The following is a 72,089-nucleotide window of genomic DNA, read 5'->3' as shown; positions in this document are numbered from 1 at the left end:
GTCTTGTGTTTTAGTAGTTTATTATAGTATATGTTTACGCTTCCATTGTTGCTCCACTTTTGACAGAAATAACGGCCTACATTGTTGACCAATGAACATGAAGAAAGATAAGCAACACACTCAATATGCCATTGCTAATATCTTATGAGATAGTGGTCATGATGAGCCACCGATTAGTTTTGACAAGATCCTTAATGTATTTTCAATGAATGTCTCTTGGCAATGTTGAACCCTATCAGTATGCTTTTTGAATCAAATCCTAAATAAATTAATAATATATTTTGGAATTAGACATTTACCATGCCAATGCATGTGTTAAGGCCTTTCCAAACACTTACTGTGTGGGATACTTAGCTTGAATTTTTATCGAAAAAGATTTTTACTTTTCTTTTATGATTCTATTAGAGGCCATATTTGAGGGGGGATTATAACCACTTACCACATGACCTTTGAGTTAATCCTAAAAGCAATATCCACGTATTTGCATCTCATCATGTGTATAGTATCATAAGGATGTGAAATGTTGAGATGCTTTAATCCCGATAACATTTGATTAATTATTAATCAAATGTGTAAGGTTGTTTAGTACATACGATACAAACTAGAGGCTATCGAGAAAGTGAAGGAATGGGTAAAAGAGGTCCAAGAGCACCTAAAAGATACTGAGCCATGGTAGTTATTTCATGGTAACAGGTCAAGGACCTTGAGGATGCAGTGGGTTTCAAAGGCAAAAGTTATAATAAGTTATGTTTGACAAGTACTAGGTGGTACTTGGTGTCAGATTTGGGCCTAGAGAGGCCAGCCAATCAATGTCAAATTTGGGGCTAAATTTGTTTTTCAAGGAGTAGGGTGAAGGCCAATTCCCAAGCAAATCAAGGGGCAAATTGATTTGGAGACTTGCTGGTTTGTTTTGACAATAAGAGGCTCCTAGATTTGCAGAGGTCAAAAGATCTTTGTTGTACTCCTTTCATTTGTAATAAAAGTTACACAAATATTGTGAGAGGCGTCGATTTTGGGGCCAATGGGGTGTCCAATGTCCAAGATTGTTATGGTAAAGTATGCATTTCAGTTTTATGAATTTATTAATTGTTGTAACTAAGTGCTTAATAAGGTTTGACCACCCTCTTTGAGAAGGAAGGTTGGTTTCATGGTTCCATTGTTGGGATACTATTAATTCTCTCAAATTCGTGGGCTTGAGGCACTTGATTGAAGGTCAAAAGCTTTGCTCTAGTGTTGAAATTGTATTTAGTTGAGCATTATAGCAAGAATGTTTTCGGATAGTGAGATGGGATGAAGCAGGGCTGATGCCTCTCAATTTGAAAATTCACAAAGTGTTCAGGAAAATGCAATGCTTGATCTTGGACAAGGCATACAACATGGATAGTAAGCTAATAATGTTGGTGTAGACCAAAATGTAGGTGCTTCTAGGCCTTTAGAAGCTGATGATTAGCAAGAGGAAGAGGAATTTAATGACCAATTTAAAGATCAGCCAAGGACAGCAACTGAAATGTTTATGCAATTGGCAAATGATTCTCAGTTCATGTGCTTTTTGAACCTCTTAAAGGAGAGCAGCAAAGGCAATAAGAGAAAATCGTCTTTGAAAAGTTCGAGACAGCAAGATGCATGGAAGGAAGAGCCAATACAATAGCTTGATGTTCCAAACATGGACAGTGAGCATAAGCAAATGATGCTAGTGGGGCAATTGACACATAGCAAGGTCAACTTGGAAGTGCCAATCCAATGCTTTTTGGACAGCAAGGGATGAATGCAATGATCAAGCACCCATGATACTTTGGTGGTGATACTAGTTTCCATACTATGGTGCGTTAGGGACCACATATATGGATGTATGACACAACTTCTTATTATATGCAGCAACCAATGCATGGTGTGTAAGGTCCAATGTATTCGAGTATGGTTGGTAATATGCATAATCCCATGTATAACAATGTTGGCATGATGTTGGGGTACAAAGTGACAAGTTTGGCAATGCATATATGAAGCCCATTGTATTTGGGACTCATGGTATTAATGTTGGTTATACAAATGCTCCGTCTAGTGTTGGTCATGAGAAAAAATGCAACTAGTAATGCATGCAATGTATGGGAAAATGTATCTTAGTATGGTTGATAGTATGCAAATTTCTACGCACAATCAGATTGCAATGGTCCAAAGTATATAAACAAAAATGTTTCTTAATGCATCTGGTGCTCCTAGCATGTCAGGTACACCTGAGGGGCTAGTCAAGTGGATGCAATGTTACATATTAGTTAAGTTGGAATTGCAACAATGTGAAAGTATAAAGCATTGCAATGCTTAAGGGGAAAAACGACCTACAACCTAGTGGAGGTTTTGAGGCAAGTAAAGTTAGAGGTAAAGTTTTCATATGCTTCTTGGTGAAGCTTCATGATTGTTTCACTAATAGATGTAAAGTGGATGGAAGAGGATGACTTGACAAACCATCCTCTATTATTGCAACTTTATCGAGATGCCTTTTAGTTAGAGCTATCTTTCGTTCGAGCTCAGTCAAGTTCAATAGAGCAAGGGTCCGTACTATTGTGTGATGCTCAAGGGGGAGGTAGTACTTCCACTCCGCCAGTTGTGGACAACTCTTGTTTGTAGTGGATCTCAGATGTATTTAGTATGCATCCAAGGTACCATGCTGACAGTATGTTTGCCATGAGATCAGAACTTAGTGTACTAGTCACTGTGAGATGTATGCGGATGAGTATGAGTTTCACTTGGCCATTAAAACTATACTTTTGCATTAGTTTATGATTAGTTTGGCATGAGTTTTTGCCTTAGTTTTGAAACAAAAATTCTCATAAGTTTCAACTCAGTTTTTGATTAGTTTGAGAACTGTTTATGGTCACTTTTGAAATCAGTTTTTGCAATCGGTTTATGATCAGTTTGGGGTCATGTTTGCAGTAGTTTGTGATTAGTTCTCACATCAACAAATGATCAGTTTATAATTAGATATGCTTAGTTTTCAATGGTTTACAGCTAGTTCCATGGACTGTAGCATGTTAGTAAATGCCATTGATAGTTTTAGCCATGGTTTATTATGAGAATATGCTTTACTATGGTTCTGAAGTCGGAATAGTTGAGAAACATATGTTATGGATGCGTCCAATGAGTTTCTAGCAACAATTTTGGATTGATTTTCAATTTTATGTTATATATATGCTGGCTGGAATTTTCAGTAGGTTTGGGGCATGTAGCATGGTTGGACAACAATGGCCAATGTTGTGACTGTGATGCCTCGTGGAAATTCTAGTGTAATATGCTTTTTCTTTGGCACAATGCAATGCAATTGAGGACAATTGTAGGGATTTCAATGGGGAGGCTTATCACGAGGATATGAAATTTTGAGATGTTTTAATCTTGCGGATAATATTTGATTATATTGTTAATCAAATGTGCAAGGTTGTTTAGCACATGTGATGCATATGACAGTTATTTCATGGTAATAGGCCAAGGACTTCGAGGATACAATGGGTTACAAAGGCAAAAGCTCTTTGATAAAAGTTGTAATAAGTTATGCGTAATAGATACTAGGTGGTACTCAGTGTCAAATTTGGGCCTAGACAAATTTATTGGCCACTAATGTTAGTGGTGATATTAGAGCTAGACATTACTTAATTAATTAATGGTGGTCTAAGAGCTAATAATTGCTCAAGATACTTAGAAAATAAATTGGTCTAGCCAATTTAATTATTGGCTGGTGAAATTAATTTTTTGAGCACTAGAATAATTATTAAATTAATTTTTAAAATTAATATTCTAAGAATTAATTTAATAAGTTGGATAATACTGAAAAATGAAATTAGAAGGTTGCTACTTGGCAGAACTTGCTTGTGCAAATGGGTAAAACGTTTTTAGGGATTAGTAGAGTGTATTTTAGCCATTGTGTGAGAGAAGGAGGCTGTTAGAGAGTAAGAAAAGGTTATTGATGTGATTTGCAGCCACCAAGGATTAGTCTTATAGCAAGTGATAATAGTTTGGAGCCCTTCAGGAGCAGGTGACAGTAGCCCAAGGTCCTTTTGATGCAAATGATAACATATAGAAGGGGCCAACAGTCTTTTTGGTGGTCCTAAGTTGTAGATGATAGCTTCCATGGCTGTTTGAGCAGGGCAATAGCAAGTTTTCTGTGTTTCTCGCACTGAAACTCTGAAATTTCTTTATGCAGCATTCTCTCTCATTCCCCAGCTATCTCTCAAGTTATCTCAGCATTTTCCAGCACTTTGAGTTATCAGAGGAATAGATTTCAGTTAATCTTTGCTATAAACCCTAATTTACAGCAGAAAGCAAGGTTTTGATAGCCACCTAAGGATGCATGCTCAAAATTGAGGGCCTAGGACTTGAACTTCAGCAGCTGAAATTGAGGAATTTTAGGGAGATTCGAGAGGCTGGTCAACCAGCCAATATCAGATTTGGGGCTAACTTTGTCCTTCAAGGAGCAAGGTGAAGGCCAATCCCCCAGCAAACCAAGAGGCAAATTGGTTTGGAGGCTTGCTGGCCAGTTTTGAAATTAAGAGGCAGTTGGATTGGCGAAGGAGGCCAGAAGATCTTTGTTGTACTCTATCCATTTGCAATAATAGTTAAAGAAATACCGCAAGGGCACCGGTTTTGGGGCCAATAGGGTGTCCGATGTCTGTCTGATATCCAAGGTTGTTATGGTAAAGTGTGCATTTCAGTTTTGTGAATTTGTTAATTGCTGTAATTAAGTGCTTAATCAGGTCTCACCACCCCCTTTGAGAAGGAAGGCTGGTTTTAGCACAGTGCCTCTGAGCCACATTGGTTGTTGATCAACCTTTGAGCCAAGTATTACTTACTTTGGATCCTTGAACTTTTTGGTAGACCATGTCATGATCTTTGTCATGGTGTATCTCTCTCACGTATATATCTCCTTTCAGAATCATTGTACGGGATCATCCATGACCTGAAGGGGGGATTTATTTATCCCCGTGGGTGTTTAGATGTGAGTGCCTTTTATACCACTTATCATTTAATAAGGGTCAAAGGTATAGGTGGATTCTTGAGCCTATATAGGCCCTATCTCTTGTACTTTCATCAACATCTATCACATCAATCTATTTAGCTTGTTGTGTCTTGCAGGAGTTCTCTCTCTCTCTCTCTCTCTCTCTCTCTCTCTCTCTCTCCACCATGGAGCTTCACCCTCCATAGCTTGCTGGTCCATCCATCTTCATCACCTATACCCAACAGGTTAATGAGTATGCTTGGACTATCTTGGGCAGTCAGATTCATGCCTTGAACCGACATGTTGTTGGGTGGTAAGTGAGCTTGCTCTGTTTTTGCATGGAAGTCCACTAGAAAGAAAGATTCCATATGCAATAACTCCATGATTTTTTAAATGTAGGCTGAAGATTGGCGAATTAGTAGGCTTGCAAACTAGGGAGTATCCAGGTCCAGATTAGTGCGCAATGATGAAAGCACCCGTTTTGTATGAGCTAGACTTGTGTGCATGTGTGTTGTTGTGTCTATCAATTGCATTTTAGAGTAGGCACATGCTGAATAGTCTCTAGCAAAATTCTTTATTTCCCTCCAAATGGATCTGTGATGCATAGCAAGTCATGCATTCAACATGCTTGTAGAAAAGAAAGCACCCATGATCATTAACAGTATTTGTAATGCCAAATTTCAAAAGACTAAAAGCTTTGACAGGTTCCAAAACTACCAAAGGTTCTTCAAAAACTCCACTCTGATGTATGCTTTCCATGCACATAGAATTTCCTTGTTACGACGTGCTACCAGACAGACCATTGAATGTGGGAAAGTACCCTTTTCCAAATGTATCAAACAAGTAGATATGCACATTGTACAAAACTTGCCTTCAAGTGTATCCATAACCATTTCCTAAGGACTTTGCCTTTGTATTTATGTTTACAGGCATGGAAGCGAATATAACTGTTTAAGTTTTGTTTGAAGAAAACAGTTAGCAAAGTGGCCTTCCTTGCCAACACATGACAGTGAATATTCAATATATAAAGATCCCCATGCATCTTTGGAGTGTAGCCCAAGTCTACCTTCAGTAGTCACAAAGCTTTTCTACATGTATGAGTCTTGCATAAAAGCTTCATTGCTTAAACAGATCTACATCTTATTTGGTTCCCCTGTCTCCCCAACAAACCCTCGTACATACGTGTGGCTGTACATGTGCACGCGAGAGAGAGAGAGAGAGAGAGAGAGAGAGAGAGAGAGAGAGTGAGTGTGTGTGTGTGTGATTGTGAGTCAACTTTTGCAGGCTCACCCTTGGCATATGACAAAAGTATGAACCTTCGCAACATTTTATGGCTAGCTCCACTGCCAAACTGTACAGAGGATCACAGTGCAAGCAATTGGCTTGCAACTGGTATGAGTCAATAGTCATGCTTGTGAACTAAGGTAAAAAGGTATACTATTGTGCTGAATGGTCTCTTTGAAGTGTAGGAACTTTGTTAGTTCTTGATGCTCATCCAGATGGCATAATATTCAAGGATCTTGTACCAGAATATGTCGACGATGTACGCACAATATATGAAGGTAAAGGGCAGTGGTGGAAGTTTCTGTTGAGCTCTCTGTATTGTTAATTCAATATCATGTGCTCACACTTGTCTAACCAAACAATGTGTGGACTTATGCAGATGAATTTGGAGTTGTAGTGGTGGATGTCAACTATTTCAATTCTTTGAACAGCAGGCCAGAGGACCGCATTTTCATTTGCTAACACTCATGCCCAAGACAACCTAATGTGTATCTGTATATTGATTCATAAAATGTAACATAGTGATTGCTTTGAGATTAGCTGTTTGGAGGCTTCTGAATCTCTAAAGAGGAAGCCCTACTTCTGGAAAAAGATTCATTCAAAGACATCTTAGAACTGATATTTGTGTAATCAGTTTCAAGTTCTGTACAGTCCAGATATTCTGGATCATGTGCAATGGCTTCTAGAGTTGGCTTCAATATGATTTCATCTGCGGAACATCCTTACTACCCTCTGGACTACAAGACATGACCCAATGCTAGAGGTACAATGGAGATAGGCCTACAGGAAACAAAGAACAGTGATCATAAATCTAATGTGCAAAGCACTTAAAACCAAGTCATGAAATCAGCAGTGAAATAATTAACACATTTACTATAGGGGGGAGCTAAAATGTTCTTATTCAAAGACAAAACACGGATTGGTCCGAAGGCCTGGTGTTTTACTAAAGAGAAAACATGTTTCTTTTGGCGAACTGTGCTACAAGTGAGGAGAGAGACTGCTGGTGATAAATGCAAACGGCCACAATTGTCTGTCCATCCTAACTTGCCATGATCAAGTATCACAATTTACTTGAAGGGCCATATTTTTATAGCCCTTTTCTTGGACAGTGTCCATGATAAGAATGTTGAAAAACTTCATGTGCCCACAATAATCAAACATGTGTATGTTCCATGCCAAAATTGACACCCCTACAGTTTTAAAAGTACCAAGTATAGAATCATTGTAAAATGATGCAAAGATAAGCATCTACATGTAGGGTGCATGCATCCCATAGAGGATTCATATCAAGTATATGTGTATGTTCCATGTCAAAATTTCCACCCCTACATTTGTTAAGCATCAACATGTAGAATCATTGTAAAATGATCCAAAGTTTGCAAGTAAGTATTTACATGGAGGGGTTCATCGTTTGACAACAAACAAACATCCTACCTACCCAAAGCTCCTTTCCTTTTCTTTTTCTAGCATAGTTAATAATGTTGGCTTACGTGGGTGCTTATGTGAGTATCAACATGAATTCTCAAATGAGCTAGGTCAAAGTCAATAATCCTAACTTCATTTGATGAGATATTCTATAGCACAACAAAGGTGTAACAAAGGCAAATGTTGTCGAGCTGTGGGCAATATAGTTGTCCATTCAGCTTGCTCTGTTTTGGCAAATCATGTAATTCTCATGGATCATGTGCTTGTACAATTCCAATCTTTCTCAACATATTATATAATACCTAACAGTGAAATAGATATTCATGTCTCTCTTCCCCTACTCATCTCTTATTTGTATTGCTACAATGAGATGGTCGAGCTTTGTGATTGTCAACATGGATCCATCGTGAGGGAAGGCCTTGTAAGTGGTTCCAAATTTCCATGATTTCATTATCTCCTATTTAGTGATATTATTAGTACGATGATAAGGTTAGAAAACTTTGGCCTCACCAAGGGCTCCACCAATAATGAGATAGTAATTCACCAATTAAATCTTATGATAGATTTGGCCTTAATTCAACTATTGGTGAAGCTAAAGCAATTTGTACTTGCTACACAAATGCATCCATAAGTATTCTAAAACCACAATAAATGTACCCAACATTATCCTTAATTGCATATACTAATATGAATTTGATAAAGAAAAAAACAATTCTCTACTCAATTGAATAGAAGCCTAGAATGTCCAAAAACCATGTATCATTGTTAAAGTGTGAGTTTTTAAAAATGAAAATTTGAAGGGAATGACAATATGCTCACATAACATGGACTACCTTTGTTTTATGTATTTAGGTTTTCAATTTACAAGAAGCAAATTTTATAGCACAATTTTGATTGTATTATAGTATAGCTCGCATAGCCTTTTCCATCATGACATTGTGGTAACCTAGTGTTGTGCGAGCATTTTCCTAGCATCCCATAGTATAATTTTAACAAGACATAACATCTTGACATTTGATAGTGTATTAGTGGCACTCTAAAAGAGCTCATGGCACTCTCAAAGAGCTCATGTATCCTTCGGAAGTGGTTATGCTACATGTCAAACTACAAGTGCACCTAACAACACACTACAAGAAGCCTTGTCTCTTAAAATTAGCAAAGAGAATCCATTCCACATTTGTGAATTGCAACACCTATTTTTTAATCAAATTCACAATATGAACATTCCAACATTACTACAAACCTTTTGGGAAATATTGCATCTTAAGTGTAACACTTGGAATCTTTTTCAAGAAAATGCAAAAGATAAATTTGATGGTGAAAAGATACTTGTTTTTGAGCAATGGTTTTTGGAGAATGACCTTAAAAACTTTCATTTTTAAAGAATGAAAGCTTTGAGCAGTTCTAAAATGAATCTAGTCTCAAGGTTTTTTAGTATTTGTGTTTCAAGAGAACTTTTACTTGTAGAAGTATGGTTTTAATTCTAGTTACATCTACAAATTCATATATGAATTTCCTCTTCTTGAGTGCTTAATCTACTCCCTTTTCGATATTTTTATGTAAATTTGTAATTTAGTCCATTTATATCATCCATAAATTCTCTTGAATCTAAGGAATCAAAATTCCTCATAAAAATATATGTGTCACCATCTATTGAATTAATAATGTTGATAACATATTCTCACTACTTGAGTCACACACACACACACACACACACACACACACACACACACACACACACTCTCTCTCTCTCTCTCTCTCTCTCTCTCTCTCTCTCTCTCTCTCTCTCTCTCTCTCTCTCTCTCTCTCTCTCTCTCTCTCTATGTCAACTAGCTTACTTGGACATTTATAGGCATGTATTACATATACACCCATTGTAAAATCTATCTCCTTCATGTATGGAGCATCAATTTCCACATTAGAAATGACTCTAAAGTTTAGTTTATACTAGGTGATTTGCACCTATTTTTGATTATCTAAAAATTTTCTCTTTAATGAAATTATTAGTAGGGTGATAAGTCAAGACATGAATCAATATCCATGTAATATATAAATGCATGTGCTTGACAAAGATGCAAAATATATAACATGTGACTCAAGCCATTCTTGTGGATTTGGCTCTCTCACTAGAACAATATCTAATAATACTACTCATGAGGAATCACTATTGAATTCTTTATGATAAAGACTTGGATCCATCCAACCAAAAGCCCATGAAATATTTTCCCAAAGTTTCCATAAGTCTCAACAATTGGGAACCTTTAGGGATCCAGATAGACCCAATCCCAAACATGTGGAATGGGAGAAGGTGATGGGAAGAGGGGAATGCATTGAGGACACACCAAGGCTAAAACCACTTAAAGTGGAGGAGGGGAATCACAAAGGCTATTGGATGCCCATAGAGTGTGACAACATTACAAATACATGCACCCTACATGTTATGTGGCATAAGAGAGGGATATCAGTAATCTCATTGTGGTGCCTAAAACCTAAACTAGCTGTGTACTTTGCTACTAAATCAAACCTTTGTGGCATCCTTTTATTGATGAAGGAAAAATGAAGTTGGGAAAGGCTACTCTCATGCCTGTCTTTTATCCACATTGATGTCCTATACAGTTTTATGTTAGAATTTGCATTGTTCTCCAATTCCCTTTGGTGATGTGATAACTCTATCTTCCAATCCACAATCATAACTTGGTATGTTTTAAATGGTTAGAAATATCCAAGTTGAACATTAAATTTGCATGTGTAAATAAATCTATGAAAGGAGGAGGACACTTTTGTGACTAGTCATCTATTCTATGGGCAAGGTCTTTGTATGGTTAACCAACTATGTGGGAAATATGGGATCTTTACTGTTGGTGAGAAAAAAATGGGCAAAACTCACATTAGCATGCAATCATATGGGTGACCTTCATTTGGTGCTCTAAATCTCGAAGGAATAAGCTTTAAAAGGGCCCTAGATAGAACTAACTATGACCAAAGTACTTCTTGCAGCATCATGTCAAGTGTCAAAAATACATGATTTCACCACACCAATTAGTTGTACATTATTGTAAGTTTTTAAAGGTGTTTGGTCAATCATCAACAACATATGAATAGATAATGTGATGATAGTGCAAAGGGTATTGATGAAGTGGACCAATATATGAATGATCATGTTCCCACTCATCATGCTATAATTATTCAATGAGACTCTTCAATCTAGAAGGCATCACCATCATAGCAATGCCAATAGGGGAGAAGTGATTGCAACGGATGGGAATAGATTGGCTATAAAATATGTGAAAACCTCTCACATTCTACACACATCCTATATATTGATCTTGTGCACATAGAATATGTTGAGCCAATACTATTTTGGGGGATAGAGAGAGATTGCTCATTCAAATTGCATGCCAATTGCAAATTAATTTTTTGATTCAAGTTGGCACCAATTGCATTATGCCATTTTGGCAAGTTTTTTTTTTCTTTGAATACCTTCTACACTATTGGTTCGAATTGCAGGGGCCGAATGCCCGATTCGGCCCGTCCGAATGGTCAAGGGCCGAATGTAACTGGGCCGAATGTCAAATTTGGCCAGTCCAAATGTGGTTATCTGAGGGTCGAATGGTAACTAGTTTGAGTGGGGTTGGGCCGAGTGGACTAAGGGCTAAGTGGCCGAGTCAAGTGGACCGAGTATCAAGTGGTTCGAGTGCTCCACTCAGACAGGCCGAGTGAAAGACGCCTGAGTGGGTCGAATGGGAAAGGGTCAAATGGATTGAGTGGTTCGAGGGCCGAATGGCCGAGTGGTCCGAGGGCCGATTCTAGGACTCGGCCCAGAATCACTGATACTCAGACAGGCCGAATGCGATACTTTTTTTCGCCGAACTTCCAATAATTCGTCGCGTTGAGTGATCGAGGCATTCCTACCTGTTGAGCACCTCCAGATCCAAGTTACTCATGTAGGGGAAGGTGTGGAATTACCTGGGCTGCTGCGGAAATAACTCCTAGATGACCAGATCGAAGCAGGTCCACACAATGAAGCTCTCTCCCTCTCTCTAGGTCTCATGAAACCATGCAATGTAAAATGTGGCATTTCTTGCCACTCCTGGCCCCTTATCACCTTGCCCAGGCTTGTACTCAACTTAGTCTTGCTTCCCTTTTTAACATTTAACCAAAAATTTCATTTTTACCATTCTTTTCCCTGTTTCAGCCTGTTATAAAACCCTACTATCTGCTCCAATGTTTTGCTCCTATCCTTCCTAAATGTAAGAAAAATAATAAGGGATCCCAAGTCCAAAAACCAAAATCCTACTTGCTAAGGAGATCAAATACCTCTTCAACTCCCTCGCTTCCTACCTATCTACCTCAAGCACCGGTTCGGGGAAAACCCTTACTTTGATACTCGATTTGAAGCACACAAGTGCTCAAGGCTTGAATCTGTTGGTCCCGGCAACGGAATCAAAATGTGGGAGCTCTTGCTCAACCACCAAGACCCATGGACCGCTTATTGCTTCAAGCGTTCCAAGTGAGCTCTAGTGGCTATCTCTCACCTAGCCGACACGTAGTCGATCCTCTCGGGGCGTAGTGAGCTTACCTTGATTTCGAAATAAGTTGGCTCCCATCTCACACATGCTGGTAGCTCCACGATCCTAGATGCTAGATCAAGCATCCTCAAGCCTCTTCCATTTCCAAGCTCCATCCAACATAGCTGCGCGCGTGAGAGAAGAGAAGAGAAGTGAAGAGAGAAGAGGGGATGGTGAAGAGCTCCACCCTCTTGATCCTTCACTCCCACACACTCACTCCCTCACACTCTCACACTTCCTTTCTCAAGAGCACACACAAAGGCAAGGAGAAGAAAAGAGAAGAGAGGAGAGGACTCTTGTTAGCCACACACCAAAGAATGAGCTTCCATTCACTTTGTGAACTTTATATATACAAACCCTAAAATCCCATGGGCACCCATCCCTTTTTACATGACCGGCCATTGTGGCAAGGTCCCTTTTTCTAATTCCCTCTTTTTGCTTTATGCCCTAAACCTATACCCGTCTATTCTTTTACAAATGGCACAGGAGGGAGCCTGACGCTCTTTTACACGAGTTTTTAGAGTTTTTTGAGGCACCTTTCCTTTAAAATTGCGCTTTTTGCCCTAGCTTAGCTTTAGGGGCCGCCTCTATGCCTTTGCTCTTTTCCATCATTTTTTCACTTTTTCCTTCATTTTTTTGCCATCTCGAATTGGGATTAACAAGAAGGTTGAGGCAATAGCCCAAAGATCGTACAAAGAAGGATACAAGAGGAGATGCATTTGGTGTGATAGTTTATAGTATGAAAAGCGAGACTGTACAGCCTACCCTGAAGCAGAAGCAAAAAGGTTAGTCTTTTGGAAAGATAGCAAAATACATGCAACAAAATCTAGTCTTCTAATAGAGTCAAAATTAGGAAATGGTGGCATCTAGAAGAGGTTGGAAGATATGGATGCAAGGACAATATTTGTTGCCATAGATGTAGCCACATATGGGTTCAGAATTGAAAGGACCGAAGAAGCTCATAAAGGAGGCATGACTAAAGCACAATCTTGAATTTGGATGCAAGTATTAGATTGCATGGAAAAGGGCAAAATAACAAAGTTTGAATTGGCTGATGCAAGTCAGAGTATACAAGGGAGAACAGGATGGAGTGCACTAGTGGATTCATTTTTAGTCTATGATTATCTGGCTGAGGTTCATAATCAAGAGGCTCTTGTGGAAGAAAAGAGAAGAAGAGATGATGACACTATTGGTCCTTCCTCTTCAGGCCCATCTAAACGCATAACACGAAGTAAAATGGAGAAGTAGAAAGAGGATGAAAAAGCCATACCTGAGCATGTTATAGAGGATACATCTCAAGAGAAGAAGCAAGAAGGGAAGAAAAGGGGCAAGTAGCTTGGTTATAGGCTACAATCGGATCTTGAGATTTCCACAAACCTTAAAAAGGTCTTGGAAGATCACATACTTGGAAGTAGATTGGAATTTACACTTGGCAAAGTTCTTGGAATCATAAAGCATGAATTTCATGATGCAATCATTGATATGCTAAAATGAAAAAGACAATTTGATGGTGAAGTTTTGCAAGCATTGATACAAGTTGACAAAGACATAGAGAAATAACTTCACGGAAATATGATGATGCATATAATGGTGATTTGGAGTAGAAAGCTGATGTTGAAAATGGGTTAAATGGGAGTGTAGACGGCAAGCTTGTGGCTGAAATTGATCTTATGGGTAGCAATAAGCATAGAGAGAAGGATATATATAATGGGGATGTCCATCAACAAGCACATGAAGAAGAAAATGCTCATTTTATTCCAAGCAGTCATTATTCACGAACGCATTGGGCTCGTGCTACAATAGAGACAATTGTTAAAGTGGGAGAAAGAGAGATGCCTTGCTTAGCTCTCTTGGATCATGGTTCCGAAATCAATGTATAGCATATAGTTTGTATGAGAATGGAGGTTGGCCAATTGATGTAGATCCCGGATGGTGCATGTGGGCAGCAAACAATTCATTAAGGAATCTTTATGTGGCTTGTCCAAATGTACTCGTGACTATTGGAGATATTAGGGATGAATATCATTTTTTTCTACAGGATTCATGTAGTTATTCGGTGATTTTGGGGCAACCTTATATTTCTGAATCAAGGCTAGAAACAAAATCCTTGGATAATGGTTCTTCATAGTAAAGACAATACAAAGGCGGTATAGTTTATCACTGTTTGTGTGAATCATTCGAGCAATCGGGATAGGCTACGGGATAATCCCATGCTACCTAATGCACGAGAGTTTAAGGGTTTTTAGACAGCACTACTGTAAGGGGAGGCTATGGCAGTGCCTCTAGGAAGATAATTATGCCTCCAAGAAAGGGGGAAACTGTGTTTGTGTCTGGATTGCAGGAATGGATAGCATGTAGTTTTGGCAGTTTTAAGAATATTTCAGCCATGTGTAGGGCTGAAAAGAAATATGTAGGATGGACTGAAAAAGAGCTAAAGACATATAGTTTGATGGCTGCAAATGAAGGTATTTCAGGGTTTTTAAGGGCTGGTTGATGTTGATACAATGACTGAAATTTTTGCAGCAATTAATGCTGAAAACAGGGAAAAAAAAGATGTTATTTATGTTGACACTTTAGAGATGTATGAAGTCATTCAAGAGTTTGATGAGCATGAATGTTATGGATTGCAATTTGAAGTGCAAAACAAGACTGAACCAAGGGTGCATACAAAGTACAAAACCGTTGCAAAGAAGGTTAAGCATGTGGCTTTGCCCTTACCACGTGAAAGTGATAGGTTGACTGAAAAAGTATCTCAACAGCCTAGTTTGCGGGATCCACATGGAGTAGGACATATATTTACAGTTGAAACTTTACAAAAGCTAAAAATTGGTGATACAAGCTTTCTTTTGCATATAGAAAGTGTTTGTTTCTTGTAGATGTTGTCAAGGCATGGGAAAGCCTTTGCATTTTAGCCATATGAAATTGGATGTGTTGATCTGACCATAGTTGCACCTATGGTGATCTTTACAGTACCTCATGTGCCATGGAATTTAAAGCCTATTCTAGTACCTCAGGCATATTTTCCTAAGCTATTAGAGCTTTTGAACGAGAAGATCAAGATGCGGATTTTGGAGCACTCTTTAGCTGCATATTCAAATAGGTGGTTTATTGTTCCAAAGAAGAATGGTTCTTTGAGTTTTATACATGATTTACAACCAGTTAATAAGGTCACCATAAGGAATGTTGGATCATGCCAGATAGTGGATGAATTTGCAGAAACATTTGCAGGCAAGGCAATTTACTCTATGGGAGATTTATATTCAGGATATGATCAGTCCAGCTTGAATTAGAAAGCTGGGATATCACTACCATGAAGACACCACTTGTATTGGTTAGGATGTGTACACTTCCATAGAGAGCAACCAATTTAGTGGCGCATATGATGAATGCTATGCATAAAGTTTTGAGGGAGTATATCTCTCAGTTGACCTTACCCTTTCTTGATGATGTGCCAATAAAAGGGTGTGATTTCCATGAGAAGAATGAAGAGATGAATGAGCAAGGATGTAGAACATTTGTGGCTGATCATATTGTTGATTGTTTGCTCAACTCCTGATATTGCCATGTTACGGTGGATTGTATATATAAAGTCACTTAACCCCGATTTTTAGCATCTTGTAGGTCGAGAAAACCCCATGGCTGACATGCTTTCATGAGCAAGGTTTGAAGATGAAGAGGAACTAATGGGTGTGCTTTTCTTTGATGATAAATTGGTTTTCAGTAAGGATGAGAATGAGCATTGTGAACATCTATCTTCGGTTTTCAAATTGTTGAAAGAGAATCAATTGTATGCTAACCTTGACAAGAGCGAATTTTTCCAAACCTAGATTGAATACTTAGGTCACATTGTTTCTTCTGATAGTATTCGCATTGATCCTAAAAAGATAGAGGCAACTGTGAATTTTCCAATCCCTAAAAATGTGCATGAGTTATGTTCTTTCTAAGGCCTTGCCAGCTTTTATAGAAAATTTGTGAGAAAATTTTCATTGCTTGCATTGCCTTTGACGAAATTATTAAAGAAAGGTGTTGTGTATCATTGGTTTGACAACTAGCAAAAGTCTTTTGATTTGTTGAAACATGCTTTAACATATGCACCTATCTTGCAATTACCTAATTTTAATCGACCATTCTTTCTAGTAGTCACTGATGTTAGTGGATCATGAATAGGAGCTATCCTTATGCAAGATTCACATCCCATAGCCTATTTTAGTTGTAAACTTAAACCTTCTGAGTTGAAATATTCCACCTATGATAAAGAATTGTTAGTTGTAGTTCAAGCCTTATGTCAATGGAAACACTATTTGATGGGATCCGAATTTATGATTAAAACTAACCAGCAAAGTATCAAACATCTCCTTAGCCAGCCACAAATTTTTGACCATCATATTAAATGGGTTGCTTTCATTCAAAGTTTTCATCTACTTATCCAATATCAACCAGGAAGAGAAAATGCTGTTGCCGATGATGCATTGAGTAGAAGACCAAGTATCCATAATATTTCCATTCTATCTTTTGATTTCTTTATTTCTATGAAGAATACCTATGACCATGACCCCAGTTTTCAAGCTGATTGAAACAAATTAGTTGCTAATAACTGGATTCCAATTGATTCTTTATCTTATTCTGATGGATCTATGTTTTATGAGAAAAGATTGTGTGTCACTGTTCAATTTAGATCATTTGTGTTACACGAAGTTGATTGTCCCCCATATCAAGGACATAGAGGTATTATTTCCACTTTAAGAACATTGGTTGAAGATTTTTACTGGCTGCAAATGGAATCTAATGTTTCTAACTTTGTTTCTGAGTGTTTAATTTGCCAAAGACTCAAGCGATACCATGGTAAGCAATATGGTTTGTTAATGCATTCACCAATTCCTGACCGTCCATGGGAACATATTTCAATGAATTTTCTAACTGGTTTTTCTAATATATAAGCTAATCATGATATGATTTGTACTTTAGTAGATCGATTTAGTAAACAAGCATATTTTCTACCATGCAAAAAAACATTAACTGTATCTCAAGCTAAACAATTGTTTTTAAAAACTATTTTCACTATTCATGGTTTGCCAAAAGTTATTATTTCTGATCATGATTCTCGATTTTGTAACAATTTTTGGACTTTGTTTGCTAATTTGGATACTAAGATTGATTTGTCATCTACATTCCATCTTGAAACCAATGGGCAAACATAAACTACTAATATTATACACACGAATTTATATACCAAAAACAAGTAAAAGAGAGAGAAAACTCCCTCTCCCTCTCCCTCTCTTTCTCTCTCATTTCCTGTCCCTCTCTCAATACACACGGATTATACCAAAAACAAGTAAAAGAGAGAGAGAAAACTCCCTCTCCCTCTCTCATTTTCTCTTCCTTCCCCTCTCCCTCTCCCTCTCTTTCTCTCTCCCTCCCTCTCCCTCTCCCTCTCTCATTTCCTCTCCCTCCCTCTCCCTCTCCCTCTCTTTCTCTCTCATTTTTTTTCTCTCTCTCTCTCAATATACACAAATTATATAAAAAACAAGTAAAAGAGAGAAAGAAAACACAAAAGCAAAGCAATAATGGACAATGCACTCACCGTAAAGACTCGAAGAAGGGTTTGGCAGCTCCTCTTCGTGACGGCAGGTCCTCTTCGCCCTCTGTACCACATGTTTCATACGTCCAGAATGGCGAGCTTGACAATGTGGCATGCACAGAATAGGTCCACAGATGGAGCTCAACGAATATCAGTGGATTCACGTGCATGGAGCCACATTGACTCTACCTTCCCACGCTTTTCCCGAGAGCCAAGGAATCTTCAGCTCGGCTTGCAATGGATGGCATGAACCCATTCGATCTGCGCTCAACTTCTTATAGCATGTGGCCTATAGTCCTTGTCAACTACAATATCCCTCCATGGCTCTCTACGAAGAAATGACATCTCATCCTTAGCTTACTCGTCCTCGGCTGCTATAAAGTCAAAAATATGGATGTGTATCTTCATCCATTAGTCGATGAGCTTAAGATTTTGTGGGAGGAGGGGGTCATCGTGCAAGATATGAGCAAGCACGATGGTCGACGGTCCGTCAATATTCGAGCCATTCTCATGTGGATGATGCATGAATTTCTGGGATTCGGAGAGTGCTCACGTAAATAGGCTTCTATTCTCGTTGGTAATATCTATATTTTATCTCGTACAAGTTTGTATTCACTGGATAGAGGTGTTGGAACAGGTCTGGTTACCTCAGGTTATCATGCATGTCCATTGTGCAGGCCATAGTTAGAATCCCGAAGGTCACAAACCACGAAGAAGATGGTAAATCAAGGACACGTCGCTTTCTTACCAGAGGGTCATGAACTCAGGGAAGGTTTTCTTGGACGACCTCCAACATGTATGAATGCCGCAAGCTGGTACAAGCTAAAAATGGTCCACGCGGAGTCACATCCAAATGGAATGCGATGGTTCTAAGTTTTCTACGAGTTGCTATATTGGACCCACTTATAGATCAACCACTTGTTGGATCCCATGCATATTTTTAAGAATGTGGGCAGCTTGCTATGGGACCACATCATAGGAAAGAGAGACACTATAGAGGCACGAATGGATTTGAAGGAGGTAGGCAAGATGGAGGTGCTTTGGCCATAGTCGAGTGCTGATGGTCGTATGAAGCTACCTCGTGCTCCTTGGGTTTTGTCCACTAAAGAAGAGTGCATTGTGAAGCAAGCAGTCAAGTCTATCTGCACTCCGATGGGTATGATGCGTTCTCTCAGGTCTGCATTTTCTAAAGGCGACCAATTATCAGGGCTAAAGTCCCATGACTGGCATAAGATATGTCAGGTTTTATTACGAATGGATTGTAATTGGCGTGCACATTTTACTATTTGGAGTGTAGCCATTGTTCATAATGCTTTCTCATTTGTGGCAGTTTGTACTACCGATCGTGATCGCAGGATGCCTTACTCCAGAAATACGCGGGGCCATTTACAAGCTGTCAACTTTGGTGTAATGGATCTCACAGAAGGAGATTAAGACGTCCTCTATTGAATCCACGAGGTGGGGAGTAGTGGAGATGGTTTGTCTCTTTGAGAAATACCTGCCTACCAACATGCTCATGATACAAATCCACCTTCTTGTGTATCTTGTAGATGAAGTGGAGATTGCTGGACCTGTCCATATGTGATGGATGTTCTTCTTGGAGTGCTTTATGAAAAACTTGAAAGGCTTTATGCGATGGTTGCATAGAGCTTTGACCGCAGCGTCTCACGAAGGGGCAGAGCTCTCAATGGAGGAGTGGGAATTCTCGAGGGGATGTAGTCTAAAGGTGATGATGTGTTTAGGATTTGTCGTATCTATATTTTATATGTGACAACTAATTTAAGTGTTTCAATGTACAATAAAAAATATATAGTGTAGCATGGTTGCGCAGACGATATTTTTGCATGGAGCATATTGACAAGATGGGCTCCACAATGGATTGTGGTATCATGGCAAGCTTCAAGCAGGAGAGCTGACGATGAGTAATGGATCCAAACACGGTTATAGATGAGATGGAGTATTTTGGAAACTTGTAAAGTATTGTTACGGTGGATTACTGTAGCTTCTCCATGATACTATTCGATATTGTGCAATGGTTCAAGGTAGTACTTGAAAGAGTTGGAGCAACAGTTCGACGAGGTCCATCTGGATTTCTCGAAATAGATTCCGAAAAAAAATAGACAAATTTGTGCGACACCTTTGTGTTGCTGGCCCATTGTGAACAAGTGCATGAAATCATTTGTTTATTAATTGTATTACGACATGATACATGTCACAATAGTTTAATCTCTCTTGTACGTGTTTCTGAATAGGTAATCTTCTATCCAAACCCTCGACAACCTCGATGGTGGTATGTTATACCTTCAGCTCCCCGAAGTGCGAGAGTATATGATCAAAGCGATGTTCCGAGCATAGATGAGGACAATATGCAAATAGAGGGATTGATATTGCAAGCGGTGAAGGCCACTGAAAGCTTGGAGCATGTAGAGGAGTTAACATCAGCTAACAATGATGAAAATATAGGATTCCAAGAATTCTTTGAGAATGAGATGGACTCATCATTTTGTGGTGACATGTCTATCGACCTTCCAATGTATATGGAGTTGTGTTAGGAGATTGACATGGGACCATAGGATACTTCATACTTGGAGCATCCACTTACTCAATTCGTTGACTAATCGCTTATAAGGGTACATAAGATATGTATTTTAAGTGAGATCATTTTTTAAGGATTTATATTACCGTGCTTTGTATGATTTAAATTGATTATGCTAACACCATTTTTTGTCTGTGTAGGTGAACTTTTCAGGATGAGTCGAGGGATGAGCGATGAGGAGTTGCAAGATATCTTTGCGCACATGTCTCGAGATTAAATGGTGAGATTCAGAGACATGGCAGACCAGGAGCTGTCTCGAACATCGTTAGGCCGCTCTACTAGATCTACTTCAGTGCGATCAGATACTTCGGTTTTGAGCAAATGAGGTCGACGCTCCAGACTTGGGCCAGAGGGAGGGAGTGCTTCAAGGTTAGGGGGATGCTGTAGAGATATGAAGGCAGTGAGCCTACGATTGGCATAGGATACAGGTGCGACTCCTCACTCTCATGGCGGTTCTAGGGAGTGTGGCTCAGGTGGATACTGTGGAGGCACAGACGTCGTGTCTCTGTCTCATCGTTCTGCTGCAGTTACATCACCTCCAGGATTTGTCACACCTGTGGGGACATCTACTCCAATAACTCCAACTTTTGCTTAGTCGTATGTAGGTGGTACCCCTATGGGTACTACTTTGATAGATACTACCTCGGTTAATACACCGGATGTACAGGGATCTCCTAGATATGCCCAGGAGCAGGGACACAGGTGGGAGAGGACCCATATTAGACATATCCCAGAGGGATATGCCTATCTTGTCGATGATAGGTCAAGATCCATCATCATGAATGATGAGGGGAGGAGGGTGATGGCTTGCATGAAAGAGTTATGCTAACAAGTTTTTCGGCACAACGTCTTAGATCATTAGAAAAACATACCAGAGGGGAGCAAGGACTACATAGTAGCATTCTTGCATGAGGATTTTCTAGTTCCAACCACAACAGATAGATTTTCTACGGGCTGGATGATGGACTGCATGCGTGTCTATATGTCACATAGACGATCGGACGCACGCAAGGCACTCAAGAGTGGGGCTGCAAAGCCTGAGTGGCTAGACACGGACGATTGGCGCCGAATGAGGGAGGAGGCTACAGATTCTCCATGATGTTGGAGTCAGTAGCGCAAGGTGGCGAGGGCACGACTAGAGGCCGGAGTGGTCCATCATCTTGGGAGTGGTGGCCATAGGACATATTTGGAGGACTTTGTAAGTTTTTCTTTTGTTTTGCTTGCCTTTTTTTTTTGCAATATCCTTTGTAATGACAATCATGTTTCTAACAGTTAGTATTTTGTTTTCTTTGCAGCACTCCATTACAAATCGTGATCTGACCGGCCTTGAGACTCGATATGTAGAGAGGCACGGTCTCACTACATTGATTGACCGATTGTATAGACGCGACGGCCCTGTAAGTCACTCATCTTTCTTGTCCATAGTTACCATGTTTAATTTGAATGCATTATTGTATGGTGGACTGATGTGTTGATGTTTCTTTTTTTACAGAGTCCGTTCGATGCTCCTTTGTGGTGGGATGAGCTTTAGGATGGCGAGGATATGTAGCTCGCCCTTTGATCCTTAGAGCTCACACACCCTTCTTTTTTGGTCGCCCTATTTGTGTAGACATTTTCTATTGAGGGATGAAATGATGAATAGATTGCCTCTTACCATCCAACCTCCAATCCTCACTAAGAGAACTAAAGAGGGCCACCACCTAGCCAAAGGGAGGATGGGCTAGGACATCCATTTTTTCAAAGAGAATCAAAAGAACCAAGACACAACTTCACAAGAGAGAATATATGTACTAGATACCATATTAGAACATGAGAGAGAGAGAGAGATGAGAGGAGAGGGAAACAAGAGGAGAAGAGGTAAAGAAAGCTTGCCACTATGTATTCATGGAATGAGAAGATGAGAAGAGAGGGAGACAAGAGGAGAAGAGGTAGAGGAAGCTTGCCATTATGCTACATAATAAAAGAACTCACTCATAGCTTACCTCAAAGACATGGACTAGCATGAGGGTATTCTAGAGTGCTCTCATATGCTTATCCTTGTCAATCTCTTTCTCCTTCTTCTTCTCCATGGGCTCTTTATATAGCCTCCATGAGGGATTAGATTAAGCTAATCATCTTGATTAACATAATCCTAGATGATGTATTGCATCTTTGAAAATATAGAGAATAGTGGATGGGATAAGTCTCCACCTTGGTCATCATGTAAGAAGCCAAGGGTGGTGGTAGACAAAATAGAGAAAGGGAGCTAGATAACAAGAGGTGGGTGCCCAAAGCACATTATTATAATATATTTACAAGAAGGATAGAATGGAAAGTTGGTGTGGTGAAAGAGAGGGAAAAATTGCATGTAGCCAACAGTCTACGCCTTTGTAGCTTCAAATCAGTGAAGAATCTGAAAAAAGTTTATTCTGTAACTTTGTAGATCAGGTCGAAACCAATCAGGCCGTGCGAGAATTTTCTTGAAATTCACTTTTTCTTGGGAGTTATTGAGATGATAAAAAATGTCTTCCAAAAGCTGCTTTGACTTTAGTCTCCCATATATATAAAAATACATATAAGCATGTGACAGAAGGGGTCAATGCTTGTAAGCTTTTGTGTAAGATCCAAATGACACCATGATGTGAATATTGGCTTGTGTGCTAGGGTGAGGTGTCCTCTAATGATGGTAATAGATTCCAAATCTCAGTGATGCAGGTGGAACCTATGTGTAGTTGGAGGCTAGCTCTTTGAAAAATCTATGCACTCACTCAACTCCTAGGTGTAATCCATTTTCATCTTCACTAAGATAATCATCCCTTTTACCATTTACATTGACATCCCTCCTAAGAACTTGTTCCCCCCATTTGCTACAGTTATCATAATCGAGAAGCAATGTAGCATACCTAGTGCTTGAAGAGTAAGCCCAAAGTGAGATGGTAAGGCTCTTGATAGGGGTTTTAGACAAATTTTTTGGTAGAAATCCAGTTTGTAAAAAACCCGAATCATTAGCCCTCCCCTTAGGCTAGAGGCATTCATGCCTCTAGCTTGCTAATGATGGTCCAATAGAGAAAGGAGGATTGTACCCCCTCATTGGTGGCTCTTCATTGAATGATTACTCCAAAGTGTTCATATTTCTTTGCAAATAAGGCTTTAGTCACCATCCATTTACCCTTGTCTTGTGAACTCTCCCAACCATGCCCCCTAGCTTATAGCTGCTATTTGGATATCTCCTTATGACCATGAATAGCCCTTCCCACTTGAACACAAGTTTAGCATCCTTTCTGTTATCAAAGCGGTTATCATAGTGTAGTAGAAGTGATCCTTCCCTTCTGTGTTTGCTAGCTAGCTTCTTATGAAATGTCTTCCTCCTCTCTTCAACCTGCATGGAATAGTGTTGGATTGCTGCTTTTCTGTCTAACTCCAGCCTCTCTAGATCCAAGATCCTTTCCTCTAACTTCTTATCTTGATTCTTCTCTCGATTGGTTACTAAAACAGGAAAACTGGCCAGTTCCACCTCTATAGGAAGCAAAGTGTCTTGGCCATAGACGAGGTGAAATGGAGTATAGCCAAGTGAGCTTTTGAATGAAGTCCTGTAGGCCTAAAGAGCTATACTCAAATTATTATCCCAGTGTTTGGGATGCATGTGTACCTGCTTGTAATTATCTTACAAATCATCCCATTCACTTTTTCAACCAAACCATTACACTGTGGGCAGTAGGGAGTAGAATGCCTCTGCTTGATTTTTAGCCTTTCCATTAGCTCCCCTACTAGGTGGGCCCTAAAACCATGACCCCGGTCAGAGATAATTTCCAAAGGTGTGCCAAACCTACAACAAATATTTTCAAACACAAATTTTCCCACTTCTTGAGCAGTGATCCTACTAGTTGCTAAAGCCTTTGCCCACCTCGTCATGTAGTCCACACCCATTATGATGTATTTGTTGCCAGACTGAGTTCATGGGAGTGGCCCTATTGCATCAATCCCCCATTTCTCAAATGGGCCATATGTGGTTATGGGATTTTTTTCCTCATGCACTAGCTTCCTTGGTTCGGCCTTTTGGCAATCATCACAAGTGTAGTACCAATGTTGCACATCTCGATGTAGACTAGGCCACACAAAACCGGCCTGGAGAATCTTCCTGCTGGTTATTTCTTGAGCAAAATGTCCGCCACAAATCCCCTCATGGAAGCTCTTAATTACATCCATAATCTTCTTTGCTGTTGGCACCCTTCTAAGCACTGTATCCTTTCCTTTACAATACAATACATCATTTATCAAGCGATATTTAGTGGCCTTAGTAGCCAACCACCTTTTCTCACTCTTACTCATATGTGTAAGTGCCTCACCATGCTCAAGAAAATAAAGCACATCTTGTAGTTAAAACTTACCTTGAAACAAGGGAAGCTTTACTGCAATGATGCCCACCATTATCTCTTTCAAATTTTCAGCTCTACTAGAGCATCTGCGTTGCCATTTGTGTGCCTTGGCACAAAATAGATTTGGGCTTTCTGTAGCTTTCTCATGAGAGTTTTAGCTTCTCTCATTTTCACTGCTAAGTTATCATTTTTACAAGCTCAGATTCCTTTCATTTGCTTAACAATTAGCATAGAATCCCCAAAAACATTAAGTTGAGTGACACCACCTCAAACCTAAAAGCAAGGCTTGATATTTTGCCTCATTGTTAGAATGGACATCCTCCAAGCTGATACCTTCTCCATAAAGTTTGTCACCTTCGGGACTGAACACCACTATTCCTGCTGCCGCTCTGTCTTTAATACGCTTGTAAGCCCCATCGAAGTAGAGGGCATAGGCATTCTCCACTCATGGTGGCTCCTCAAGAGGAGGTGTCTCCTCTTTTACCTTTCCCTTCTCTTTTTCCTTCTTTTGATGGCATCTATGGGTCAACAAATCAGCTAGGCAGGCTCGAGTAGAGTCCTCCACCTTGAAGGTGTAGTCAAACTCTTGGAGTTGTATCACCCACTTAGCGATTCTCGCCGAAACATCCATGTGCTGTAAGGCATAGGGAAAATACTCTTCTATCGTGGTCACTGTGAACGGCCTAGGGAGAAGATAAGGACGAAACTTTCTTACAACAAACATTAGAGACAAACACTACAATATATAGGCCTTATACCGACATTTAAAGCGACGAAAATGCAAACAACAAAATTTTCCCCCGTTGTCGCAAAAAGCATCGTTATTGGAGACGTCATAGAATGGTCGGTATTGGTGTCGCTATCAGCATCGCTATTAGCGTCGTTATGCACGTCGCAAACCGTCACTATATAAACGTCGGTATTAGCGTCGCTATCCGCATCGCGCGGTTTGCGATGTGCATAACGATGCTAATAGTGACGCGTGCAGTAAAATTTGCGACGCTAATAGTAATGGTAACTGTAATTTTTTTTTTGGTATGCTGCCCTGCCACATATAGCACTGTGTGCTTTATGAGAGCCATACAAAATAGCTTCTGCACTACTGTGTACAATGTACTTGCAAACAAAAACAATGTATACTGAAATCATAAAACTGATACATGAAATAAATACATGATCTCATAAAAAGGGATTGGTACAATCATGACAGGATATCACAAATACATAGAAAATGTCTACATAGATCAGGCGACTCAAAAATAAAGGTGTGTGAGCTTCAAGGATCCAAGGGCGAGCTACGCATCCTCATCCCCTGAAAGCTTGTCCCGCCCACAAAGGAGCATCGAACGGACTCTGCAAAAAAAGAAACAACACATCAGTCCACCATACAATAATGCATTCAAATATCTCATGGTAACTACGGACAAGAAAGATGAGTGACTTACAGGGCCGCCGCGTCTATACAATCGGTCAATCAATGTAGTGAGACCGTGTCTCTTTGCATATCTAATCTCAAGGCCAGTCGGATCACGATTTGTAATGGAGTGTTGCAAAGAAAAAAAATGTTAACTGTTAGAAACATGATTGTTAATAAAAAGAATATTTTAAAAAAATAAACAAGCAAAATAAAAGAAAAACTTACAAAGTCCTCCAAATATGTCCTATGGCCGCTACTCCCAAGATGATGGACCACTCCGGCCTCGAGTCGTGCCCTCGCCACCTCGTGCTGTTGACTCCAACATCCTGGAGAATCTGTAGCCTCCTTCCTCAGTCGGCGCCAGTCGTTTGCATCTAACTACTCGGGCTTTGCAGCCCCACTCTTGATTGCCTTGCGTGCGGATCATCTATGTGACATGTGTGCACGCATGCAATCCATCATCCAGCCCGTAGAGAATCTATCTACTGCGGTTGGTCCTGGAAACTCCTCGTGCAAGGATGCTACTATGTAGTCCTTGCTCCCCTCTAGTATATTCTTCCAATGATCCAAGACGTTGTGTCGAAAAACTTGTTGGCACAACTCTCTCATGCGAGCCATCACCCTCCTCCCTTCATCATTCATGATGATGGCTCCTGACCTACTATTGACCAGATATCCATAACCCCTAGGAGTCTGCCTAAGATGGGTCCTCTCCCATCTACATCCACTCTCTTGGGCATATCTAGGAGACCCCTTTGCATCCGGTGTATCGAGGGGGTAATCTCTCTCGGAGTGGCACCCAAAGGGGTACCACCTGACGGCTGCGCAAAAGCCGGAGTAACTGGAGTAGACATCCCCACAGGTGTGACAAATCCTGGAGGTGACGCAGCTCCAGCTGAACGACGAGATGGAGACACCGCGTCCGTGTCTCCACAATATCCACCTGAGTCACGAGAGCGAGGAGTCGCACCTGTATCCCGTGTTGACTGCGGGCTCACTGTCTCTATGTCTCTGCAGCATCCCCTTGATCCTAATGCACTTCCTCCCTCTGGACCAAGTCGTGAGTGTCGAGATCGTCTGCTCGAAGCCGAAGCATCTGATCGCGCTGAAGCAGATTTAACAGAGCGCCCTGATGAAGACCGAGACAGCTCTTGGTCTGCCATCTCTTTGAATTTGGCGATCTAGTCTGGAGACATGCATGCGAAGATGTCCTGTAACTCCTCATCGCTCATCCCTCGACTCATCCTGAAAATGTCACCTGCACAGATAAAAAATGATGTTAGAAAAATCAATTTAAATCATAAAAAGTACAGTAATATAAATCATTAAAAAAATCTCACTTAAAATGTATATCTTATGTACTCTTATAAGCGATTGGTCAACGAATTGAGTAAGTGGATGCTCCAAGTATGAAGTATCCTATGGTCCCATGTTAATCTCCTGACACAACTCCGCATACACTGGAAGGTCGATAGACATGTCACCACAAAAGAATGAGTCCGTCTCATTCTCAAAGAATTCTTGGACTCCTGTATTTCCATCATTGTTAGCTGATGCTGGCTCCAAGCTTTCGACGGCCTCCACCCCTTGCAATATCGACCTCTCTATTTGTATATTATCTTCATGTATGCTCGGAACATCGCTTTGATCATATACTCTCGCTCTTCGGGGAGTTGAAGGTATAACATACCACCATTGAGGTTGTCGGGGGTTTGGATAGAAGATTACCTGTTCACAAACACGTACAAGAGAGTTCAAACCATTGTGACATAAACCATGTTGTAATACAATTAGCAAGCAAATCAGTCCATGCACCTGTTCACAATGGGCCGGCAACACAAAGATGTCGCAAAAATCCATCCATTTTTTTTCAGAATCTATTTCGAGAAATCCAGATGGATCTCGTCGAACTGTTGCTCCAGCTCCTCCAAGTACCACTTTGAACCACTGCACATCGAATAGTATCATGGAGAAGCTATGGTAATCCACTGTAACAATACTTTGCAAGTTTCCAAAATACTCCATCTCATCCACAACCGTGTTTGGATCCGTTTCTCGTCACCGGCTCTCTTACTCAAACCTTGCCATGATACCACAATCCATTGTGGAGCGCATTTTGTCAATACGCTCCATGCGAAAATGCTTTCTGTGCAACCATGCTGTACTATATATTTTGTACTGTACATTGAAACACTCAAATTAGATGTTGCATATAAAATTTAGATACGACAGATTCTAAACCCCTCATCACCTTTGGACTACATCCCCTCAAGAATTCCCACTCCTCCATTGAGACCTCTGTCCCTTTGCGAGATGCTGCGGTCAAGGCTCCATGCAACCATCATGTTGACATAAACCGCGGCATCTTCTCCATGCCTTCGGGTTATCGAATCGGCCGATGACGCGTACTACGTCGGAATTCAGTTCGTGCTTCCTCTCGAACTTGACTAGTGATCTGGTACTTGGCGAGCCACGTCTCCATAGAGGCATGGTGCAACATACAAAAGCGATTCACATTTTCTTCCATTGAGGCATCCATTCTTTTTTCTACCCCATTTCCAACCACCACATCTCCAGTCAGTCTATCATCGTCCTTCAGCGAGACGACCATAGCATTTCATTGTCTGGTTCCATCGTTGGTAGCCATTGTGAAATATGCACTAGCACCTCAGACACCAACCAACCTTTGGCCATGCTACCTTCTGACCGAGCTCGTTGTCGCACAAAGCCTTTCAGGGTTTTCATGAAGTGCTCCAAGAAGAACATCCATCGCGTATGGATAGGTCTAGCAATCTCCACTTCATCCACAAGATGCACAAGAAGGTGGATTTGTATCGTGAGCATGCTGGTGGGCAGATATTTCTCAAAGAGACAGACCGTCTCCACTACTCCCTGCCTCGCGGATTCAATAGAGGACGTCTTAATCTCCTTCTGTGAGATCCATTGCACCAAAGTCGACAACTTGTAAATGGCCCCACGTATTTCTAGAGTAAGACATCCTGCGATCGCGATTGGTAGTACAAACTGCCACAAATGAGAAAGCATTATGAATAATGGCTACATTCCAAATAGCAAAATGCCCACGCTAATTACAATCCATTTGTAGTACAAACCTGACATATCTTATGCCGGTCATGGGATTTTAGCCCTGATAATTGGTCGTCTTTAGAAAATGCAGACATGAGAGAATGCATCATACCCGTCGGAGTGCTGATAGACTTGATTACTTGCTTCACAATGCGCTCTTCTTTAGTGGACAAAACCCAAGGAGCACGAGGAAGCTGCATGCAACCATCAGCACTCAACTGCGGCCAAAGCGCCTCCATCTTACCTACCTCCTTCAAATCCATTCATACCCCTATAGTGTCTCTCTTTCCTGTGATGTGGTCCCATAACAAGCTGCCCACATTCTTGAAAAAATGCATGGGATTCAATAAGTGATTGACCTGTAGGTGGGTCCAATATGGCAACTCGTAGAAAACTGTGAACCGCCGCATTCCATTTGGATGTGATTTTGCGTGGACCATTTTCAGCTCGTACCAGCTTGCGGCGCTCATACGTGTTGGAGGTCGAAACCTTCCCTAAGTTCATGATCCTCCGGCAAGAAAGAAGCGTGTCCTTGATATACCATCTTCTTCATGGTTCGTGATCTTCGGGAGTCTAACTGTGGCCCGCACAATGGACATGCATGATAACCTGAGGTAACCAGACCTGTTCCAACACCACGACCTAGTGAATACTTGATTGAACGAGATAAAATATAGATATTACTAGCGAGAATGGAGGCATGCTCACCTGAGCACTCTCCCAATCCCGAAAAGTCATGCATCGTCCACATGAGAATGGCTCAAATATTGGCTGACCGTCAACCATTGCGCCTCTCATATCTTGCACAGTGACCCCCTCCTCCCACAAAATCTTAAGCTCATCGACTAACGGACGAAGATACATGTCCATATTTTTTACTTTGTAGCAGCCTTGGATGAGCAAGCTGAGGATGAGATGTCCTTTCTTCGTAGAAAGCCATGGAGGGATGTTGTAGTTGACAAGGACTATAGGCCACACACTGTAAGAAGTTGAGCGCAAACCGAATGGGTTCACGCCATCCATTGCGAGATTGAGCTGAAGATTCCTTGGCTCTCGGGCAAAGCCTGGGAAGGTAGAGTCAATGTGGCTCCATACATGCGAATTCACTGATATTCGTTGAACTCCATCTGTGGACCTATTCTGCGCATGCCATGTTGTCAAGCTCGCCATGCCGGACGTATGAAACATGTGGTTTATGCAGGGGATGAACATAAAGTGTCTGAGAACTTTTTGAGGGATGGTTTGCCCTTGCAAGTCCTATTGATACCTGTGAGCACCACACTTTGGACATGTCTCCATAGTCTCGTATTCTCCTCGAAACAGACAGCAATCGTTGATACATGCATGGATGTTATTGTAGTCCATGCCAAGCTTCCGTAAAACATGTCGTGTATCATCACGAGACTTAAGCATGGTATTTGCAGGTGGTAATATATGATATTTCAATAACCTGAAAAAAATCATAAAATGCCTTGAAAAAGCACAAATGTTTGTAATAATAGTGCCGAAAAAAAATTCAATGAAGCATATGTACAAGATACTTGAACAACTCGGTCACACTCGTATCGCTCCACCCGTATTTTGCTCGCACACTTAAGAGTGCAAGCAGTGTCTTCAGTCGAGATACTCGGAACCCATCATATAATGGTACGGATGCTTCCTCTCTAAGCGGATCAGAAGTCTCGACATCCATGGGAATCAATGCATCGATCATTGTCTCCATCTCAGGCTCCAAGATTGTAGGTAGGTCTAGAAGGTTGCCTGTCTCCTTTGGCATTGACGGTATAGATTGGCCTTGCGAGTGGTGGATTGGCTCCTGCACTCCATCCATCGCATACCCACGTACTCTTCTAATTGGCCGCAAAGGGTGCAGTCCCCCTTGGGACGAAACATCACCTCCTTGGATAGAAAATTTGCCAGTAAGGCCCAATCTTATTGTATATGGTATTCAATTAGCTTGCGAGTACAATTCATGATTGATATTAACTTCAAATTAGCATTTGTTGAAAATCAGCAATCGCCTGATCAATGATCTTAGATTGAAACTCGCCAAATCTCGTACGTGTTCTATAGACAATCAGCATTTTCATCTAATTGCCAACTTGCATTGAGAGCAAGGACATGGGACACGCTGATTAAGATACGCCTCGCGATCTTGAACAATAGGACCTTCTTCGTTTTCCATCTTGTCTACATTACAACAAATAATTTAATGAATTGTAATACAATTTGGGAAAACCCTTCACTCATTGTTTATTAGAGGTCACTTATGCTTCCCGAGATGTCTATTTGATGTGAGATCACTTGGGATTCTATGTCAATGTCTTGGCATGCTATTGGACTAATTTGAGCACTCATTTACTCAATTTTATAGAGGTTTTCACTTCTGTAATAAGTAGGGTTGAATATTATTTTGTCAGAGAAACTTCATGCTTATTGCTTGTTGATGCTTATTGATTACTTTGCATGCTACACTAATGTCTATGGTTGATGCCATATACTTGGCCATGCTTCTAGAATGCACTTGGATTGAGATTGAAGCTTAGTCTCATTGAGTTTGACTGTCACTTCTCACATCAAGCATTAATTTAAGACACTTCATGCCTCTTATCATTGGATGATACATGAGCCATTTGTTAGATATATTATAGTGAGACAATAGGACTAATTGTGACATGTACATGCTCTGTTGATACTCATTGGATGCAGTACCCCTATTGTAGGATGGTTTGATGTTTTGTCTTGGATCTAGTACTTATATATGTCATAGTGTTGTCAGTGGTATTTATATGCTTCTAGGTTATGCTTCTAGGATGACCTCTCTTCCTGCTAGCTTTCACTCAAGAGGTCCTTCCATTTAAATGCTCCTAACACTCTCCAATGAGTTACATTTAGATGAGTTACATTGTGAGTTCAAATTGAATGCATTTAGATGATTTACATTGTGAGTTGCATTTAGATGTCATAAGCAAAAAAATTTCACTAATTTCTTTCCTAATATAATTGATAAACATTAGACATAACTAATCCTCCATAGCAATCATTAGACATAATAGTAGACATAAATAATTTCTTTCCTAATGCAATTGATAAACGTTGGACATAACTAATCCTCCATAGCAATCATCAATCAATGCAATTCGAATCTCTACTACAAATGATTAGAGAGTTTTTAAATAAAAAATTGAGTTGTTGATTTCTATCTACTCTAATATACTCAACCAATCAAATCATCATCTCAAATCAATTCAGCCTCACAATCCAAGCATGGCTCCCTCAATTGGTTACGCCACTCCATTTTGCAATCCATCCATTCCTCAAGTACTCCAACAAAGAGAGGAAGCATAGAAAAGAAAGAGGGATATCCCAACCTCATCTCAACTCCACCTCTCACTCTCCAAATTGTAGAAGAAGAAGGGGAAGAAGAGAAGAATGCAAGATAGGAGAGAAGCTTCACTCTTCTAGTTTCTCACTTAATTCCTCTCTCACTCTCCCTCACCCTCACCCTCACCCTCACCCTCACCCTCATCCTAGTCCTCAATGTGAAGCATAAGAAGATAGGATACAAGGAGAGAGGAGAGCTCTCAAGTTTGCACACACAAGAATGATTTATGCATGCATCCTATGTTAATTTGAACACTTCAAAAAAGTGAATAGAGAGTTTTGCCCACAACCTCTTCCATTTCCTCCCTCTTTCTCCCTCTCACTCTCCCTCTCTCTCCCTCCCTCTCCCTCTCCCTCTCTTTCTCTCTCATTTCCTCTCCCTCTCACAATATATCCTAACACTCTTCAAAAGCAAAAGGGAGAGGGAGAGAGAGAATGTACTCTTCCTCCCTCTCCCTCTCCCTCTCCCTCTCCCTCTCCCTCTCTTTCTCTTTCTCTCCCTCTCTCATTTCCTCCCCCTCCCTCTCCCTCTCTTTCTCTTTCTCTTTCTCTTTCTCTCCCTCTCTCTTTCTCTTTCTCTCCCTCCCTCTCCCTCTCCCTCTCCCTCTCTTTCTCTCTTATTTCCTCTCCTAAACAAGCAAAAGAGAAAGTGATTTAAACCCTAAACAAGCAAAAGAAGGAGAGAATAGACTCACCGATGAGATATGGCGACTGTGGGGCGGCTCCTCTTTGTGATGAAGGCTCCTCCTCTCCTTCGCGAACAACGGCGGCGGTGGAAAGCCTTCTTCCTCTCCTTCTCTCACGATGGTCGCTCTCGCTCTCAAAACAGTAGACACAAAATGCAAAATAAACCCGCACTCAGTTTCAACCTACTTTTTTTCCCTGTGGAGCGTCGCTATTTGCGTAGTGCTACGCAAATAGCGATGCCGCTACCTGCGTCGCTACCCACCGTCGCTATAGGCTTAAATCCTTGTAGTGAAAACCATCACCTCCACCATCTTGTACCCTTGTTTTGATGATGTCATTACTCTGTTAGAAAAGTAAACTGGCCTCATCAGGCTAGTTTTAGAATCCTTTTGTATTAGTGCTGTCCCTAGAGCATCTTTTCCAAAACTTGGGTTGACAAAACACTCTTGATCCCAGCAAGGCTGTAAAATTATAGGAAGGGTGCTGAGAGCCTTCTTCACCTCATGAAAGCATCTTTCTCTTTCGTCACTCCATAGGAGCTCCTCAGAGTGGGTCAATTGTTGCAGTGGAAATACTAATTGGGAGAGGAAATGAATAAACTGCCCCATATATCCCACCTTCTGAATGAAAGAGGTTAGTTGCTTCACAGAAGATGGTGATGGCACCGCCAATAAGGCCTTAATTTTGTTTGGATCTGCTTCAATGCCCCTCTCACTTATGACATTCTTGAACAAAGCTACACTACTTTCACCAATATGACACTTCTCATAGTTTAGCTGCCTCTCCATTTGTGCGAGGCGGTTGAAAGCTTCATCCACCTTCCCTAGATGTAGAGCCTTAGAACTATAAATACAAAAATCATCAATAAAGACCCTGATGGATTTTCCAAAATATGGCTGGAAGACATAATTCATGAATTGCTGAAAGGTAGTTGGGGCATTTGTTAATCCAAATGGCATTACTTTGTAAGCAAAACACCCCCAAGGCGTGATGAAGGTGGTCTTCTATTGATCCTCCTCAGCTATTCAGATTTGGAAATAACTTGAACACCCATCACAAATAGTGTATCTCTCATGCCCGGCCACCTCATTGAGTATTTCATCCTGAAAGGGAAGAGGAAAGTGATCTCTCTTTGTTGCAGCATTTAGCGGCTTGGAATCCACACAAATCCTCCATTTTCCATTCTGCTTGGGTATCACCACCAAAGGTGAAACCCACTATGAGCCCCCTATTGGATAGATGAAACCTTCCTTTAAAATTCATTGCACCTCAATGAGCAGAGTGTTTTGTTGAACTACTCCCAACTGTCGTAGTCGCTGTACCACTGGCCTTGCTCCCTCTTTTAGATTAATGTGATGTTGTATTGCTGTCACACGTGTGATGTGTTCATAATGAGAAATAAAAAGTGCAGAGTGTTTTATCACCACTTCCATGTAGGTTGCCTTCTCCTCAACTGATAAATCCTTAGCCAACATTTTTCCTAATCCCTCCTTCTCGACCTTTGGAAGCTGCTGCGGATTTTCACTACTAGAAGGCCCTTTTAATGTAATCCCCATCACTTCTAGAGAGCTTTCTTCCTCCTCATTAGAAGGCTCCCCTTCTGTCGTAGATGACCCTCGCTGGAACTCCATTCATCAGCGGTGGTCTCTAACATAAGATCCTCCTGTCAACCCTCCTTCATGTTGTAGATAGTACTCTTACATTTTTTTTGCAGCCCCTTCTGTGGCCTTAGCTCTAAAGCCCTTGTCTCCCAATCTTGTTTGGCTTTCATTCCCATTAGCCATGGTCGCCTGAGAATGAGTGGATAGCCTTCCCCCTTCATTGGCATCACATACATGTCAAGCTCCAATTGCACTCCACACACCTTTACCTTGACTTTATTTATAACTCCCAAACAATTTACTACTACATTGTTAGCCATTTTTGCCCCAAATTTAGTAGTTTCATTTACCTCTAATCCCAAACAATGCATCAACTTTTCCGTCATGACACAAATCTCTGCACCTCCATCCACATATGTCTTTGATACTCTTAGCCCATTGATTTCGGCTTCCACTAGAGGCACAATATCTTTCATCTTTCTAGCCTGGATTGCATTCACATGTCTATTCTTCATGGGTCTAATACTTACCATCTTTGACCATTGTCGCCGCACTGTTAGAGATAGATGTAGTAATTGTGGCCATGAAATTTTTGGCCCTTGATCCCTCACATCAGTAAGCAAATCATAAGCTCTAATACCTTTACCCAGGGAAAAATCATCTGGCTCAATGTGTCGGCGTGAGCGAGCCCTCCTCTTTTACTGTTGCGTGTCTTTGCAGCCTTTGAAGACTCTGCCTCCTCTTCCATATTTTCAACCTCCGCTAGTGGTATAGGCTCCGTTCTCTCAATTCTACAGGCTTTCTTCACCGGCATTGCTTCAAGTTCTACTACTTTGGCCTTCCCTTTGATATCACTCTCATCCAAACTGATCATCCTAACGTCACGATTCTCTGCGGACAGGCAAGGGTGGCACCTCTGCAAGTGGTCAAGGATGCTGGAGAACTTGAACCGGCGGTGGAGGCCCTAGATTTGGTGGAACAAGCCTCTCCCTAGGTGGTGTCACTTGTTGTCCCCTCCATCTTGAATGGAATCCATTTCCTGGAAAACGCCTAGGATGAGGGCAAAAGTGCATACCATGGCCAGTCTCCCCACAATTATAGCAAATATACTCTCTTTCTTGTCTCCTTGGACCTCGATTGCCTTTATTCATGAGGGGAGGGGGACCGTACTCCTTGCACCAAATTCAATGAAAGGCTTTCAAGTTGATCAGTGATGCATTGTAGGAGCTCTTTTTGTGGCATCTCTAGTTCCGATGGGGCCTCTGTTATTTCTCTAGGCCTTGGCATGGTTAGTAAAACCTGCATGGGATCAACTCCCCCCTTCAATTGGGCTTGATACTTCAATTTTCTATCTTTCTCCCTGGCATAAGTAATTGATTCTTCATAGGATCTGGGAAAATTTCCTTTGACCTTCTCCCTTAGTAGAGGGTGGAGTTCGGCTAGAAAACAATATTTCTTAAGGCAATCAGGTACTCTTTCTCCCTCAGCTAAGGAGGCTGTCCATTTATCTCACAATTTTATAAACATGCCTTCATATGCTTGGTACTCCCCTGATAAGGTTTGGCAAAGATCTAAGAGCTGTCTCCAAATATCTTCAGGTGGCTCTGTATCTTGGTACTTGTGCATAAATGCAATCTTGAGATCCTCCCAATTACCCCTTGTAGCCTCTAGGAGAGCTTGATACCACACTCGAGCATCACCCTTTAGAACTAAAGAGAAGGCCCATACTTTGGTTGCTTCATCGTTCCAGTCTGTGACTAGGAATGCCATTTCTAAGTCATCCAAAAAGTCTAGAGCTTTCTCCCCTTTGTGCCCAAAAAAACTTGGAAAAGCCATGATAGGAAGATGTTGATCTAGCTCAATACAAAATAAAGATGAACACGTCTAGGCCCAAGTCATATCTTATTAAGGGTAGAATAAATGGATTCATAGATGCATTAATCTCAGCAAGACGATGAGGGCCCAATAATCCCCTTATAATAATTTGAAACCTGAGCTTTGTGCTAACTATTATGTGCATGGTTTTTCTAGCAAGTGGACAGATAGGTCCACACAACTCGCGGTGATTCATGAGAAACTATTATAATAAAATAACAACATGTACATTGAAGGATGCATTGTAGTCTAGCATTGGGAAGATTATAGGTTCTGGTGATGTAAGAATATCCCTTAATCTTTCAGCCCCAAAGTACATGACAAGACACTACTGGAAGAAAATCTTCCTACTAATGCATATATTAACTTGGATGTTTTGTATAGAGTGGAAGGTGTAGAAATTTAGGTCATTATTATTATTCATAACTGGAGACTACTTAAGGTAGTAGAGGGAATGCACTTTCTTGAATTATGAAGGATTTTCCCCAGAGGGTTTCTTTCTCGAACCCACCAACTTTTCTATACAAAGAATTTGCTCACCAGTAGGATTGTTCTTGCCTTAGTGTGTTCATCCTCGGTGACATATATTTCATAAGGTGTGATGTCCACCTTTACAACCACACCCAACCTTCGAGCTAGCAATAGTTGAAGGTAGTCACCATACTTTGCACCTCTACAAAACTCCACACCGTTCATGCATAGTTGTCCTCCTTTGATGTGGATTAGGCCAGAGAGAGAGTGGGATTTGATGATTTGGAGACGAGGATCTCTCGGAAGGGCCTTCACTTTGTTTGCAAAACACTCACCACAATTATGAGAACCTAGCAATTGATTGAAACATGATTTTTTCCGTTGTGAGAGAATGGAATTTCTAAGGTGAACACCTTTTACCCGCATACGTGCCGTCATCCGATAGGCATACTTTCTTTCTTGGGCTTCCTTGGGAGACCATTGTGGGAGTTGTGGACTTTGACCAACTTCAAAAAGAGTTGGTGAAGGCATTGGAGAAGAGCCACTTGGAGGATGCACCACTATGTGTTGTATCGTCCCGCATAAGGAGGTAGAGAATTGTGGATGAGAATGTCTTCAGTGGGGGCACAAAAAATGAGGACTGAAATGATGAATGGATTGCCTCTTACCCATCCAACCTCCAATCCTCACTAAGAAAACTAAAGAGGGGCACCACTTAGCCAAAGGGAGGATGGGCTAGGACATCCCTTTTCTCAAAGAGAATCAAAATAACCAAGACACAAATTTACAAGAGATAATATATGTACTAGACACCATATTAGAATATGAGAGAGAGAGATGAGAGGAGAGGGAGACAAGAGGAGAAGAGGTAGATGAAGCTTGTCATTATATATTCATGGAATGAGAAGATGAGAAGATTAAGATAACCATCCCTTTTACTCTTTACATTGATATCCCTCCTAAGAACTTGTTCCCCCCATTTGCTAGAGTTATCATAATCGAGAAGCAATGTAGCATACCTAGTGCTTAAAGAGTAAACCCAAAGTGATATGGCAAGGCTCTTGATAGGGGTTTTAGCCAAAATTTGTGGTAGAAATCCGGTTTATAAAAAACCCGGATCACTATGTAGTAGTGATATCTTGTCATGATTGTACCAGTCACTTTCATTATATGATCATGTACTTATTTCATGTATCAGTGTTATGATTTCAGTACACTTTGTTTTTATTTACACGAGCATTATACACAGTGCAGAAACTATTTTGTATGGCCCAAATAAAGCACACAATGCTATATGTGACAGGGCAGCTTGCCGCCCTGCCACATTTTTTTTTCCTATTACCGTCGCTATTAGCGTCGCAGAGCATCATTATCAGCGTCGTTGCAAATAGCGACACTGATACCGACTGTTCTATGGCGTCGCCAATAACGATGCTTTTTGCGACAATGAGGGCAAATTTTGTTATTTACATTTTCGTCGCTTTTAACATCGGTATAAGGCCTATATCTTGTAGTGTTTGTTGAGGTTTGATCTATAGTTTATAGATAGAATTATTATGTTTTGCAATCTAGAGAGAAAACTTCATTGATTTTTGCAACGTAGTACGTATCAAAAAGTAATATTATCTATAAAATACTTGGATATATATATATATATATATATATATATATATATCTCCAATATTAGTTTCAATGTCTAGGAACTTGCTATGGATTGGAATAATAATGTGTATTCTTTCTCTTTTGAAGAGTTTGTAAATATTAAATACATTTTTATTTTTAAGTATATTGCCTCTTTCTTGAGGTTTGATCTATAGAAACACTTATTATGTCTTGTAATCTACAGAGAAGAGTTCATTGATTTGAGAATCCTAACGTTTTATAGTTTATTGCACATTCATGTTGAAGAGTGATGTTTGGGTTTGAGTTCTAGGCTTTGGGGGATCGCGCGCCGGGTAGATATAGTTGTTTTAAATTTGTCTTTGAGTTAGATATCTAATTGTATAGAATATATAAAAATATATGATGATTCTAATTTTAACTACTATTGTTCCTTGCACGTAGGAGGATTGTGCTAATTTATATTGCTATAGTATTTAGGATTATGTGATTCTAGATTGATTCTACTTTTAAGTCTTTTTGAAAATACTAATCCCAATCAAGTCTCTCCTTGAAAGAATGCATGTTTTCTCTTGATGTGCAAGCTTTGTGAGAATCCAAACAATATGGGATTAAATAATCAGAGAACTAGCAGGGATTATGTGTTGCGTATTCATAGACATAGACTCAAATCTACACGATATAGACGACGACATGTTGCTAGGCTTAGGGCTCAAATGGAAAAACATGACCAGAGGGGGTACAAAGAGATGTGTTTTACTATAGTTGAGTGTTAAAAAGTTTTGCAAGGAGGGGCTCTAAATAATGGTAGCTTGATTCCTGAGGGACTTCATAGTTTGATTGAGCAGCAATTTGCTAATGATTATAATTGTGATGCTGAAAATCACCAAAACCTAGGAAATCTTGTGATTAATGAGTCACATATCAATAATGCTCTAACCTTTAGTCCTCGAAATGGAGGTTTTTGCTCCATTTTACATGCTTTGCCTGCAATGGATATTCATCTTGCAACTACAATATTGCTATTTCAAGACCTGATTGTGCATTCCATGGGGAGTCTTTTTGAGATGTGTGAACGATGTTCACCTAAATTATGGAGATGTGAGGCTTAAGTGCAGGGGTCAGTTTTGTTTGGTAAACATTGTTGTCGAAATGAAAAAGTAATGTTGCCACAGTTGCAATATCCACCACAACTATTGCATGATTTGTTGCATGGTATGCATCCTCAAAACAGAGTATTTAAAAATAATATACGAGCATATAATAGTGCTCTTGCATTTGTGTCACTTGGTACCAATGTTGATGAGCTTTTGTCTATTGTGGAAAATTATTATACCTTTAGAGTGCATGGCTCCATTTATCATCGTATAGGCCCTTTGATTCCTAATGTGCACCGACATGAAAGGCCAAGATTTGCACAAATTTATGTTTATGATACTAAGCATGAGTTATCTAATTGGTTGGATGTTATGCCTAATTTATTGCCAAATTTACTTGGGGAGCTTCAGTCTATGATGCATCAACACAATGCATATGCACAAGCTTTTAGATTCATGGGTATGCAATTGCAAAACAATCTCTTGCATGATTTGAGAATGACTATTTTTGGGGTTTAACATGCAAATAGACAATACTCAGCTCCAGTGGCAAAACTGAGGTTGTGGCTATCATGCTAGGACAAGGCGATGAGAATACTCTTGATTGTTGAGACATACATGTTTATAGTCGAGATGGACAATGTATTGCTATGTCAAACTTACATAGGGCATATATGCCAACGCTATACGTTCTTCTTTTTCCTATGGGTGATGATGGTTGGCATGTAAAAGTACCTTATAGTGGTGTTAATGTTCCAATTAATATACATGGATTGTCTAATAAGGATTGTGTTACTCAGATGCAATTTTATATATTTCGACTACAAGTGCGTGAGGATACTGAGGTGTGCATGTTGTGGGGTGGTCGATTGTTGTAACAATTTATGTTGATGCTTATTGTAGTATAGAGCAATGTAGGTTGGCTTGGTGTCATAAAAATCAATCAGTTTTACGCTCCAAAGTTTATAAGGGCTAAGTAGATATGATGGGAGTGATGGATGATGGACCCGTGGGGATTATTGGTGCCTCTATTGGTAAAAGGGTGGTTTTGCCATCTTCTTTTATTGGGGGCCAAGACACATGTATCAGTTGTATTAGGATGCTATGGCTATAGTGCGGAGTAAGGGAAAACTTGATCTGTTTATAATAATGACATGTAATCCAAAGTGGTTAGAGATAACTAATGCTTTATTGCCTGAACAACAGATTGCTTATGATCGTCCTGATTTGACTGCTTGGGTATTCCGAAAAAAACATACTGATATGATGCATACATTGTTGAAAAGGAATCTATTTGGGAATATTGTAGGCTATGTTAGTGTGATTGAGTTTCAAAAGTGGGGGCTACTGCATTCTCATACTTTGCTAATTTTGGAGTACCCTTTTAAACCCTCTAAAGCATGCCATTATGATAGATTTGTTTGTGCCGAGTTTCTTGATAAAGCAAAGTTTTCAGTTTTGTTTGAAACTATCTCAAAAGGCAATGTCCATGGTCCTTGCAGTGCAATGAATCCCAAGAGCCCTTGCATGCGCAATGGTCAATGCACTAAAAAATTCCCTCGGAGGTTTGTGAATGTAACAACTGTTGATAGCTCTGGCTATCCTGTTCATAGAAGATGAGATGATGGAAAGACGGTCACAATAAAGGGTAATACTGTTGATAATCGATGGATTGTTCCATACAATCTGTACTTGAGTAAAAAATACAATGCACATATAAATGTTGAGGTATACTCAACGGTGGTAGTTGTTAAGTATTTGTATAAGTATATATACAAGGGACATGATCGTGCAACCATTAATTTTTTTTTTGAAAACTCATGGTTAAATGGTATGACCTTTCATGAAGTGGATGAGATCGAGAGTTATTTAGATGCACAATGAGAAGCCTGATATATGGCGGTTGCAAGTGCACTTGCCTGATGAGAATTATATGGTGTTTCAAGATACAGACAATATATCAAATGTTATGCAGAATGAAGATATCAGAAAAACTACTCGTACAGAATGGTTTGTGTACAATTGTATTCATCCAGAGGCTCGAGCTATTCACTATCAAGACTTCCCAGTGTATTGGATGTGAAATGCACAACGAAAGGTATGGACGAAGAGAAAGTGTGGAAATACATGTGGTCAAATATACTTTGTGCCGCCCACATTTAGTGAGCGTTATTACTTGCGAATGCTCTTGATAGTGTCTTGAGGATGTACGTCTTTTGATGATTTGCATATTGTTGGCAATGTGGTGTACAATACCTTTAAGGAAGCCTGCATTGCAAAGGGCATTGAGTATGTTGTGTGCTCGGAAGAGGCTGCATCTGTACAAATTGGTGCCCAGTTGCATGCTTTATTTGCTGCAATTTTGGTCTTTTGTGAGCCTGCGCAGCCCGGTCAACTTTGGGATAGGTTTATGTCACCAATGGTGGAGGATATTTTGTATAAGTTACAGCTAGAGTATGTGCATATATCTTCTGCAATTCTACAACAAGAGGCATCAAAGAGGGCTTTATTGCATCTTCATGATCTTTTACGAAAGCATGGGTGAAGATTGTTTGACTTTGATGGAGTGGGTATCACGGAGAATTGTGATAAGTTGCATATTCCATCTAGCATGGCATTGAAAGGGTGCTCTATTGAAACCTTGGTTAATAGTGTGTACGGTGAAGTGCCCACGGTGAGAGACTTTGGAGCATATTTTAGTGAGCGTGCTATACTTGTAGTGCGGAATACAGAGGTGGCTTCTTTGAATCATTATGCATTGCAATCGATGCCAGGGGAAGTTATACAATACTATAGTGCGGATTCAATTGCAGAGACGGGTGATAGCTCATTTTTATACTTTGTAAAGTATTTAAATACACTAGATCGTGGAGGTGGATTTCCTCCCCATCTATTGCTGCTAAAGATGAATGCACCTATTATTCTGCTTAGGAACTTAAATCCAGGAAAGGTTTGTGTAATGGTACACGGTTGATATGTAAGGCATTCAATAAAAAGGTGATAGATGCTGAGATAATAACAGGGACAAATGTAGGGGAACAAGTTTTTATTCCTAGGATCACTTTTATTCCTAGCACCTTGCAATTTCTGTTTGCTATGAGGTGGAGAAAATTTCCTATTTGATTAGCGTTTGCTATGACGATCAATAAGTCGCAAGACCAGACATTGTCTGTTTGTTTTTGGTCTTTACTTAAAGACACCAGTATTTACACATGGACGATTGTATGTTGCATTTTCAAGGGTGAAATCCTCATGCGGTGTGAGGGTCTTATTGGATGAGGATGGAAGCACTGTGAATGTCAGGACGAACATTGTGTACAAGGAGGTACTTCAGAAGATGCAATGAGGTACATTGCGTTTTTGCAGAGATGCATACATAGATGAAATTTTTGGAGGGTGCAATGATATGCTTGCATTTTTACAGATATGTATCTACTGAATTTTGATGGCTTTGTAGTCCTTGCTTGGTGTGTATGTGAAATGGCCTTTGTGCATTGCTTTTTTGCAGAGATGCATACATAGATGAATTTTTTGGAGGGTGGAATGATATGCTTGCATTTTTACAGAGATGTATCTACTGAATTTTAATAGCTTTGTAGTCCTTGCTTGGTGTGTATGTGAAATGGCCTTTGTGTTGTATTCGATTGGCATATACTCGATGGTAATTGAGTATATATTTCCTACACTATATATAAGTGTTTGCTTGACTTTTGCAGATGCCTACTCCAAGCTGGGGTTATTATCCAGCTTTTGAGTATCAGAAGGAACTGTAGTGTATCTTGCGCACAATGACAATGCATGATATTATAAGAAGAATGCTTGCAAGGGTCATTGAGCGTTTATATGATGATGTCAACATAGAGATTTTACTTCCAGTTTTTATTGACGTGGTGCATTATGGGTATACTCAATGTCTTCGAGTGCATATGGGTGAAGCTGAGTAGGAAAAGAGGTTTCGATGATCTCACATTGATAGAATATCGAGGGGATGGTCGACATATGAATTTAAGGACCTCGGTTGTTTTGTGATGCTACATCAAGCTGTGACAATGCCTACCGAGTGGTTTTCAAATGTTAAGCCATGTATTGTTATTCCAATGTTAAGTGATCTTTGTCAATTGTTAGATGTGTTCACGTTTATGTTGTGGGCTTTTAAAATTTTAGGCGCAAGAAAGAGAGGAAAGATTGTCATGTCCCCTGTACCATCACCGGGATGAAGAGTGGCAATGGGACTTGCTTCACCTGAGCATGCTCTGTTGGAGAATGGAAATTTTCCCAGTGATTCCTCAAAGAAAAGAAAGCTTCATTTTGGTTAGGCCCCTTGGAAAGTTTCAACATTTTTGTAGCATTTGGATGTAGATGTATAGGTGTAATCAAGAAGCGGTACTTTGTGGTTTGTTGATACTTGGATTTATGGTACAAAGTTTTTGGCTCTGGAGCAAGCTTTGGTTTTGGGCTTTGCTTCACCTGTCTATATTTGATGCTTGGATATGCTTACACTTTGTTGTTTATTTCGGCGTACCAATGTTATTTCTGATTGTAACATCAAATGATCATGTAGAGCTACTTCTAGCTGTTGCGCATAGCAAGTATGGATGCAACTGCAATATTGGTACATGGTCATTGCATGTATATATATAAGTCTATGTACTCCTAGATGCATGTTTGGCCTTTTGTACATGCGTGTAAAAGAGAGAGAGAGAGAGAGAGAGAGAGAGAGAGAGAGAGAGCGTGTATGTGTGTATGTGTGAAAATGTAGAGAGAGATGTAAAAATTGTGTGGGAGAGGGGTTGCAAACAAAGGAGAGGCATAGACTAGGGGAGGGAGGAATACATTGTGGATATACCTAGCGGCTTTTAGTGCATATGGGTGGCTTTTAGTGCATATGGGTGAAGCTAAATAGGATAAGAGGTTTTGATGATCTCACACTGATAGAGTACCAAGAGAGTGGGCGATGTATGAATCTAAAGACCTTGATTGTTTTGTGACCCTGCATCAAGCTTTATTTTGGTTAGACTCTATGGAAACTGGAAATTTGTTTGAAACATTTGGATGCAGATGCATAGGCACAATCAAGGAGTGACACTTTGTGGTTTGTTGATACTTGAAATTATGGTGGAAGGTTATTGGCGCAGTCTCTGAGAATGGAGTTTTGAGCTTGGGATGTGCCTAAAATTTGCCAAAAAATCCGGAATTTAGGGGAAAAATATTCAACATCGAAGGCGGCGGCTCCAACTAGGACGATTTTAAGCACCAAGTGAAATACGACTCTTAAAAGGCGCCCGAGCGACACTTGTTGATTTTTGATAATTTTTTAGACTGCCGTGTGAGTTGTCAGGAGTTGCCAGCCAATGCGAGATGTAAAACCGGATGCGGAGGATTTTTCACAGCTCAATTTGGAGTCTGGACGGGGAAATGGCCAAGAAACCGGTCAAGATACGAAAAGGTGGACTTATTTTTTGGCCAAAGTAGGCATGACCTTTGGGGCCTTGGGTAGCATTTCATGCTACATGAAATCATGGGCAAAAAGGGGATGAAGAAAACGTGAGGAGAGGGGCGCCAGTTTTGCGCCGATTTTTTCGCCATGATCTTAGGAGATGGAGGATGGAGGTTGTATACAACCTACCCAACAGATCTTGGGCCTTGATTCCCATCTGTGTGCTGATCATATCGCCGCCCTTCGCCCGAGCAATGATGGCCTGGATGGAGAATTCTGATTTTAGTCTTTCTCTCTCCTCTTTCTCTCTCCACTAAGGGGCTGTTCATGTGTGTAAGAGGAAAATGAAGAATGGTGAAGGAAAGCTTGTCCGGATGAGACCGGATTGCTTTCAGATCAATGAAGACATGAAGATTGCTGATTTTGAAGATGTTGGGCATCGAATGAGGGCTGACACGCAGTCCCGTACCAAAATCGAGATCCCGAGACACACAACCTAAGCGGTAATTCAAATTTTATGAAGAAAAAATGAGTTTTTATGCTATTTGATTTATGAAATATTGTTTCCATGGGCTGATTATGCATCATGATATTGTTTTGCTATGAGTTTTATCAGTTTATGCTCTGAAAATCAGAAAATCATAAGTGTTATGGTTAAAATTAGTGTTATAAAATCCATAAAACACGCGTTTAAGGGGTAAAATGGAGTTTTTTTTGCAAAATAAAGGGGAAATATAAGATATAACATCTATAAAACCTGAAAGTTTGCTGTCAAGAAACCTAAGGGCCACAGCCCACAATCAATCTTAATTTCTATTCATTTTTTATTGAAGAAAATAGAGGAAAATACCAAAAAATGGTGGAAAATGGATTTAAATGGGAGAACATTAGGAAACGATAAAAAGAAAATTCCAAAAAATTACATAAGTGTTTGTGCAATGTATAATGAAGGTAGACCACGAGGTTGGCCTCGGTTTACCCTCGTTTCTATGTTTCTGTGCGTATTTATTGCTTTCTCTCTAAAGAAATACACATAAAACGACTCTTTTACCTATCAACGAATGCAAAACATTAAACGGTAGGGTGAGAGAGGAGGTTGAGCGTCAAAGTATAATCTTAAACCTGATTTATGTGTTGCATCATGGCTCTAGGACATTGTTTTAAAATAAAGAAAAAGGCAACATGAGCATAAGGCTCGGTGTCTCTCCTCGTTTCAATACATAAACGTTAGCATGGAAATCATGGAAAGATTGGGTTTGCATGATGTACAATGTTGATTTTCTTTTGTTTGTATACTAAACCATTCACATTATGCACTATGCATGGTTCATGGTATCAAAGGAAAAGCTCTTGGACTACATAGCAATTGTTTTCTTAGGACTTTGACCCACGATTGAGAGTGTGAGGTTATCCCTTGCCGTAGGATAGAGGGTCGGTTTCCTAAGGGACTGTTGAATGAGGAAACATGGTATATCTCCTGGAAATACGAGAAATATAAAATAGAGGAGTTTGTGTTCGTTTGTGTTATATGTTTAGCAGCGCATTAAAAGGCTAATCCCTGCGATGTAGGAGAGCTGCAGTGGGGTTCCAACTATCAGTCTCGGTGGGTTGCCTCCATATGTGGGTGATCGTGGCATTGCCAATGTGTAAGGGTTCTCCCTTTGAGGAGTTTATAAAAAAGAGAAATGTTGGACTATAAACTATAAACACATAGATTAAGCTTTAGGACAGGTTGTCCTCTAGTATTAGATTGACGCTCCTGGTTCGCGAGGTCGTGAGGGTGTTTGTGTGTCATGAGCATGAGGTCGGGCTAGTGCCATAGCTAGTGCTGGCCCATTTCAGGTTCCATCAGTGGTGCGTTTGCCAGGAGTCGCCTATAAGTAGTGGTTCTTGAATCTAGGGTTTCTAGGGACCAAAAGAAAGTTGGTTTATGTCCTCTGACAAAGACCGTCAAGTCGAAATCCAAAAAGCAGAATGTGCTGAGAGGGCTAGACGGCGGTTAGAGATTGTAAGTCGTTATTCTCCTCAAAGGAGTTGCCGGTTACGCGTAAGAGACAATGGTCTTAGTAACCCAACTGCTCCACATAGTCCGCTAGGTGCAGGAGGAAGCGTAAGTTCTTCCTCTCTTCCACCAAGTCTACCTGCTTCAAGTGGGGGGTGAATCCACCCGTTCAAGCTCCTATTGTTGATCCGATTGTCGCCATGGCACATCCCATTGCAATTCCTGCAAGGAGGCTGGATTTACCAGCTTTAGGAGTTTCCTTGCCCATTTTTAATGGGTTAGCGGAAGAGGATGCAGAATTTCATATTTGTGAATTCCAAAGATTGATGTTCAATTATCGCATCCAAGATGAGGGACATCTCATGATGTTCTTTAATATGACGTTAAAAGGAAGGGCTGCGATATGGTATCACAGCATAGAGTCTGGAACCATAACCACAATTGATCAATTTTATGCAGCTTTCCGAGGAGAATATGCCCCTGAAAGAGGTGGCCAATATTGGTTGCATGTCTTGAATGTAACACGCCAAGACCTCCATGAGAATGTGAAAGCTTATGCCAAGAAGCTGAAGGAAGTATTTCATAAGTTACAAACTTACATTCCTATTCCGCCGGCTGCCCAATTGCAATACTTCTTGCATGGACTGGATTTCAATATTCAAGTAGAATTGAGCAGTGTAGCTTTGGCCGATATAGACACCGCTATTACGCGGGCAGAGGGAGTAGAATCATGATTACAAATGGCCTACTCCTCTCGAATGAATGTTAATGCGGATTTAGTACCTAGAGGCAATCTACCATTGATGAATGGAAGTCAAGGGATGCCTATGACTAACCCTAATGGGAGAGGAAGTATGGTTCAGAATGTATCCTTGCTGCTAGCTCCTCCCAGTGTGACTATGCCTATGGCAAGTCAGTTGGCTCCACCAAATGTTGGAGGCCAAGTTTCGAATTCTAATGTTGTTCCTGTGAGTCAACAACCAATGCCAAATCAGATTGTTAGGCCAATGGAACGACGGGTCGACGATCGAGGCTATGAGTCGAGTGCATCTAATGTCCTTGGCGAAGTTAAGGATATGATGAAGCATTATACCGACATGATTTCTAAACAATATCGACAAATAGCTGTCAACGTTAATTTCTTGAAGAAGTAGTAGAATCTGACAAGGAGTCGACGCCCTGAAGAGGGTGGACCCTTAAGATTCAGTTGTAAGTGGTGTGGTGGACAGCACTTCCCTATAAACTGTCCAAATGTTAAATGTGACGTTTGTGGGAAGTCGGGCCATTTAGCTGCTACCTGTTGGAGTAAGATTAGTTCCCTCCAACAAGGGAATAAATAGCCAGGTCCAGTTTATCATAGAGCGCAAGGTAATAACTTGCAGCAAAATGATGGACCAAGATAAATACTGCAAAGGGGAAAGACCACTATAGAAGAGTTGCCACAAGGCAATGGAGTCAGCTTTATTGAGGCTGTACGCGCCAATGATGTTGAAACCTCTAACTTAAGAGCCGTGATAAGAGGCCAAAAGGATAAAGAGGTTGACAAGGATAATGCAAGACCGGTCGAGAGAAACCCTAAGCAAGGGGATAAGGGGACACAAGTCCAGAATATTGGCATGGAAGGTCGACCTCTAAGGCCTGTTGACAAAAAATTCGATCCTAAGAAGGATGAGGAAGTGCCAAGAAAGAAGGAAAGAGCCAAGAAAGAAGCACCGAAATCAGTCCAAAGACCAAAAGAGAGGATGGTTTGGCGAGAAAAGAGAGCTTTGGCTACCTATCATGACTTTGATTTAGCAAGTTCTCTTTGCGAAGTCAAACCAGATGTGAACCTCTTGCAATTGATTAAATTATCTCCAGGAGTACGCAAGGAATTTAAGAAGATTCTGCGTATTGGGTATATTGTAGAACCTCTGGGCATAGCACGAGTAGGGGAAAATTAGTTTGATCATGCTGAAAAGAATTGCCCTAGGGTTCCAGCTTATGTGGATGGAATATTGGTGGAACATGCTATTGTAGACACTGGATCCTCCGTCAATATCATGAGTTCAGAATTGATGGAGAGGTTGGGTCTAGGCATCCAAAAGGACAGCTCCACCCTTCTTAGAATGGCTGATGATAGTCTAAGACAACCAGAAGGTTGTGTTACTAAGGTCCATGTGACAGTCGCAAGTGTGGAATGCTTCTTGGACTTTAGGGTGATAAGATTTGCAGGACGTCCTAGCTATCGAGTTTTACTAGGGAGGCCTTGGATCTTACGAACAGATTGTCAAGTCGATATACCCACCGGTCGAGTGGTTCTAGGTAGAGGTGCTTATTGAGTAATAGTCGATGCTTACCCAGAGTCTCCTCAAAGTGAGAGAGCTCCTTTATCTTCTACTGAATTAGGGACAACAAACGATCCATTTGGTAGTGAGACATCATCCAGTGATGAATCTAAAGAGGGGTCCACTACATAGGATATTTATCAGATAACGCTAAATGAGCCGATAGAGCCGCAATATAGGATAAGAGACGCGGATGTGATTGAGTTAGACCTTGGCACGCTGAATGATTTGCGGCCAATTAAATTAGGTTCTATGCTCAGTTCAGTAGAAAGGGAGGACTATGTGTCCTTGATTCAAGAATTCCGCGACATCTTTGCTTGGAGTTATGAGCTGAGAGGTATTCCTCCCAGCCTAACTGTTCATACTATTCCTTGATTCAAGAATTCCGCGACATCTTTGCTTGGAGTTATGATGAGCTGAGAGGTATTCCTCCCAGCCTAGCTGTTCATACTATTCCTGTAAAAGAAGGCAGTCATCCTGTACGTCAGAAAGTAAGGCGTATGCCTTTTGAATTGAGGGACAAGCTATTTGAGGAGTTACAGAAGCTAAGGGAAGCTGGTTTGATCTTTCCCGTACAACACATAGAATGGTGTTCACCAGTTGTTATCAGGAAGAAGAAAAATAACCAGATTCGACTATGTGTAGATTTTAGAGAGCTGAATAAGCATACAGTTAAGGATTACTACTCGTTGGCATTCATTGATCAGATTTTGGATCAATTAGTGGGTAGGGAAATATATTCATTCATGGATTGCTTTGTGGGTTACAACCAGATGGCAATTGCAGAAGAGGACAAGTTGAAAACAACTTTTATTACTGTCTTTGGTACTTTTGCGTACCATGTGATGGCCTTTGGTTTGTGCAATGCACCTGGATCATGGCAACGAACAGCAGACAAGACCTTTGGTGACATCTCCCCAGATGAGTTGAAAGTGTTTATCGATGACCTGGGGGCAGCCACTGTAAGGGAAAGGATGTTGATTATTTTAAGAAAGTGCTTTGAGTGCTGCAGACAATTTTGTATCGCTCTTAACCCATGGAAGTGTGTCTTTGGAGTGCCTTATGGGCTATTGCTAGGCCATGTGGTCAGTTCAGTAGGGATAGCAACTGACCCTGAAAAGAACAAGGTCATAGTCGTTATGAGTCCATCGCGCACTCCGAAAGAGGTTCATAGCTTTCTGCATCGATAGGATACTATCGGAGATTTATAAATGCCTTGGCAGAAAGAACGTTGCCATTAATGAATTTATTATCCTTTAGCTGTCTATTTGAATGGAGCGACGCTTGTAAGGTAGCTTTCGAGGACGTGAAACATGAGCTAGTAAAAGCACCCATTTTAAAAGCACCTAAAAGAGGCGAGGTGTTTTACATATTTTTAGCAGCCACCATGCATAGTATAAGCTGTTGTTTAGACCAAATCTAGGAGGAAAAGTGGTATCATCCGATAGCTTTTGCTAGTCGAAAATTGGACATTTTAGAGATCAATTATACCTACATGGAAAAATTGTGTCTTGCGATGGTCTTTGGGACTAAGAAATTCAGGCACTATATCCTATATGAAAAGGTAGTGTTCTATACGAAGGCAGAAGGGCTTAGATTGCTTATGAACAAGCTGTAACCACCTGATCGTTTGGCAAAGTGGTTAATCACTTTGCAGGAGTTTGATTATGAGATAAAGAGTAAGTCACCGAGGTTGCAGGGTATTGTGGAATGCCTTGTGAATTTTGGGGAGTCGAAAGAGACTTTGGCTGAAGGAAGTGATATTGAGGAAATATTTAAAATTGATACAGCTTCTATCCCATCTTGGTATGCTGCTATTATGCATTATCTATCAACAGGAGAGATTGGAGCTGGTCTATCAAAGTCAGAAAAGAGGAAAATCAAACAACAGGCTTTGAAGTTTTCCTTGATCGCAGGGACACTATATCGACAGGGTATTGATGATATCTATCGCCGATGTGTGATGCCTGACGAGGTTCCTTTCATCTTAGAAGAGTGTCATGACTTTGCATGTGGAGGGCACTTTGCGGGATGGTTGACGGTGGAGAAAGCTTTAAGAGCTGGATATTGGTGGCCGTTCATCTTCCAAGATTCCTTTGAGTACGTTAATATATGTGATACCTGTTAAAGGCATGACAGCAAGGAGAGAAGGAAACGCCCACTTACGCCTATCATGGCTGTCCTTCCATTTGAGAAGTGGGGCATTGATTTTGTGGGTTCCATCACCCTATTGTCTACTACTCAGAAGAGATACATTATAGTAGCAATTGATTATTTTACAAAATGGTCAGAAGTGCGGGCGACGAGGTAGGACAATGCAAAAGAGACTGCAAGTTTCCTTTTAGAGCAGATTATCTACCGCTTCAGTCCACCAGAAGAATTATATCGGACCGCAGAACCCATTTTTTGAGCAAAGTGATCAAAAGCCTGACTGAAGCTTGGCAAATCAAGCATAATAAAACGACCCCTTATATTCCGCAAGCAAACGGGCAAGTTGAAATTACTAATAAGCAGCTTGTGGGGATCTTGTCTAAAATAGTCTCTGAGAAGAAACGAGACTGGGACACGAAGTTGTATGTGGCAGTATGGGCATACAATACAACATTCAAGCGAGCTACCGGCCATACTCCATTTAAATTAGTTTATGGGAAAGAGTGTGTGTTACCCCTCGAAATCAAGTTGCCAACCATACGGTTTGCAATTAACCATTCTTTGGGAGATGAGGATTCTCTTTTTGAATGTTTCACGACCATAGCCCATCTGGATGAGCTGAAACTACAGAGCTTATTACACCAGGAGGTAGCTAAACGTCGGATGAAGTAGTTGCATGACCTTAAAGCCAAGAAGTATACCTTAAAAAAATGTCAATTAGTTCTATATTATGATATGCGTAGGGAGCTGTTTCCAGAGAAGTTGGAACCTAAATGGGATGGCCCCTATAAGATTGTTAGGCTGGGGAAAAATAGGTCTACAACTTTATTAGCTGATCTGTAAGGAGTAGAGTTTAAAAATAAGGTTAATCTTAATAAGATTAAACCTTATTATTTCTAAGTATGCTAATACAGAAAAAATGCATTGCAGATCCATGCTGGAGATGATTTGAGACCTGCAAAAGAGCTTAAAGCTGGTTGATGGGGCGGTTAATCCCTTATTTGGAGCAGCCATATCTGGAGCAGAGATACCATCCGGGGCAACTTATCTGGTGGAGCAAAGGATACAAAGTGATTGAGCAAGAAGATGGAACCTTTGTGTGGGAGATCAGAGTCTTCTGCCATCATTACTTACGACTGATGACAAGTATTCCTGTTGAGTTCAAGGAAGAAGGTGGGATGGAGCTACCAGTTCATCCTCTAAACATGTTGAATTTTGACTACCATAACTACGAATAGAGGAGTTCGTGATGGCAGGCTGTGTAAACCCATTGTGGATGTACACATCATATTTTGATGGAGCGTCCAGGGGCCCTAATAAAAAAGGGAGTGTTGGAGTAGTAATCCGAGATCCTCGACGTAGAGTTACGATGAAGTTAGCTGCTTATCTCGGGGTAGGATTCACTAACAATATGGTGGAGTATAAAGCCTTGATTATGGGATTGCATATTGCCAAACAAGGTGGTATTCATCGGTTGTTAGTAAAAGGGGATTCCTAGTTGATCCTGAATCAACTAGATGGGACATACACAGTGCGGAATCCCATTCTTTGTATGTATCATCGTACTGCGATGACCCTACATGAGGAATTTGAGAGAGTGTCTTTTCAGTTGATTTCACGTTACTGGAATCAGTTTGCGAATTCATTGGCAAATATTGCTTATGAAGAAGACATTTTCTTCAATTGTGGTCCTAGTTTGGACATTGTTATCAATGATGAAACAGGACCCGGTCGCTTGTGGGGAATGCTATTAGAGCATGCTATATATGGCAGACGATGGTTGATATGGGTGATGCGAAGAGTAGCCGAGACCAATTTACCATTATTATCCTTGACCCATAGGTTGATTAGACAACATGTTATGCGTACGCCTCTTGCTATATATGCAAGAGGGATGGGTCATAACCTTATGCATTTAGTTTAGGGCTGCGAGCCCTGGTTTTTTCTCCTTGGAAAGGGGCCTATTATTGTATATTTGTACTATTTAAGGGAGGGATGTGTAGGTGCTATTTTGTTTGATCTCGTTAGGCCAAGAGGGCCAGTTTTGCGAGGTTTTGAATGTTTTATTTCATTAGGACAAGAGGTCCGATCAAGTTTTGTAGTGAAGTGCTTCATTTCATTAGGCCAAGAGGGCCAGTCGTTTGTTTGGTGCAGGTACGGTTAATGGTTTCTTGTTTTTGTCTTGTGCTAGACAGGTTTAAAGAAGAGCTTGGAAGGAGCCTTTTGTTGCGTGGAAGCTTCTTGTGGCCCTATCCAGGTGATATCTCTCCTTTATGAGTACCGTGTTTTTCTACTATATGTGTATGTGTACTTGTTAGGGGATTTTCGTTTCTTGTTGGGGACCGGAGTCCAAGGCATGAAGTCCCAGGTTTAGGTTCAGTAAGTTTGAGGGAGGTCTGAGTAGTCGTTGCCTCCTGTAAAGACATTTTTAAGCATTGAAAGACCTATTTTGGAAGGTGTCCTAGTGACCCTGTTCTACTAGCCTGTTAGGCAGCCATTCTAGGAGTTCTTGTTAGTTGTGAAGCAGTTAGAGAAGCTTGCCAGAAGGAAAAAATAATGATGATGATAAGAAACCCTGAATATCTAAAATACAATAAATATATACAAAGGTGTGTAAAAAGAGGTTCTAACCCCTAAAAATAGAAAAGAAAGGAAAATTTATAAGCAGTTGATCATTGCCTTGTGAAGGCCTGGTAGGTTCTTGGGGACAAGTCAGACCCGAGGCCAATGCCTTGTCTTCCTAAGGCTGGCTTCTTGCTAGAAAAGAAGAAAATAAGGAAGGTTGGAGCGAAAATAAAAGTGAGCGTCAGAAAAGGATTAAGTGTCACTTTGCGAGGGCTTGGTAGGTTCTTGGGTACCGAGACAGGACCTGAGGCCGATGCCCTATTCTCCTTGGGTCACTACGCTCAGCTCCCTCCTTTTTACATGCTCGAGTATGAAATAAAACCCTAAAAGAAGAAATGTGCTAAAAAAAAATACTTTTTGATTAGGCTATAGGAGTCCTAGCCTAGTAGGAGCTCCTGGTTGTGTTGTCCTTAGTTAGGAAGGTAGTTCAGACCCCCATTTAGGGCAACCTTTTTGATAGTTCTTTTTAGTTTGGCCGTGTTGGAGCAGTTGGTTTAGTGACTAGCTTCGGACCTTCTATTAGATTATGCTAGGCCTACTCCTGGTGGATGTCATGCCTTGGTTTTGTAAGGGAGTAGGGTGAGCATTGTGCTGTGTTTAGTATGTATCTATTTTGTATCAGCTTGATGCTTCCTCTGGTTGTTTTGTGCAGATCTACTGTGGGTTTCGACGGGCTGAGTCACCCTATCCTATGGTCACCAATGAGAGTGGATTTTTGAGCTCGAGATGTGCCTAAAATTTGCCAAAAAATCCAAAATTTAGGGGAGAAATATTCAACATCAAAGGCGACGGCTCCAACTAGGACGATTTTAAGCACCAAGTGAAATACGATTCTTAAAAGGCGCCCGAGCGACACTTGTTGATTTTTGATAATTTTTCAGACTGCCATGCAGGTTGTCAGGAGTTTCCAGCCAATGCGGGATGTAAAGATGGATGCCCAGGATTTTTCAGAGCTCGATTTGGAGTCCGGACAAGAAAATGGCCAACAAACCGATCAAGATACGAAAAGGTGGACTTATTTTTGGCCAAAGTGGGCATGACCTTTGGGGCCTTGGGTAGCATTTCATGCTATATGAAATCGTGGGCAAAAAGGGGATGAAGAAAACGTGAGGAGGGGGGCACCAGTTTTGCGCCGATTTTTTCGCCATGATCTTGGGAGATGGAGGATGGAGGTTGTATACAACCTACCCAATAGATCTTGGGCCTTGATTCCCTCCTGTGTGCTAATCATATCACCACCCTTCACCCAAGCAATGATGGCCTGGATGGAGAATTCTGATTTTAGTCTTTCTCTCTCCTCCTTCTCTCTCCCCTAAGGGGCTGTTCTTGTATGCAAGAGGAAAATGAAGAAAGGTGAAGGAAAGCTTGTCCGGATGAGACCTGATTGCTTCCGGATCAATGAAGACATGAAGATTGCTGATTTTGAAGATGCTGGACATTGAATGAGGACTGACACGCAGTCCTGTACCAAAACCGAGATCCCGAGACACACAACCTAAGCAGTAATTCAATTTTTATGAAGAAAAAATGAGTTTTTATGCTATTTGGTTGATGAAATATTGTTCCCATGGGCTGATTATGCATCATGATGTTGTTTCTTATGAGTTTTATTAGTTTATGCTCTGAAAATCAGAAAATCATAAGTGCTATGGCTGAAATTAGTGTTATAAAACCCGTAAAACACGCGTTTAAGGGGTAAAATGGCGGTTTTTTGCAAAATAAAGGGAAAATATGAGATATAATATCTACAAAACCTGAAATTTTATTGTTAGAAACCTAAGGGCCATAGCCCACAATCAATCTTAATTTCTATTCATTTTTTATTGAAGAAAATAGAGGAAAAATACCAAAAAATAGTGGAAAATGGGTTTTAAATGGGAGAAAATTAAGAAACAATAAAAAGAAAATTTCAAAAAATTACATAAGTGTTTATGCAATGTATAATGAAGGTAGACCATGAGATTGGCCTCAGTTTACCCTTGTTTCTATGATTCTGTGCATATTTATTGCTTTCTCTCTAAAGAAATACACATAAACGATTCTCTTACCTATCAACGAATGCAAAACATTAAACGGTAGGGTGAGAGGGGAGGTTGAGCGTCAAAGTATAATCTTAAACCTGATTTATGTGTTGCATCATGGCTCCAGGACATTGTTTTAAAATAAAGAAAAAGGCAGCATGAGCGTAAGGCTCGGTATCTCTCCTCGTTTCAATACATAAACGTTAGCATGGAAATCATGCAAAGATTGATTTTGCACGATGTACAATGCTGATTTTCTTTTGTTTGTGCACTAAACCATTCACATTATGCACTATGCATGGTTCATGGTATCAAAGGAAAAGCTCCTGGACTGCATAGCAATTGTTTTCTTAGGACTTTGACCCACGATTGAGAGTGTGAGGTTATCCCTTGCCGTAGGATAGAGGGTCGGTTTCCTAAGGGACTATTGAGTGAGAAAACATGGTATATATCCTGGAAATATGAGAAATATAAAAGAGAGGAGTTTGTGTTCGTTTGTATTATATGTTTAGTAGCACATCAAAGGGCCAATCCCTGTGATGTAGGAGAGCTGCAGTGGGGCTCCCCGACTATTAGTCGGTGGGTTGCCTCCATATGTGTGTGATCGTGGCATTGCCAATGTGTAAGGGTTCTCCATTTCAGGAGTTTATAAAAAAGGGAAATGCTGGACTATAAACTATAAACGCATAAGGGCAAGTTGTCCTCTAGCATTTGATTGACGCTTCTGGTCTGTGAGGCCGTGAGGGTGTTTGTGTGTCATGAGCATGAGGTCCGGCTAGTGCCATAGCCAGTGCCAGCCCATTTCAAGTCCTATCAGTCTCTAGAAGAAAATTTGGTTTCAGGATTTGCTTCACCTATGTGGGTTATTAATACTGAGAGTTTGCATGCAATGCTTGGACAAACTTAAAATTTGCGGTGTGGTTCATACATCTTTCATTTGTGGTTCGTTTTACCGTAGCAATGTTATTTCTCATTGTAGCATCCAAGGATACAAGCTGTTTCTAATTTTTGTGCAGAGCAAGTATAGATACAAGTTTATAAGTTTGGTACATGGTTATTGCATGTATATATGAGTCTATGTACTTCTTGATGCAAATGCATATTTGGCCTTTTATACATGTTTGTAAGAGAGAGAGAGAGGGAGGGGAGGGGAGGGGAGGGAGGGAGAGTGTGAGTAAATGAGTGTGAATAGAGGAGGGGAGAGGTGTAAAAGGGGTGAGAGATAGAGTAGAGGAGAGGAGTAAAAGAGGGGAGGGAGTGAGAGGTGACAAGGGGGGAGGGAGGAAGAGATAGAGGTTGTGGAGGGACAAGAAAGATAACAAGGGAGGAGGGAGGGAATGAGGATGATAGATGTGAGAAAGAGAGATGGGTAACAAATGGAGGGGGGGTGAAGATAGGTAGGGAGAGGGAGGAAGAGGCAAAAAATAGTGAGAGAGATTCGAGATAGAGAGAATATGGTAAGCAAGCATATAATTTCTTATAATCAAGGATACAAAATATGTATTTTGTATGTATTTTGTTTATGGTTTGGTGCAATGTTATTTCCAATTGCAACATCCAAGGATCGTATAGAGCTACTTCTAGATATCATGCAAAGTACGTATGGGTAACGTTTATGAGTTTGGTGTAAAAAAGACGTTGTATACATATGTGAGTCTCTATACACCTAGATGCAAATGCATATCTATCATTTTATGCATGTGTACATGAGAGAGAGAGAGAGAGAGAGAGAGAGAGAGAGAGAGAGAGAGAGAGAGAGAGAGAGAGAGAGAGAGAGAGAGAGAGAGAGAGAGTGTGTGTGTGTGTGTGTGTGTATGTGTGAAAATATAGAGAGAGAGAGATGTAAAAATTGTGTGGGAGAGGGGTTGCAAACAAAGGAGAGGCATAGACTAGGGGAGGTAGGAATACATTGTGGATATACTTAGCGGCTTTTAGTGCATATGGGTGAAGCTAAACAGGGTAAGAGGTTTTGACGATCTCACACTGATAGAGTACCAAGAGAGTGGGCGATGTATGAATCTAAAGACCTTGATTTTTTTGTGACAATGTATCAAGTATGACAAAGCCTACCGAGTGGTTTGTGGATGTTAGGCCAGGTATTGTTGTTTTAATGTTAAGTTGTATTTGTTGGTTATTACATGTGCTCACATTAACGTTGTGGGCTTCTAAAATTTTAGGTGCAAGAAAGAGAGGAAATACTATCATGTCCTCTATACCATCAACAAGACGAAGAGTGGCGATCGGACTTGCTTCGCCTAGCCATGCTATATTGGAGAGTGAAAAATTTCCCAGTTATTTCTCAAAGAAATGAAAGCTTTATTTTGGTTAGACTCTATGGGAACTGGGAAATTTTTTGTAACATTTCGATGCAGATGCATAGGCACAATCAAGGACTGGACAGTTTGTGGTTTGTTGATACTTGAAATTGTGGTGCAAGGTTATTGGCGTAGTCTCTAGAAGAAAATTTGGTTTTAGGATTTGCTTCACCTATGTGGGTTATTAATACTGAGAGTTTGCATGCAATGCTTGGACAAACTTAAACTTTGTGGTGTGGTTCATACATCTTTCATTTGTGGTTCGTTTTACCGTAGCAATGTTATTTCTCATTGTAGCATCCAAGGATACAAGTTGTTTCTAATTGTTGTGCAGAGCAAGTATAGATACAAGTTTATAAGTTTGGTGCATGGTCATTGCATGTATATATGAGTCTATGTACTCATTGATGAAAATGCATATTTGGCCTTTTATACATGTGTGTAGAGAGAGAGAGAGAGAGAGAGAGAGAGAGAGAGAGAGAGAGAGAGAGAGAGAGAGAGAGAGAGAGAGAGAGAGAAGAGAGGGGAGGGGAGGGGAGGGAGGGAGAGCATGAGTGAGTAAGTGTGAATAGAGGAGGGGAGAGGTGTAAAAGGGGTGAGAGATAGAGTAGAGGAGAGGGGTAGAAGAGGGGAGGGAGTGAGAGGTGACAAGGGGGGAGGGAGAAAGAGATAGAGATTGTGGAGGGAGAAGAAAGATAACAAGGGAGGAGGGAGGGAATGAGGATGATAGATGTGAGAAAGAGAGATGGGTAACAAATGGAGGGGGGGGGGGGTGAAGATAGATAGGGAGAGGGAGGAAGAGGCAAAAAATAGTGAGAGAGATTCGAGATAGAGAGAATATGGTAAGCAAGCATAGAATTTCTTATACTCAAGGATACAAAATATATATTTTGTATGTCTTTTGTTTATGGTTTGGTGCAATGTTATTTCCAATTGCAACATCCAAGGATCGTATAGAGCTACTTCTAGGTATCATGCAAAGTACGTATGGGTAAAGTTTATGAGTTTGGTGTATAAAAGGCGTTGTATACATATGTGAGTCTCTATACACCTAGATGCAAATGCATATCTATCCTTTTATGCATGTGTACATGAGAGAGAGAGAGAGAGAGTGTGTGTGTATGTGTGAAAATATAGAGAGAGAGATGTAAAAATTGTGTGGGAGAGGGGTTGCAAACAAAGGAGAGGCATAGACTAGGGGAGGGAGAAATACATTGTGGATATACTTAGTGGCTTTTAGTGCATATGGGTGAAGCTAAACAGGATAAGAGGTTTTGACGATCTCACACTGATAGAGTACCAAGAGAGTAGGCGATAGACCTTGATTTTTTTGTGACCCTGTATCAAGCTATGACAAAGCCTACCGAGTGGTTTGTGGATATTAGGCCAGGTATTGTTGTTTTAATGTTAAGTAGTCTTTGTTGGTTGTTAGATATGCTCACATTAACGTTGTGGGCTTCTAAAATTTTAGGTGCAAGAAAGAGAGGAAATACTGTCATGTCCTCTATACCATCAACAAGACGAAGAGTGGCGATCGAACTTGCTTCGCCTAGCCATGCTATATTGGAGAGTGAAAAATTTCCCAGTTATTTCTCAAAGAAATGAAAGCTTCGTTTTGGTTAGACTCTATGGGAACTGGAAATTTTTTTGTAACATTTGGATGCAGATGCATAGGCACAATCAAGGAGTGACACTTTGTGCTTTGTTGATACTTGAAATTGTGGTGCAAGGTTATTGGCGCAGTCTCTAGAAGAAAATTTGGTTTTAGGCTTTGCTTCACCTATGTGGGTTATTAATACTGAGAGTTTGCATGCAATGCTTGGACAAACTTAAACTTTGTGGTGTGGTTCATACATCTTTCATTTGTGGTTCGTTTTACCGTAGCAATGTTATTTCTCATTGTAGCATCCAAGGATACAAGTTGTTTCTAATTGTTGTGCAGAGCAAGTATAGATACAAGTTTATAAGTTTGGTGCATGGTTATTGCATGTATATATGAGTCTATGTACTCCTTAATGCAAATGCATATTTGGCCTTTTATACATGTGTAAGAGAGAGAGAGAGAGAGAGAGAGAGAGAGAGAGAGAGAGAGGACGAGAGTGAATGAGTGAGTGAGTACGGATAGAGAGGGGGTAGGTTCTTTGATCAGCTTCAAATACAGCTTCTTTGATTAGACCGACTCCTGCAATGCGGCCACTGCAGGGAATATTGCTTTCCCCGACTTCCCTGGCCCCTTCGTCAAAGACAATAAATTCTTCAGCTTTGGCTGCGGTATGCTCGGGCTCTTAATCACACAACCTGCTAATGCCGACACTAGTGATATATTCCAAGTGGGAGGGTGCGAGGCTCTGTGCGATCAGAAGGATCCTAGTCAAACATTAACAGCAGAATCTAATCCCTGTTCCCAACCACAATGCAACTGCTGCATCACTGAATTCCCTTCGGAGGTCTAAATAGCAATCTACTACACGAGCCCTAATATTAACAGGAAATCCCGTGAGCTCGACATCTGCAAGAGCTTTTCCATCCCATTCCACGATGATAGTTTTTTTGATCTAGAATGGGACGCCTTTAGTCTGCGCGTGTTGTGGGCTTTGCCCAGTCGGGAAGCAAAAGACAATGTTAGCAATGCTACTGCCGATGACTTGCCGGGCAACTTGTGTAATGGGAATGGTACGGCCCATGTGAATGTCGTTCCATCGATTCCTGGCTACACTTGCTCGTGCTCCACGGGCTACCAAGGAGACGGCTATGCTGATGGAAAGGGATGTAGATGTGCTTGATTTGAGATTCAGTACTGTTACGTATCTAGGCGCTGGTCTAGAAATTATTGTGGTGTATCGTACTTGATTTTATGCTCTATGAGATTAATGTCGTTGCACATCTTGTTTTGTGCCTCAAGATATCGACGAATGCGGAAGTGGTCGCGATGACTGCATAGAGGGATTGGCGAGGTGTGAGAACACATATAGGAATCACACCTGCCACTACATGTCTAGATGGCATGTAGGAGACGGGAGGCGGAATGGATCTGGCTGTGGATTTTCTTGGACTCTAAAGAAAGTGCTTGCCAGCGTTGGAGGTGATTCAACAAACATATTGAATATCTTATGTTATATGAAGAATTCTTCAAATATCATCATGATTTACTTATTGATCTGGATATGCAATTGAACATCATCGGCCGTGTTGATCCTGGCCATGATTGGAGTTGTCTGGTTGAATATTGTTCTGAATAGGAGGCGGAGAAAGAAATATTTCCTACAGAATAGTGGTTTTGAGCTGCAAAAGTACATAGCTGAGGGGACAGGAAGGGAGGAAACAAGGTTCTTCTCATTAGAAGAAGTGAAAGAGGCAACGCAAAACTTCGCGGAGCAAAGGAAGTTGGGCGTGGGGGGGTTTGGGACGGTGTACAAGGGAGAGCTGAAGGGCGGGAAGCCGGTGGTGGTAAAGAAAGCGAGGCTGGAGGCAGACAAGCAGTTTCTTAACGAGATGGAAATTCTGACGCAAATAAAGCACACGCACATCGTGAGGCTGCTCGGCTGCTGTTTGGAGATGGCCTCGCCTATGTTGGTGTACAAGTTCCTGTCCAATGGCGACTTGGGGCAGCACCTGGATCAGCAACAATCCATCTTGGACCGCGCAGGTACTGCAGCGGCTTCTCCTGACTGGGCCACCCGGCTACGCATCGCTGTCCAAGTGGCCCACGCCGTGGCGTACCTGCATGTGGCGGCGTCTCCGCCCATCCTCCACCGAGACGTGAAGCCGGCCAATATCCTGCTAGATAACAACATGGATGCCAAGGTGGCAGACTTCGGTGTGTCGAGGCTGGTGCCTGATGGGGGTGCGCACGTGTCCACGGCCGTGCAGGGCACCATCGGCTACCTGGATCCAGACTACTTCCAGACGCTCCAGCTGATGGACCGGAGCGACGTATACAGCTTTGAGGTGGTGCTGGTGGAGCTCATTACGGGCCTCAAGCCTGTGGACGGCCGGTCGAGGGACCCTGACTCGGCCAACCTGGCATTGTTGTTTGTGCGCAAGATGCGGGACGACCGGATGGAGGATATCATTGACTCCAGGGTGGATATTGACATGGTGGATGCGTGGCGGCAATGACCGTCTATAGCCGACGTAGCGAAGCTCGTGTGGCACTACCTCGCCATCGAAGGCGCAGACCACCCCTCCATGAGCGAGATCCTGGAATCCTTGCGCCGCAACCTCAGGGGCCTCTAGACCATCAATGCGGGTGCGCTGGATGACGAATCGGAAGATGAGCATCTTCCTTTGCTTGAGGCGAAAGAAGAATGCAGAATGGATGTGGACGTCTTGATGATTGCCCACGATGCCACATCGAGGTCGTTACCGGAAAGCCTCGATGCTTCCTTTATAGCGTGCCATCCTGCAATGCCTCGTTGAGGGATAGCTTATAGAGCGACGAGCGATGGTCTAAATTTGACGGTTGGTATTTCATGTCTTTGGCAAATTTTCCCAAAATTTTGTAAATTTTCCCAAAATTTTGCATCTTTCAACAATCAAATGATATGATATGTTTAAGATGTCGATATTATGTAAAATAGAGTTAAGTTTATTGAAATACCTTACATTTATCTATATTAAAGCTATAATTATTGGGCATCCCATCAAATTTAGGCCCCAAAATTCTTCTTCCTATGTATCACAATGTACTTGAAGGGCTATATTTATAGCCCTTTTCTTGGACAGTGTCCATATGATAAGAATGTTGAAAAACTTCAAGTGCCCACAATAAAGAAACATGTGTATGTTCCATGCTAAAATTGACACCACTACAGTTTTAAAGTACCAGGTATAGAATCATTGTAAAATGATGCAAAGATAAGCATCTACATGTAGGGTGCATGCATCCCATAGAGGATTCATATCAAGTATATGTGCATGTTCCATGTCAAAATTGATGCCCCTACATTCGTTAAGCACCAACATGTAGAATCATTGTAAAATGATGCAAAGTTTGCAAGCAAGCATCTACATGAAGGGGTTCATCATTTGACAACAAACAAACATCCTACCTACCCAAAGCTCCTTTCCTTTTCATTTTCTAGCATAGTTAATAATGTTAGCTTATGTGAGTGCTTATGTGAGTATCAACATGAATCCTCAAATGAGCTAGGTCAAAGTCAATAATCCTAACTTCATTTGATGAGATATTCTATAGCTATGAAGAAGGTGTAAGAAAGGCAAACATTGTCGAGCTACGGGCATAGTTGTCCAGTTAGCTTGCTCTATTTTTGCAATTCATGTAATTCTCATGGATCATGTGCTTGTACAACTCCAATCTTTCTCAACATATTATACAATACCTTTAAAGAGTGAAATAGATATTCATGTCTCTCTTCCCCTACTCATCTCTAATTTGTATGGCTACAATGTGATGGTCAAAGCTTTGTGATTGTCAACATGGATCCATCATGAGGGAAGGCTTGGTAAGTGGTTCCAATTTTCCATGATTTCATTATCTCCTCTTTAGTGATATTATTAGTACAATGATAAGGTTAGAAAACTTTGGCCTCACAAAGGGCTCCACCTGAGATAGTAATTCACTTAAAGCTTATGATAAGGCCTTAACTCAACTATTGGTGAAGCAAAAGCAATTTGTACTTGCTACACAAATGCATCCATAAGTATTCTAAAGATTGACCACATACGTACCCAACATTATTCTTAATTGCAAACACTAATATCATGAATTTGACAAAGAAAATAACAATTCTCTATTCAATTGAATAGAAGCCTAGAATGTCCAAAAACCATGTATCATTGTTAAAGTTAAAGTTTTTCAAAATGAATTTTTGAAGGGAATGACAATATGCTCAGTACATAACACGGACTACCTTTGTTTTATGTATTGAGGTTTTCAATTTACAAGAAGCAAATTTTGTAGCACAATTTTGATTGTATTATAGTACAGCTCACATAACCTTTTCCATCATCAAAGCATGACATTGTGGTAACCTAGTGTCATGCAAGCATTTTCCTAGAATCCAATAGTGTAATTTTAATAAGACATAACATCTTGACATTTGATAGTGTATCAGTGGTACTCTAAAAGAGCTCATGTATCCTTTGGAAGTGGTTATGCTACATGTCAATCTACAAGTGCACCTAACAACATACTACAAGAAGTCTTGTCTCGCAAAATTAGCAAAGAGAATCCATTCCACATTTGTGAATTGTAACATTTGTTTTTTAATCAAATTCACAATATGAACATTCCAACATTATTACAAACCTTTTGGGAAATATTCCATCTTAAGTGTGACGCTTGGAATCTTTTTCAAGAAAATGCTTAAGATAAATTTGATGGTGAAAAGATACATGTTTTTGAGCAATGGTTTTTGGAGACCTTAAAAACTTTCATTATTAAAGAATGCAAGCTTTGAGCAGTTCTAAAATGAATCTAGTTTCAAGGTTTTTTAGTATTTGTGTTTCAAGAGAACTTTTAGTTGTAGAAGTATGGATTTATTTCTAGTTACATCTACAAAGTCATATCTCAATTTCCTCTTCTTGAGTGCTTAATCTACTCCCTTTTTGATATTTTTATGTAAATTTGTAATCTAGTCCATTTATATCGTCCATATATTCTCTTGAATTTAAGGAATTGAAATTCCTCATAAAAATATATGCGTCACCATCTATTGAATTAACAATGTTGATAGCATATTCTCACTACTTCACACACACACACACACGCACACGCACACGCACACGCACACGCACACGCACACGCACACGCACACGCACACGCACACGCACATGCACACACACACACACACACACACACACACACACACTCTCTCTCTCTCTCTCTCTCTCACTTACTCTTTCTCTGTCTCTCTCTGTCTCTCTCTGTGAACTAGCTTACTTGGACATGTATAGGAATGTATTACATATACACCCGTTGTAAAATCTATCTCGTTCATGTGAATTTCCATAGTAGAAATGACTCTAAAGTTTAGTTTATACTAGGTGCTTTGCACCTAGTTTTTATTATCTCATTTTTTTCTCTTTAATGAAATTATTAGTAGGGTGATAAGTCAAGACATGAATTAGTATCCATGTAATATATCAATGCATGTGCTTGACAAAGATGCAAAATATATAAAATGTGACTCAAGCCATTCTTGTGGATTTGGCTCTCACTCACTAGAACAATATCTAATAATACCACTCATGAGGAATAACTATTGAATTCTTTATGATAAAGACTTGGAGCCATCCAACCAAAAGCCTACGAAATACTTTCCTAAAGTTGCCATAAGTCTCAATGATTGGGAACCTTCAGGGCTTTGGATAGATCCAATCCCAAACATGTGGAATGGGGGGAGGTGATGGGAAGAGGGAAATGCATTGAGGACACACCAAGGCTACAACCCCTTAAGGTGCAGGAGGGGAATCACAAAGGCTATTGGATGCCCATAGAGTGTGACAACATTAAAAATACATGCACCCTTCATGTTATGTGGCATAAGAGAGGGATATTAGTAATCTCATCGTGGTGCCTTTTGTAAATTTCTTCTCTTATTTCAATGGTGCCCCAATCCCTATGAAGATAACATACAACTAATTAAAGGCTAAATTTTAACCACCATTTGACATAGCTCAATATATATAGAAATTAGAAAAAATGATAGTTTGACTATTAATAGAAGGGTACCATCAAATTTGACTATATAGAAACTAGCAAAAATGATAGTTTGACTATTAATAGGAGGGGATAGTCAAATTTTGAATATGGTTAGTTGCAAATTATCTATGACTTACCAAAAATTGATTCATTTTTTGTATTAAAGACAATATTTCAATTGAGTAAATTGGCTAGTTTAGTTCTTAATAAGAGGTTAATGCAAAGTAATTCTTAGGTTTCTTAATTTTTGTGAGTCAAAGGATATCAAAATAATAAAGATTCATACAAATTTTGTCATACATATTAGTCCACTCTACCATATAGCACTTCACTACTTTGTTAACTGGCCTAAATCTAAATACGTAACCACAATGCAAGTTAAGTGCAACGTGTTTGTGTGGTGGGTGGGAATGTCATTCTTTTGGTCAAAGGTGTTCAAAAAATTTGGGGAATCAATGTGCACTCGATGAGATGATATTGTGTGCAATGTGCTACTTTAGAAGACAATATGCATTATTTATCTACATATCACCATTGTGTTTCCACTCCTTGGATTTACTAATTTGGATTAGTGTTTACATGCAAAAATGATCAAACAATGATGGGAATGCACAACACCAAGCCAAGGTGTAATGGTAGATGTGACTATGTTAGGTGCTTTAGATAATGACGAATTTTATCCTCCACACTAGAATCTTCAAGAAAGATTGCAACACTTCCCATTTTCATGACATATCCTCCTTAGTTCTATGCATATGACTTTTTAGCCTCTGCTATTGTGTATTAGTGTTGCACTACAAATGCCTGCTACCATATACTAGGGAAAGTTGAGACATTAAAAACCCCAAAGAGTTCCAATGATGTCTGTTTAGATGAAAGGCCATGCAATGAAGAAGATCTTTTGATTGAAAGTAATCCAAGGAAAACTAATTAGGTTTTCACTAACTCAACATTGACTCTCTTTGAACTAGTCCCAAAGACACATTAGTACATAATTACTACAATTAAATGGTTTTTTTCAAATGTAGGCAAGTGCACCCCAATTCCTCTATAAATAGCACTACAAGATATAGGCCTTATACCGACGTTAAAAGTGAAAAAAATATTCATAAAGAAAAATTTTCCCATCGTCGCAAAAAGCGTCATTATTGGCGACACCATAGAATAGTCAATATCAGCGTCGTTATCAGCGTTGCTATTTGCATCGGTATCAAATGCGACATTGATAATCGACACAAATAATGACACTAATAATGATGCTTTGCGACGTATTTTGCGATGCTAATAGCGACGTGTGTAGTAAATTTGCAATGCTAATAGCAACGATAATAAGGGAAAGAAAAATTTTGTGGCAGGGCACCAAGCTGCCCTACCACATATAGCACTATGTGCTTTATTTGGGCCATACAAAATAGTTTCAGTAATGTGTATAATGCTTGTGTAAATAAAGGCAAAGCGTACTTAAATTATAACACTGATACATGAAATAAATACATGATCGCATAATGAAAGTGACAGATACAATCATGGCAAGACACTACTACTACATAGAAAATGTCTACACAGATCATGTGACAAAAAAAGAAGGGTATGTGAGCTCCAAGGATCCAAGGGCAAGCTATAGATCATCGCCATCTAAAACCTCATCTCGCCACAAAAGAGCATCGAACAGACTCTGCAAAAAAAGAAAGAACTACACATCAGTCTACCATATAATAATGCATTCTAATTAAACATGGTAACTACGGATAAGAAAGATGAGTGACTTACAGGGCCGCCGCGTCCATACAATTGGTCGATCAATGCAGTGAAACCGTGCCTCTCTGCATATGGAGTCTCAAGGCCCCTGGGATTGCGATTTGTAATGGAGTGCTGCAAAGAAAACAAAATACAATTGTTAGAAACATGATTGTTAGTACAAAGGATATTGCAAAAAAATAAGCAAGCAAAACAAAAGAAAAACTTACAAAGTCTTCCAGATATGTCCTGTGGCCACTTCCAAGATAATGGACCACTTCGGCCGCTAGTCGTGCCCTCGCCGCCTCGCGTTGCTGACTCCAACGTCCTGGAGAATCTGTAGCCTCCTCCCTGAGTCAGCACCAGTCATTCGCGTCTAGCCACTCGAGCTTTGAAGCCCCACTCTTGAGTGCCTTGTGTGCGTCCGATCGTCTGTGTGACATATATGCATGCATGCACTCCATCATCCAGCCCGTAGAAAACCTATCTACTGCGGCTAGTACCAAAAACTCCTCATGCAAGGATGCTACTATGCAGTCCTTGCTCCCCTCCGGTATATTCTTCCAATGATCCAAGACGTTGTGCCAAAAAACTTGTTGGCACAACTTTCTCATGCGAGCCATCACTCTCCTCCCCTCATCATTCATGATAATGGCTCCTGACCTATCATCTACAAGGTAGGCATACCCCTCTGGGGTATGCCTAAGATGGGTCCTATCCCACCTGCGACCAAGCTCCTGGGTATATTCAAGAGACCCCTCTACATTTGGTGTACCTACCGGAGTAGTATCTATCAGAGTAGCACCCATAGGGGTGCCACTTGCGGATGCATGAGCAAAAGCCAAAGTGAGTGGAGTAGACGTCTCCATAGGTGTGACAAATCCCGGAGGTGACGCAACTCTAGCAGAGTGACGAGACAGAGACACCGCGTTCGTACCTCCATAGCAACCACTTGAGCCACACTCTCTGGGACTACCATGAGAGCGAGGAGTAGCATCTGTATCCCAAGCCGATAGCAGGCTCACTGCGTCTAGATCTTTGTACTCCCTCCGTCTGGCCCAAGTCTGGAGCGTCAATCTTCCCCGCTAGAAACTGAAGTATCAGAGCGTGCCAAAGTAGATCTAATAGAGCAGTCTGACGGTGTCCGAGACAGCTCCTGGTCCGCTATATCTCTGAATCTCGCCATCTGATCTGGAGACATGCATGAAGATCTCCTACAGCTCCTCTACTCATCCTTGACTCATCCTGATGAACTTAATATCCACAAATGTCACCTGCACAAACAAAAAAAGATGTTAGCATAATCAATATAAATCATACAAAGCATAGTACTATAAATCTTAAAAAAATGATCTTACTTAAAATGCATATCTTATGTATCCTTATAAGCGATTCGTCAATGAATTGAGCAGGTGGATGATCCAAGTATGAAGTACCCTATGGTCCCATGTCAATCTCCTGACACAACTCCACATACACTGGAAGGTCGATAGACATGTCACCATGAAAGGATGAGTCCACCTCATTCTCAAAGAATTCTTGGACTCTTGTATTTCCATCATTGTTACTCGATGCTGGCTCCTCGACATGCTTTAAGCTTTCGGCGGCCTCTACCCCTTGCAATATCGACCCCTCTATTTGCATATTGTCCTTATCTATGCTCGGAACATCGCTTTGATTATATATTCTCGCACTTCGGGGAGGTGAAGGTATAACATACCACCATCGAGGTTGTCGGGGGTTTGGATAGAAAATTACCTGTTCACAATCATGTACAAGAGAGATTCAACTATTGTGACATGTACAATGCCGTAATACAATTAAAAAACACATGAGTTCATGCACTTGTTCACAATCGATCGGCAACACAAACCTGTCACACAAATCCATCCATTTTTTTCAGAATCCATTTTGAAAAATCCAGTTGGACCTCGTCGAACTGTTGCTCAAACTCCTTCAAGTAGTACCACTTTGAACCACTGCATATTGAATAGGAACATGGAGAAGCTACGGTAATCCATCGTGACAATACTTTGCAAGTTTCCAAAATACTCCATCTCATCTATAACTTGGATCCGTTGCTTGTCGTCGGCTCTCTTGCTTGAACCTTGCCATGATACCACAATCTGTTGTGGAGCACATTTTGTCAATACGCTCCACGCAAAAATGCCTTCTGCGCAACCATGCTACACTATATATTTTGTATTGTACATTGAAACACTTAAATTAGTTATCGCATATAAAATATAGATACGAAAAACCCTAAACACGTCATCACCTTTGGACTACATCCCCTCAAGAATTTCCACTCCTCAGCTGAGACCTTCGTCCCTTCACGAGACGCTGCGGTCAAAGCTCCATGCAACCATCGCATTGACATAAACCACGGCATCTCCTCCATACCCCCGGGATATCGAATCGGTCAATGGTGCGTACTACATCGAAAAAAAGATCACACTTCCTGTCGATCTTTCCTAGCTTGCTGGTATCTAGCGAGCCACCTCTCCATAGAGGCATGGTGCAACATACAAAAGCAATTCACTTTCTCCTCCATTGCTGAAAGGGAGTGACAGATCAAAGGTTGGACTCGAGAGCTATGGCGGGAGAGCAAGAGCAAGAAAGGGAGAGACTAGAAATGGGAACTCCAACAGTAACAATGTGTGACCGGGCCTTCCTTTATTCAAACTGTCACTAAAAGAATAAAGAATAAAGTGACGGTGACGGGCGCCCGCCACCTGCAGTGTGCAGTGGCAGTGACTATCAGTGTAGTAATGCATGGGTGGCTAGGCAGAGGCACCTTTACCCCCAACAACCTCCCACTTAAAGGCGAATTTGTCCCAGTGAGGAGTGAAAAGAAAAAGAAAAAGACAGTACAACATGTACACATGTACAACAGGATGAGGAAAGACGTCATCTCATCCCATGCATCAACCTCCTAAGGAAGAACACTCTATAGAGAGGCTTTTCGTGAGCAGATCTATAGGATTCTGGTTAGTCGAGATCTTGACAAGATCAACAGACTTGTCCTCAATGACCCCACGTATGAAGTGATACCTCATCTCAATGTGTTTCATCTTCACATGGAAGATCGGATTCTTGGCTAACTGAATAGCACTCATAGAATCTGAATGCAGTGTAAAGATAGCATCAATACCAAGTTTAGTAACTAAACGACCCAATCAAATGGCCTCCTTGCAAGCATCAGTGGCTGCAACATACTCGGCCTCTGTAGTAGAAAAGACCATGCATTTCTGCCCCCTGGACATCCAAGAAATAGCACCTCCAGCATAGGTGAATATATAGCCGGAAGTGGACTTCCTACTATCTGCATGTCCTGCATAATCAGAGTCAATGTACCCCACGACTCCTGTATCCTGGCTACCATAGCATATGCACATATCTACAGTGCCCTTCATGTACCTCATGATGCCCTTCACGGCATCCCAATGCTTCTTGCCAGGTGTAGCCATATAGCGTTTCACAATACCAACTGCAAAGGTGGCAATATCTGGACGAGTGGCTATCATGGCATACATAAGACTGCCCACTACGGATGCATAGGGAATCTTGGCCATCTCAGCCCTCTGCTCATCTGTTTGCGGACAATCAGCCTGTGATACCTTCACATAAGAAGGCAATGGACAACCAATAGGCTTTATGTCGTCCTGCATGTGGAAGCGCTCAAGGACTTTATGAATATACTCCCTCTGTGACAAGTAGAGGAGTCCCAGATGCCTGTCGCGTCTAATGCGCATACCAAGTATATGAGTGTCCTGTCCCAGATC

At 40.7% G+C, this 72,089-nt stretch overlaps 1 protein-coding gene and 1 pseudogene across 1 annotated transcript in view; both read left to right on the top strand.

Annotated features, from left to right (window-relative positions):
• LOC148032242 (T-box protein) overlaps window positions 1–6,993 on the top strand; it is an 18,598-nt gene extending 11,605 nt beyond the window's left edge. Inside the window, exons 5-7 of the mRNA XM_087682886.1 lie at window positions 6,266–6,373; window positions 6,451–6,543; window positions 6,645–6,993. Coding sequence (XP_087539012.1) covers window positions 6,266–6,373; window positions 6,451–6,543; window positions 6,645–6,727 — 284 coding nt within the window. The 3' untranslated portion in view covers window positions 6,728–6,993. The remainder of the gene's footprint in view (window positions 1–6,265; window positions 6,374–6,450; window positions 6,544–6,644) is intronic.
• Window positions 6,994–41,130: 34,137 nt separating this feature from the next.
• LOC148032241 (putative wall-associated receptor kinase-like 16) lies at window positions 41,131–63,137 on the top strand (annotated as a pseudogene).
• The last annotated feature ends 8,952 nt before the right edge of the window (window positions 63,138–72,089 follow it).

This window comes from Lygodium microphyllum, chromosome 8 (genome assembly GCF_053477565.2).
Source record: "Lygodium microphyllum isolate KBCC chromosome 8, Lygodium_microphyllum_v1.1.10, whole genome shotgun sequence".
NCBI classification, from domain to species: domain Eukaryota; kingdom Viridiplantae; phylum Streptophyta; class Polypodiopsida; order Schizaeales; family Lygodiaceae; genus Lygodium; species Lygodium microphyllum.
The sequence above is the reverse complement of the archived record's forward strand: the minus strand, read 5'-3'. Positions and strand labels throughout refer to the sequence as shown.